Source organism: Meriones unguiculatus, chromosome 10 (assembly GCF_030254825.1).
Source record: "Meriones unguiculatus strain TT.TT164.6M chromosome 10, Bangor_MerUng_6.1, whole genome shotgun sequence".
NCBI lineage: Eukaryota > Metazoa > Chordata > Mammalia > Rodentia > Muridae > Meriones > Meriones unguiculatus.
The window spans coordinates 13919703-13991791 of NC_083358.1; the positions used below are offsets into that span (position 1 = coordinate 13919703).

Below are 72089 nucleotides of genomic sequence, written 5' to 3' on the forward strand. Positions count from 1 at the left end.
GGGTTATATAAGAAAACAGGCTGAACAAGAGCCACAGAGAGATATCCAGTAAGCACCATTCCTCATGGCCTCTGCTTCAGTTCCTGCCTCCAGGTTCTCCCACTGAGTCCCTGCTCTAACTTTCCTTAGTAACATCCTGTTACCTGAACGTGCAGGAGGAAGTAAACCCTTTCCTCCCCACGTTGCTTTGTTGCTTTAGGTCAGTGGTGTTTGTGAGTTTGTTTTGTTTTTTTCACAGCAACAGAGAAACAAACCAGGACAATGTCCCTAAACAGAGTGTTCAACCAGCAGAGAATGGAAAACAGGTTTGAGTCATGGGCTAGTGATGATGGAGGTGGTCCCACACCTAAGCTCTTACCTTCTTCTTTACCAGTATTGTAGGGTATAGAAATATGGAGTTGAGGCTGTACCCTTGGCAGAACCGCTTACAAAATCAGAGAGTGGAGACAGGAAATATTTTGAGTTATTTGAACAGTTTACACTGAGTCCTGCAGGGTGCTGCAGTCCTGGCATGTGACCCTCATGGGCCAAACAGTGACTTCTTCTAGGGACACTGATTTTATGATCTCTTTTTTAAAAATGCATATTTATCTCATGAAGCAACGGGTTTCATAATGTAACTCTTGTTTAAGCATACCATAACATTCTTTGGCCAATTCACTCACACTACCCAGTCCCCTTCCTCTCTTACCTGCGCCCAAATATTCCCCTGTCTTAATTAGGGTCCCTGTTGCTATAACAAGACACCATGACCAAAAGCAACTTGAGGAGGAAACTTTTTTTTTTTTTGGCTGATGCTTTCATATCATAGTTCATCATCCAAGGAAGTCAGGGCAGGAACTCAAACACAGGGCAGGAACCTGGAGGCAGGAGCTGATGCAAAGCCAGGGAGGGGTGATGCTTACTGGGTTGCTCCTAGTGGCTTGTTCAGCCCGATTTCTTATACACCCCAAGACAACCCTCCCCAGAGATGCCCCTACCCGAAATGGGCTGGACCCTACCTCATCAATCATTAGTTAGGGAAATGCCCCACAGGCTTGCGTACAGCCTGATCCTATGCAGGAATTTTCTTACCTGGGATTCCCTCCTGTCAGGTGACTCTAGCTGTGTCAAGTCGACATAAAACTATCCAGGATTTACCCCCTCCTATTTTTATGTAATCTCTGTCGTCTGTCTCTCTTTCACACACACACACACACACACACACACACACACACACACACGATTCACATGGAACAAAATGTGACATCTGTTTTCCTTAGTTTTAGCTCTCTTAACACACTCTCCTGTTTCATCTGTTTTCTTAAAAGTGACATGATCTCGTTCTTCCGAGTGGCTAAAATAAAACTCCTCTGTATGTGTGCACCAGTTCACTCACTCTTCTGTTGATGAGCACCGTGGTTGGTTTTATAACTTGGCAAACAGGTTGCTCTTCTTTGTCTGCATCAGTTCTAACAGATGGTTCTTACTACAATCATGACAGGATGCAAAAAGAGGGGCCAGATCCTCCTGGCTTTGATCCTCCTGGATTCAGGAGGGTGTGTTCCTGTGTGCTCTTACCCTTGAGGCTAATCTGGTCAGTAGCACTGTAGACTCCCTGAGATCAGCACCATGGTGAGAGAGACAGAGACAGATAGAGAGATGAGAAAGAGAGGTGGAGACACAGAGATACAGAGAGAAGAGAGAAGGGAGACAGACACACAGAGAGACAGAAGAGAGAGAGAGAGAGTTCATATGCACATGCCTGCAGGCATGTGGAGGCCAGACGACAGCCTTGGGCATCATTCCTTAGGTGCCAAACATCCATCTTTGTGTGAGTATGGACATGGCAAGATGGTGTGTACTCAGGTGCACTCAGGCCGCATGACTGCACGTGGAAAGCCAGGAATTGACCTCAGGGTTCTTTCTTAATCACTTCTGTTTGATTTTATGGTGGTCTCTCACTGAACCTGAAGGTCATCATTTCAACTGGACTGTCTAGCAAGTGAGCCCCTGGCATGTACTCGTTTCCACCCCAGCACTGGGGTTACAGACTTGTACTGCCATGTCCAGGTTTTTCATGGGTTCTGGGGATCTAAACTCGGATGCTTATACCTGGGCAGCAAACAGGCACTAACTGAACCATCTCCTTATGCTTGGGCCGCATTACTAACTGAGCCATCTCCCCAGCCCTTTGCCCATTTGCTTAGTGCTGGCTGCCACTGAGCCTCAGGTGGCTCTGCCTGCTTTTATCCTGCTAACCCTGAGATTGCAAACAGGCATCTGGCTTTTTTTTTTTTTTCTTTACAAACATGGGTTCTGAGGCTAGAACTTAGGTCCTCAAACCTACACACCAAGAACTTTGCCCGTTAAGCTCTCTCTCCAGCCCCCAACACCTCTTTTGATTTGATCTAGATTTGATGTTTATATTAGAGCCCTGAACATAGCTGTACTAAAATATTAATAAAGGACAGGGACCATAATGCGGCTATCAATAAATGCCCGGAACTCTAACCTGGTTGTCTTCAGGTTGAGGAGTTCAGTGGCCCCAGATCCCTTCAGAAAGCAGGCCTACGTAATTCACGTCAACAGTATGAAGGGAGGCTTTCTGCACTGCCAGAGAGGTCAGCCATCTACCCAGCAATTACACCGCTGTCAGATTGTAAATACACATTTGCAAATGCCTCTGTAATTGCTCAGAAATAGCTCAGGCCTGCTCATGCAGGGCTAGTTACAGAATGTTAATGGAGATGCTCACCCAACATCTGCTTTCCCGGTTGGATCCAGATTTGTGCCATTTAAACATTGATGGGCATAAAGCAGTGAACTGGGTACTTGCCTCTGCCAACTTTGAGGTGGGGGGGGAAGCCCCAACACTCAGCAGCAATGGACACTTCTCTGGCAGATTGACAGGTTTAGTGAGGGCATCAGATTTTCAGCCATAGTTAAGAAAATCTAATAATACTACTCAGTATGATGTAAAATTAGCATTGCAGAGTTGTAGTTATATGGCTTTACTTACCAGACTCTCTGACCTTGGCACAGTTGATATCCTAATTAAACACAGAAATCCCTGCTGGGGCTGAGGCATGGTCTGTGGTGATGGCCACTGAGGAGGCAGTAGATCTCAAAGCATGCAGCTTGGAATTCTTGTCTTTCTGATTTGGGATTTATGTTTGAAATCAGTGTTTTGTTTGCTATCAGCACACTGGGAGATGGCTGGTTATATCTGGAGGCATATAGGCCTCTCCTGCTTATCTGTTTTGGCTGCTTTGGATGTCTACCGCCTTCCCCCTCCTGGGCCTATGACACCCTGTGCACATCACAGAATTTTCACATAAAGAGTTGGGGCTGGGATATCAATTTTGTTTGTAATCCCTTGAGGTTGGGTGAACACTCATCTTGTCATTTTCAAGTATTCTAGTATATTATTTAGGGTTGCGGCACTATTGCAATGAAAGTGCCCAAAATTATAATACAGAAAGATAGCAGAATTTTATTACTGTCCTCCATCACTGACTCCTGTGAACAGCTTGGCTTGAAGGGCGGCCTTTCTCCATAATGTCACTCAGGGAACCAGGCACTGACCATTCTTTGCATTTTGCCATTCCTTTAGGGATTTCTCCATCTACCCCTAAATGTAGATATTTCCATACTGCAGCTCATAGAAGACAGAAATGAAGCTTGATGGAAGCTGTCTTCTCTCTTACATTGAACATAACTGGCAAAGTGATCTCTCCCCTACATCTCCTTGCCCCAAACTAAACCCCAGGGGCCCATTTAATGGCAAAGGATCCTGGGGAGTCTGCTGACCTAGCTTAAATTCTACTGTCATAGATTCCATGGCGGGTAAAGTATGTGTTAGCTTGTGTGTGTGTGTGTGTGTGTGTGTGTGTGTGTGTGCGTGCGCACATATGAACATGTGTGTGGAGGTCAGAGGACCATCTTAGGTGTCATTCCTCTGGCACTGCCAACATCTTTTTTGAAACAAAGGCTCTCACTGACCTGGAGCTTGCCAAATAGGGTAGGCTGCCTGCATAGTAAGCCTCAGAGATGCCTGTTTCTGTGTCCCCAATGCTGGGATTACAAATGTACATTGCCACATCTGGGTCATTTTACATGGGCAATGGCAGTCCAACTCAGACCCTTATACTTGCAAGACTGAATTGGTCAAGATATCTCCCTAGTCCCAAGAGGGTAAGTTTGAATGACTAACCAGAAGGGTTTTTTAATTTAATTTTATTAATTACACTTTATTCACTTTGTATCCCCCCATAAGCCCCTCCCTCCTCCCCACCCGATCCCACCCTCCCTCCCCCTTCTTCACTCATGCCACTCCCCAAGTCCACTGATAAGGGAGGTCCTCCTCTCCTTCCTTCTGATCTTAGTCTATTAAATCCCATCAGGAGTGGCTGCATTGTCATCTTCTGTGGCCTGGTAAGGCTGCTCCCCCCTCAGGTGGAGGTGATCATATAGCAGGCCAATCAGATCATGTCAGAGGCAGTCCCTCTTCCCATTACTATGGAACCCACTCGGACACTGAACTGCCATGGGCTACATCTGTGCAGGGGTTCTAGGTTATCTCCATGAATAGTCCTTGGTTGGAGTATGAGTCTGGGAAGACCTCTGTGTTCAAATTTTGGTTCTGTTGCTCTCCTTGTGGAGTTCCTGTCCTCTCCAGATCTTACTATTTCCCACTTCGTACATAAGATTCCATGCACTCTGCCCAAGAGTTGGCCATAAGTCTCAGCATCTGCTTTGATAGTCTGCAGGGCAGAGCCTTTCAGAGGCCCTCTGTGGCAGGTTTCTAGGTTGTTTAACAATTTAATTTCACGTTTTTAAAAAATTTATTATTTATACAACTTTCTGCCTGCATGTGTGCCTTTGCACCAGAAGAGGGCACCAGATCTCACTATAGATGAGGATGAGCCATCAAGTGGTTGCTGGGAATTGAACTCAAGACCTTTGGAAGAACAGTCAGTGTTCTTAACTTCTGAGCCATCTCTGCAGCCCCTTAGCCAGAAGTTTTTGTCACAGAAAACAACAGATTAAAAATTCGCTGCTAAGCTTACAGACAGAAGCCTGGCAGAGTTGTCCTCTGAGAGACTCTACCCAGCAGTGCCTCACAGATGCTGAGACTCAGAGCCAAACATTGGGCAATGTGTAGGGAGTCTTGTGGAAAAGTGAGAAGAAAAAGAAAAGGATCTGGAGGTGACAGGAGCTCCACAAGAAAAACAACAGAGCCAACTAACCAGGGCCCAGAGGGGCTTGCTGGGACTGAAGCATCAACCAAAGATCACGAATGAACTGGACCGAGGCTCTGACAAAGATGTAGCCGATGGGCAGCGCAGGCTTCATGTGGATCTTCTAGTAAGGGAGGTGAGGACTACATCAGACAAGGAAGGACTCATTCTCACTTGCCAGCTTTTTGACCACTCCCCCTGGCAGGACTGCCTTGCCAGGCCAGGGGAAAAGGACACACTCAATCCTGCCTGATGCAACTTGATGAGCTGGGGTGGGTGGGAAAGGGAGCTCCTCTTTTCTGAGGAACAGGCGAGGGGGTAAAGAGAGGGTGGGACTGGGAGAGGAGGAGAGATGGGGCTACAACCAGGATGTACTATGAACAAAATTTGTAATTAATTAAAATAAACCAATAAATAAGTTAGTAGGCAACACTCTAAAAAATGTTTAAAATACTTTAAAATGAGATAAATGTTCCAAGCCATATATATATTCACAACAAATATTTATTATGTGCCAGATAAAACTCAAAATATTCGCATTGTGGGTAAAATTATACTGCCCTGCCAAAGCATTTTTCCACTTGGGAAAGACTTTTGATGTTATAGATGAAAAACGGCAACTGTAAACCAGGCAAGGCCTTTACCTTCACGTTGCAGGAAAAATAGTCACACCTGTCAGGTCCCACTTACTAACCACGTTGTTCCGTGCATTAGCTCACGCAAAAACCTCGTCGGTGTTCTTTTAGGCTTTGTTGCGTTCACAACTTGCTTGAAGGATATTTCCGAAGAAAGGTCTTCTCGCAAGACGGTATCAGGTCATTGAGATCAAACTCGATCTCAAAGGAGGGACGTTTTTCCAAAATAATTAAGGCAGCCAGCACAGCCAGTTTTGAGGTCATTCCCTTGATTAGGTACTTCACACCAGTTTCAGGGTCTGTATACTCAAAGCAATGTATGACTAAATGGTAGCCAGAGTGTGTAAAGTGGTTCTGGTAGTAGACTTGGGGCTGCAGGAAATAGTCCAAAGGCACGAGGAACACATCCTTAACTTCGTCAGCATTAGGCTGGGGCCGGAAGTTGTGGTCTAGAAAACCCACTACGGGGGTCACCAGCACGTCTTTCTGAAAGCAGAGACCAAAATCCACACGTTACAAAGTACAGCCATGTCATTTCAAAGATTAAACTCGGGCCACTTCTGAGAGAGGAAAGACCAAAGCAAGGATAGATGGTTTAAAGAGGGCCAGGGGTGGAAGGTGGGGTGTCCCAGACATAAATTCATGCCCCCCTGTGTAACAGAGATGCTCTACCTGAGTTGGCATCTGAAAGTGTGTGTGTGCGTGTGTGTGCGCGTGTGAGAGCGTGTGAGATTCAAATGGCCATGAAGTGGTGTTATTCAAAATGTAATCCCCTTGACTTGGGAATCACCTTTGTGTGAGTGTATCTACTTTATAAATCCTTCTGTGCAAGTAAAGACACACAAGCAAAGTGAAAGTATTATCTGCAAGCAGCTCCAACCTCCACAGTCACTACTTCTCACTGATGGATACACAGGTTAAATTATGGTTGAAGTCATATCATACATTGGAATGGAGTCATATACCCTTTCCTCCTGGTGAGGAAGGGGCATGAGGCCTTAAGAACAGAAAAGTGACAGGATATTGCTTGTGGCATGCTTCTATTTAGAGGAAATAGAGACATAAAACGGAAAGCCATGTATTTATAATAATACATATATTATTATAAATTATTGTAATATATAAGCCATATATTTATCACCTATGCATTTGTACTTTGGAGGGGTAGTTTTATTTTATGAGCACAAATGCTTGCAAATGAGACAGAGTTCCTGCTGGATGGAGGGGCTTCACCTTCTATTGGAAAGCCTGCAAGAGTGACTGGGACTGAACATAGATGTGATCTCTAAATTGAAGTTCCTGGGTCATCGAAAAGAGACTGGAGAAAGCCAGAGGCAGGTATATTGTGAGGTGGGAGTCTAGAGAAGGTTAAACAGGCTTATGGGAACCTCTCATGGGGGGAGACAGCCAGAAAGTATTTAAGAATGGAAACAGGTCATACTGTTAACTGCATCCAGGGTGAATAACAACCTTCAGATAGAGAGGAGACAAGGACAACATAGACCTTAAATGGTCTTAGGGAAGTAAATCTGAGGTCATAGGTCACCAAAACCCTCAGCCATGCTGGGTCCTGAGTATGGGTGAACTCTCAGAGGTCATCAGTTCTCCTGGAGCAGAAGCTGGGCTGAGGACTGAGATGCAAGCAATTTCTTATGGAAGTGCTATCAGGAGATACTGGAGAGGGGCTAAAAATGGGAGAGCAACAGCTCGGTGAAGAAGGCGGGCAGGGTGCTGTGGAGAACATTCCACCTGGAGACGAGCTGGGTTTTCCTCCCCAGCCACTGGAGGAGGACAGCTTTGCAGAGTGTCAGTTGACATTCTTCTGACCCTCTGTGTGTGATGTCCACCAAGCTCTCTCCAGTCACCCAATGTGAGTTCTTGGCAAGAGCTGCTGGCTACCAGAAACACATGGCAGGAGGGAAGGATGGACAAAGAGGTCTCAAGACAGTCCCAACAGGGTATTTCAGAATGAGTTGTCTTACTACAGTCCCTGAAGTATTGAGGCCAACGAACCATGGGCCCAAACCTCCAAAAGTATGACCTGAAGTAAATCTCCCTTCTGTGTTCTAGTTTCATTTCTATCACTGTGAAAAAGACAGACATTTTCACCAAAAGTCATTTTGGTTGAGAAAGGATTACTTTCCTCACAACTTTTGCTCACAGTGCATCACTGAGGGAAGTCAAGACCGGGACTAAAACCTCAAACCCTACACACACACACACACACACACACACACACAGGCCAATCTGATCTAAATAATTCCGTTGAGACCCTCTGCTCAGATTTTGGCAATTTGATATGTAAAATTAACCATCATACCCTGTAAGTTGCTTGGATCAGGTATTTGTTAGAGTAACAGAAAGCTGGCTGAGGCATCTGTGAACTCCATTATTCTCTTCACCCACAAACAATAACCCTAGGGATTGTGGAGCCTACTCTGGCTTGAGGACCTTTTAACAGCTTTAGCTCAATGAGTCAATAGAATTCTAAACTCGACTACCTAAAATGTGTTGGGGACTTGGTAGACATGAATTGAAAATCACCCCATTTAGAAATGCAACTAAAGAGGAAGACACTGCCACATTTCCCTCCCTTTAATGCTCTTTTTACTCTGTGTCTCACTATCTCTGTCTCCCTGTCTCTGTGTATCTGTCAACTGGCTACAATCTGGTATGGAGGATGGGGTCAAGGGCAGAAGAGAAAACAACAGGAAAAGTAGTTTTAAAAAAGGCATGGGTTTAGTTCGTAATAATGTTCTATCCTTGTTTCTTAGCTGTGACACTACCACAGCAGTCAGGGTGTGGTGACATGAGAACAGATGACCACTAACCTTTAACCATCCTGGACACGAACTTAAAGGGTTAAAGTACATTTATACTGATAAAGGAATGCTGGCATGCAAGTTAAAATCGGCAAGTTGACTCCTGAAGTCTACTCGCACAGCAGTGACTGTTCCAATGCAACAGCCAACAGCTCTCGGCTATCCTAGCTCCAGGTTTTCCTGTGCTGTTTGGTTTATAGAATAAGGATGCCCCAAGCCACACAGGAATGCAGTAGCAAACACTGGCAGCTTTTAGGCAGCTTGTCAAATGATCTTGCTCTTCTTTTCCCAAACTGTAACCTTAGTCTAACCAAGAGGAGCCCTGGGGCTGGAGAGCTGGTTCAGGAGTGGTGAGCACCTGCTGTTCCTTAGAGGACCAGAGTTAGGGTTCCAAGCATCCACATCAGGTGGCTCCCGACTGCCTATAACTTCAGTTCTAGCAGATTCGACACTCACCTTCGGTCTCTGTGGGATCCTGCTTGCACATTCATCACCACCCCCACACATTCATAAATAAAAACAAAACGTTTTCTAAAGTTCCTTAACCATGAGGTACCCGAACTGAAGGACATCCAGTATAGCCTAAAACTGCCGTGATAAACATGAAATGTGGGAAAGCATCTCAGACCCAGGGACCACAGCAACCTGACAATCAAATGCAGGTGGTATATAAGATAGGCTTGGGGTAGCAGGCCCCTTAGGCCTGTGACAAGAGGATGCTTTATCCCAAGGCATGTACCAAAATGGGTGACATTAGAGTAAGCAGAAAGCATTGGCCCCCTCCAAGGGGATACTGTCTAGTATGTTGCACAATAGTGTATTATTTTTCAACTGAATCCTCAAACTAAATGTATACTGGAGAAAAGTACACACGAACCGAACATTAATGGAACGATTCTGAGTACGCCCTGGGTTCCACGGCTCCCCTCTGAAAATCACTGGGAGAGCTCCCCACTTTCTTCTGGATGTGTCGAGAGGGGCTTATGCACTTCTCCTGGCTGTGTGCACAGGGCTCTTGGGAATTATGTTTGAACAAGTGGGGAGCCCCCTGGGGCCCCAGGAGGGCCCATGGCGGTCCTTACATCAAGCAGGTATGGCACCAGGTGAGAGACCACATCCACTTGGTGGGGCTGCAGCCCCACCTCCTCCTGGGCCTCCCGGAGAGCAGTGGCTGTGTCATCCTCATCCACCGGGTCCCTCTTTCCTCCAGGGAAGCAGACTTCTCCAGGTGACCTTCTCAGCTGGGAGCATGGAAAAACAGTTACAAAGTGAGATTTCAAGTTCAGAACCATTTAGGCGTTCAACAATATTATTAACTCAACACTGGCAGCGTCCAAGATATGTTTTTCCTTGAATCCTTAAGACAAGTCAACAACAGAAAACAGGACTGTCGAGATGGTAAGGACACAACTTGAGTTTGAATTTCAACCCAACAATGGTGGAAGGGGAAAAGTGATGCTTGAAAGTAATTTCCTGACCTCACATGAATGCCATGGTGTACATGCTTAAGCACATGCGCGTGCGCACACACACACACACGCACACACACAAACATATTACACTAATAACTTTATTATAAATGTTGGGAAATGTTTGTTTAGAAAAAGTCCCCATCTGAAATAGATATTTTATATAGTATTTTCCTAGGTCATGAAACTATAAAAACCTTTTTACTCACTCAACATTAATATTAAATTAAAGTTTGCTACTTATATGTGCAGTATATGAGCTACTTTTCTATCTCACCACACATCCACTAGACATGATTTTTAATATATTACATTTTAATGTATTACATGTGGGACATGAAAATATCCCTGATGAAAACCATAATTTAACTACATAGATAATGTGTGTACTTGAAGAAAAATAACACAGCATAGAAAACATACCTTAAGATGTAGCCCTACTTTGTTTGGCAAACTCCCATCTTCAAAAATATTTCAATTCATTGGTATGTTTTAAATGATTTTATTTATTCAGAGTATTTTATATGTATGTATTGTATGTAGTGCATAATTCTCCTATGCCCACTGCGTTCCTTTCTCTTCCCACCCATTAGAGTTTCCTCAGTCTCCCTAACCACTTTTCCTTTTCCTATTATATCATATATTCATACCTGATTCTATCTATATAAAATATAAGACCACAAGTAAAAGAAATCAGTATATGATTAAACATACTGCATTTATTTTCTTACAATGGTCTGATTTTGATTTTCTTTTCCTGCTTTCAATTTTCAGTTCATATAGCTACACCACATTTTCCTGATCCCTTCCTCCACTGGTAGACATCTAGGTTGTTTCCATAATTAATCTATTGTAAATAGTGCCTCCAGGAACATGGGTGTGGAAGCATCTCTGTGATTTGTTGGTCTGAAATACTTTGGTTAAAAAGAGTGGAATATCTGGGTTGTATGAACAGCATTCTTAATTTTTTTTAAACCTCTAATACTGACGTCACAGTGACTGGACGTTTATAGTCCCACCAGCTGTGTATAAAGTTCCCTGTGTATAAAGTGCCCCGCAAACTGTTAAAAGAAAATGTCAAGAAAAACTTCAAAAAATAATGTAGGGATTGAGAAAGATATCCCATGTTGACACTGGCTTCCAATTGCAATCAAATACACACATACACACATACACACACACACGCAAATATCTTACACTAATAACATTGCGAACTTCCCTCATTCCTGATTTTTCTCAACATGCCTCTAAAAGACAACATAAACACATAAACAGACACCAATGAGGATGTGTAAAAGCTAAAAGAAAGTATACTATAAAGACAATATTATCAACAGATGATTTTCTCAAGTCTGTTATGGGTACTTAACATATTTGGGGCTTGTGTTTCATAAGACTTGTTCTATAAGCTGCTGTGTTTGGGGAGAAAGATTGAGCCCACTCTGGCCTCAAATTTGCTATGTAGTCAAGGATGACCTTGAACCTTTGACCTTCCTGCTTCCACCTCCCCAGGGAACAGGGTTTGCACCACCATGCCCAGTTTTAGGCAGTGCTGGGCATCCAGGACATAACGCATGCTAGGTGAGCACTCTACCAACTGAGCTACACATCCGAATGGATTTTAGTTTACTTCATGAAAATGAAATCATATATGTGCCCTTCTATGTCTCTCAGCATCTTGTTAGAAAGGTTTTTCCATGTTGTATCACTGGTCAGTACTACATTCCTGTATGGCCGAATAGTGTTCCCTTGTGCAGATCATAGACGATCTCTATTAAGGGCCACACAGACCACGTTAGATTACTGTTATCTCTATTTTCACAGAAAAATAGGTTAAATGACCTGACAGAGTTCACACGGTGAGCTATAAACTGGAGTTTAATTCTAGTTAAGCTGCGTTCTTAATCAGCACACCATGTGCTCATTAAGTTTCTAGGGCCATGGGGCTGGCTCAGCTGGGTAGAAGAGTTTGCTGTGCAAGCCTGATGACTAGAGTTTGGTCCTTAGGATCCACATGAAAAGCTGGATATTATGGTCATGCATCTTCAATTCTAGAATCCTCACAGATAGGCAGAGACAAGAGAACTGGGCAGAAGCTTGAGGTTTCCACTATTAACCCATGATTGTTCTGCAGAATTTGAGAGAACCTGGCATAAGCTCAAAGAGCAATATTTTGGGTTCTATAGCTGGGAAAGTAAGAGATAAAGCCAAGAGAGAACCTGCCCAATAAGAAGGTAGAAGGAGAGAAATGACTCTCAAAAGTATTCCCCTAGCTCCCACACCACAGGCCAGGGCACATACACACTTCCACTCGCACACACAAATATAAATTAAAATAAATAAAAAAGCATTTGCTAAAACAGTATGGCCGAGGAGCCATCACCATTGGTTCCAAATATTTCAACATCTCCGTTTATTTTTACTCACTCACACGGAGAACGAGGAACCTCCCTTTCCCTTCCCCACATCCTGAACTCCAGTCCTTCCTGATTTTCATAGTGTGTCTCCTTGTGTGGCATCCCAGTCATTCCCTCCTTTCTCATCTCTAAGGGATGCAGCCCTTGTCCTTTTCCGTTCCGCTGTGCCAAACTTCTTAGCCAGCCCAATTCAGTTTCTCTTACACCTCACCTACCCTTGTCCATTGTCCTCCCATCCATCTGCTGTGAGAGCCTGACTCAGCAAGACTCTTGGGCCAGCTTCTTGCCAACTGTGTGCAAAAGTCACAGCAGCGTGTGTCTGTTAGAACCACAGGGCGGGAACATGAGCTGAGGCTGCAGCGCTTGGAGCTGTGCCTAGCCCCTAGGCACAGTGATGAAATGAGAACCCCTCAGGTCACTTCTTGATGTTCAGAGTTCAACCAAGATGTCCTGTTGGCATTTTCCGCACCAGGATTGACAGAGCTGTGTAAGGAAAGCTAGAAGCTTGCTCTGTTTCCTCAAATATTGAAACCCTCAGTTACAAGGTAATGTCATTTGGAGTTGAGGCTCTTGGAAAATCATAATAGAGCAAGGCCTTTATCAATGAGATTAGAGCCTTCATAAAGGAAGCGTCCAGATACCCACTGCTCCTTTCACCCTGAGAGCACAAAAGGAAAATCCATTATCTGTGAGGTAGACAGAGGAAGCAGCCCCAAGTGTCTGATGGGCGTATGCCTTGACAATGAACTTCCCAGCCTCCACAACCCTGAGAAATGTTTGCTGTTCATATACCATCCAGCATAGGGCACTTTGTTACAGTATTTTGAGAGGACCAAGGCCGCTATGAACTTTATTCATCTTTCTATACCTGAAGACTCTGCTTTAGCAAGCTTTTTATTTTTATTATTCACTTATATTATTTTGTGGTGCCAAAGAACGCCAGGGCTTTCGTGCATACTAGGGAAGTGCTCTCCCGTCATGCTACACTCCTAGCCCTGGGCAAGTCATTTTAAAACATGAAAACTCGTGGTCCCTCCCTGCTGTAAATGAAGAGCTCTACAGCACCTGCTTTGGCAGTGATGGCCTCACACATCTTCTCATCAATGGCAGAAAAGAGAAGAGGGAGAGGAAGGCTGGACCAGTTTCTGTCTACTGCAGAGTGTCTTACAAAAGACTTAAAAATACACTTCCTGTTACATCACTTCTAAAATGTGATTTCTTATTCACAGATTCAACACTACAGTAGCCAGTGACAGGGGCATCCACAAGAACTCAACAGGGCTGTCACCTTCTTGTTACATCACTTCTAAAATGTGATTTCTTATTCTCAGATTCAACACTACGGTAGTCAGTGACAGGGGCATCCACAAGAACTCAACAGGGCTGTCACCTGCCTAGAACTCAGGAACAGTCTGACTACCACTAAAACTTTCCTTCCTTTGAGGCCTATAAGAAGAGATGCCCTCACTCTCTCGTGGACTTGATCTCCAAGCAGAGCCCCTACCTTGCTGTGTCAGCCCGTGATATTATTAACTCTTTGAATACACATCTTACCCAAAAGGATAATCCACCTAATGTTCCCTTAAGCCCTAAGCTCAGAATCTTTCAGCCAATTGAAAGGCCCCCAGACCCCAGGAATCCAGGTTTATAAAAGGAGACCTTACCTATGCAACAAGAAACAACCACGGTTGGGGAGTACCACTATGTGCCAGGCACGGAGGCAACAACACTCTTTCAAACACTGCACACAGGGCAGCTGTCAGCCCCATCACCAGAGAGGAGAAAATGGAGGTTTTAAGACATTAAGAACTTGCCTCCAGGGGGCCAGTGACATGGCTTTGCTCACACAGCACTTGCGGTGCGTGCGATCCTCGTGGCCTAAATTTGATTTCTGGAAACCTCTTAAAGATTGAAGGAGAGAGCAAACAACACAAAGTTGCCCTCTGAGCTCCACACTTGCACCATGGCATGCATGCCCCTCCCCCATATGCACACATTAACAACAAACAAAAAAGAGTTGTTGTTGTTTTAAAGAAAGGAGAGTGGGGGAAGGACCTTCCAGAACCACCTCCTGTCATCCCAGCTGGTTGGGATGTTGAGGCAGACAAATGGCAAGTCCGAGGCTTGCTGGAGCTACAAGAGTGAGTTCAAGGCCAGTCCATGCAATTTGGTGAGACGCTATCTCTACGTAAGATGTTAAAGGGGGAGCTAGAGCTCCAGCTTGGCATGAGGCCATGGGCAGTCCCCAGTAGCAGCGGCTGCTTGAAGAGCACTCTGCATCCCTCTTTCACAGGCAGGTAGAGCTTGCAGGAAGAATGAATAGGATTTTAACTATTTTGTAAAGGACCTTGAGAGGATGAAGAGATGGCTCAGCAGTTAAGAGCACTTGCTGTTCTTGCAAAGTTCCCAGAACTCATGTGGTAGTTCACAACCTCCTAGAACTCTAATTCCAGTGTATTCAATGCCTTCTTCTGACCCGTGTGGGCACTGAACACACCTGGTGCATATACATTCATTCAGCAAAACACTCATACACGCAAAAAAATAATAAATCTTTAAATATTAAACATAAATAAATAAACATGACCTTTATAGTCATCAGGCCTAACTGTTGTGGCAGCAATATTTAAAAAAAAAAAATCAGAGTACTATTGGCCACAGGCTTTAGTCTTATATGGGCTTTATTGTTCCTCTGATAATCAAAACAGATAGAGAGAGGAGGGGGAGGGAAGGAGGGAGGGAAGAGGGGCCAATAAGCATTTCTTCTGTGCTTAGGAGCAGAGCTGAGAATAGATCCCATTTTCCTGGTTCCAGCTAAGAGCCTCTCTCCTTTAAGAAACTGGATTTTGATCACTATGGACTTCTGTCACTTGCCTGTCCCACAGTAAGAAGGATCAGCACACTTCCGTCAAATCAGGGTATTTCTTTACATATTTCTTTATTTACTTGTGTGTTTATATATTTGTTTATTTACATATATATATATATATATATGCTATCAATGAGACATTTTGAATTATTCTACTTGAAAGGCCATGCTACTCTGCAGTCCATCTACTTCTATCTTGGATAACCTTGAAATGACCATTTCTTCAACTCTCTCTTGGGGAACATTCCCAACAGCAAGGAGGGGCTGCATGGGAGAGGCCTAGTGGAATACGTCTGTAAAGTGAGATGGTTCATAACTTCAGCCTGTGTTCAGCTGGCTTCAGGGCCTAGGCTACAACAGTGTGATCTAGCTTACCTGCAGTGGATTAGTCTAACAGAGGCACTGGTAAGGGGGTAATTTTCCATCCCCATTCTGCAAGGATTAGGGCACAGTCTGGAGACATGATGTCATCACACAGATGTCCGTGTGTGTGTGTGTGTGTGTGTGCTGCTGCTGTCATGGTAGAGGTCAAGACAACAGTACACAATCCGCAGTGCATGAGTAGGGTCCTCAACACAGAATGTTCTGGACCCAAATGCTGTTTAAAGCACCAACGGTAAAGAACCCTGATCTAAAAGTGTTTCTATTTCTTATAAAGTAAATGTCTTTTTTTTTTTTTTCCTTCTTTTCCTTCTTTCTAAAAACTCTTTGTTTTTAAAATGGCATTTGGCTGAGAAGGTGGCTCAATGGGTAAAAATGCTTGCTTGTACAAGTTTGTATCTCCAGCACCCAGTTAATGATGCTGACATGGTTGGGAATCCCTATAACTCCAGTTCTGAGGTAGGGTGGAGGAAAGGAACATCGTTACAGCATACGAGGCATGTGCACCTAAAACCACAGGTTCCAGGTTCAGTGACATGCCCTGTCTCAAGGCAACAAGGCAGATAGTGACAGGAAGCCACTCAATGTCTTCCTCTGCCCTCCATAATCATGTACACACACACACACATACTCACACACAGACTCACACACTCACACATACACACTGAAAAACAAATACCAAAACTTGAGGTCAGCACTTGGGAGGCCGAGACAGGCAGATTTTCATAAGTTCAAGGCCAGCCTGAGCTACAGAGCAAACCCATGTCTCAAAATCATGTAACAAACAAAAGTCTGCTTCATCCGGTGGCTTCCACTAGCCCCCCAACGCCATGACTTCAAAAGCTCATTTGATAGCGGCAGCCTTGAAGTGAAGACGAAGTGACAGCAGTGTGTTTTCAAGTGCCCCGAGATGTCACAAGACAGCCTCTTGTCACCTACCTTGTCTGAGCGGACAGTGAACAGCAAGTACAGCTTTCCTTCTTTGACCAGCAACGGCAGAAGAACAGAGTACTTATTAGGGGACAAGTGGGAATATCTGGTCCCAACATCAAACCTTCTCAAACGGGCCTTGGCATCATCTATCAGATTGTTCCTAAGACAAGGCAAAATCTCTAGTAAGCAGACCTGTGGCAGAAGGCTCCTAGCCCTGCCAATCTCTGTGTGTGTGTGTCCATTTGGATTTTGTTTCTGGGTCTCATTATAGTTTTCCAATAACCTGGCAGAAATCACAGCACTTAAATTGCATGCATTGGCAAGCCTGAATGAGGCAAAAAACACTAAGTCCGCATTGCATACATGAGTTCACTTTGAAAGGCAAATTAAATTTAAAAATGCAAGTGTAAGACAGGTTACACATGTATGTAAAACCTGTATGTGAGAGGTAAAGGTAGGCGGACCAGGTGTCAAAGGTTACCCTCAGCAACACAGTGAGTTGTGACAGAACACCTTACCTCAAAACAAACAAAAGCCCAACCAAACAATATATGATAAAACATTCCCCCAATGACTTAACACTTGAACTTTGATATCTGTAAGTATGCTGTGACTCACTGTAATCTCAGCTATTTGGGAGGCTGAGGCAGGAGGATCAAAAGTTCAAAGCATCCCCCAGATACAGAGTGAGTTCAAGGTTTGAACCCTAGACCCAGTTTCTAAATAAATAAACAAACAAACAAATAAATAAAGGGCTTTTCCAAAATAATAATAATAATAATAATAATAGTATAGCTCAGCACTAGAGCATTTGCTTTATGCTCTTACTTATACAGGAGCCCAGGTTCTGTTCCTGGTACTTTGGGAAGGAAATACTATAGTTACACACAGACAGGACAGGTGTGTCAAAAGGTCTTTATGAGGCTTGCCTAGTCCTTCTGCCATATTCCCAAATCCAAATGCCCCATAAAGGTAATTCTCAAATTCCAACATGCGCAGAATCTGCTAGAAGGCTGCTCACTACAGGCTGCAGGACTTACCCTAAAACATGACTGAGGGACTTTAAGGTGAGGCCCGGGGAATGAGCACTTGGTCCACCTTCAGAGTGACAAGGTTGCTGCTATGGCAGCTCGAGGAACTGACCTTTGAGAACCATTACTGACGGTTGTGCAAATAGATTCACCACCATGTTTCATGGAGCCCTTTCTGGGTCTCCCAGACAAACACATCATGCTGCTGAGCTCCATAGTGTGTTAAATAGTGGCCTCATCTCTGTCAACTTAGAACCTGGGAATGTGACTTTACTTAGCAATGGATCTTTGCAGATGTTAATAGTTACGGTTCTACCCTGGACTTGGGGGAACTCCCAATCCAATGACAGATGTCTGGGAAGGAGGAGAAGAGGCTAAAGAGAGGCACCCATGGAGACAGAGAAGGGACCAAAGTGCTGCAACTACAGGCCAAGGATGACCAGAAGCCACTGGAAGCTGGAGGAGGCAAAGAAGTCCTCCTAGAGACTTCTGATGCTGTTCCTGCTGACAGGCTGGTTTTGAACTGGACTTCAGACCCAAGAGAGGACAGATCACTGTTCATTAAACCTCACGGTTTGTAGGACTTTGCCATGGTAGCCTTAGAAAGTGAACATTAGATTCCATCTACCAAAATTAAGTCAAGATCAGGTAGAAAGATTGAATAGTCCTATATCCCCCAAGGAAATAGAAGCAGTCATCAACAGTCTCCCTTCCAAACAAAGCCCTGGGCCAGATGGTTTCAGCACAGAATTCTACCAGACCTTCAAAGAAGTGCTAACTCCAATTCTCTTCAAACTATTCCACAAAATAGAAACAGAAGGAACATTACCAAACTCATTCTATGAAGCCACAGTCACCTTGATACCTAAACCACACAAAGACCCAACAAAAACAAAGAGAACTTCAGACCTATCTCTTTTATGAACATTGATGCAAAAATACTCAAGTATTTTAACTTGCAAACCGAATCCAAGAATACATAAAAGACATCATACACCATGACCAAGTAGGCTTCAACCAGAGAACTCCTTTAGTTGATAAACACCTTCAGCAAAGTGGCTGGATACAAAATTAACGCAAAATACCAAAGACAAAAGGGCCAAGAAGGAAATCAGGGAAACAACACCCTTCACAATAGCCACAAATAACATAAAGTACCTTGGGGTGACTCTAACCAAGCAAGTAAAAGACCTGTTTGAAAAAAACTTCCAGTCTCTGAAGAAAGAAATTGAAGACGATATCAGAAGATGGAAATATCTCCCATGCTCATGGATCGGTAAGATTAACATAGTGAAAATGGCCATCCTGTCAAAAGCAATCTACAGATTCAATGCAATTCCCATCAAAATACCAACACAATTCTTTACAGACCTTGAAAGAAAAATTCTCAACTTCATATGGAGAAACAAAAAACCCACAATCTCCAAAATGATCCTGTAAAACAACAGATCATCTGGAGGTATCTCCATCCCTGATCTCAAGCTGTACTTCAGAGTAATAGTCATAAAAACTGCATGGTATTGGCATAGAAACAGAAAGGTGGATCAATGGAACTGAACAGAAGACCCACACACCTATGAATACTTGATTTTTGATAAAGAAGTCAAAAGTATAAAATGGAAAAAAAAAGACAGCATCTTCAACAGATGGTGCTGGTCCAACTGGATGTCTACATACAGAAAAATGCAAATAGATCCATATTTATCACTCTGCACAAAACTAAAGTCCAAGTGGATCAAAGACCTCAATATAAAACCAGATACACTAAATCATTTAGAAGAAAAAGTGGGGAAGAGCCTAGAACTCATTAGGACAGGAGACAACTTCCTGATCAGAACACCAACAGCACAGGCTCTGTGAGCAACAATAAATGGAACCTCATGAAACTGAAAAGCTTCTGTAAAGCAAAAGACACTGTTGTCAGAACAAAATTACAGTTTACAGACTGAGAAAAGATCTTCACCAACCCTGTATCTGACAGAGGGCTGATATCCAGAATATAAAAAGAACTAAAGAAGTTAAAAAAGCAATAAATCAAGAAATCCAATTTAAAAATGGGGTACGGAGTTAAACAGAGAATTCTCTGTAGAGGAACACAGAATGGCAGAGAAACACTTAAAAAGATGTTCAACGTCCTTAGTCATCAGAGAGATGCAAATCAAAATGACCCTGAGATTTCACCTTACACCCGTCAGAATGGCTAAGATCAGAAATTCAAGTGACAACACATGCTGAAGAGATTGTGGAGAAAGGGGAGCCATCCTCCATTGCTGGTGGGAATGCAAACTTGTACAACCACTTTGGAAATCAATCTGGTGCTTTCTTAGATTATTAGGAATAGTGCTTCCTCAAGATCCAGCTATAGCACTCCTAAGCATATATCCAAAAGATGCTCAAGTACCCAAGGACATTTGCTCAAACATGTTTATAGCAGCTTTATTTGTTATAGCCAGAACCTGGAAACAACCCAGATGTCCCTCAACTGAGGAATGGATACAGAAGGTGTAGTACTTTTACACAATGAAATACTACTCAGCGATTAAAAACAAGGAAATCATGAAATTTACAGGCAAATGGTGGGATCTAGAAAAGATCATCCTGAGTGAGGTATCCCAGAAGCAGAAAGACACACATGGTATACACTTATTAATAAGTGGAAATTAGACATAAAATATAGAATAAACATATTAAAATCTGTACACCTAAAGAAGCTAAACAAGAAGGAGGACCCTGGGTAAAATGATCAATCCTCACTTAGAAAGACAAATGGGATGGACAGTGGAAGTAGGAGAAAACAAGTAACAGGACAGGAGTCTCATGCAGAGGGCCTCTGAAAGCCTCTACCTAGCAGTGTATCAAAGCAGATGCTGAGACTCACAACTAAACTTTGGGCAGAGTGCAGGGAATCATATGAAAGTATGGGGAGTTAGTATGACCTGGAGAGGACAAGAGCTCCACAAGGACCAAATATATCTGGGCACAGAGGTCTTTTATGAGACTGTATATCCAACCAAGGACCATGTATGGATATAACCTAGAACTCCTTCTTGGATATAGCCCAAGGTAGCTCAGTATCCAAGTGGGTACCCTAGTAAGGGAACAGGGACTATTTCTGACATGAACTCAATGGCTGGCTCTTTGACACACACCCCTCCCCCCAGAAGGAGGAGCAGCCTTGCTAGGCCACAGAGGAGGACACTGCAGCCAGTCCTGAAGATACCTGATAAGCCAGGGTCAGATGGAAGGGGAGGAGGACCTTCCCTATCAGTGGACTTGGAAAGGGGCAGGGAGGAGATGAGGGAGGGAGGGTAGGATTGCGAGGGAATGAGGGAGCAGGCTACAGCTGGGATACAGAGTTAATAAACTGTAACTAATATTTAAAACAAAATTAGACACTAGTTTTCATCACTCTTTACTATGACTGTGCAAACGCAGATAACTAGGTCAGCCAGAACTCATTTCATCTCAAAAATGGAGCCAGGTGTGCTAGCTTCACACCTGTGTCCCAGTGCGTGCGAGGCTGAGGCAGGAGGATTGCTAAAACTTTGAGATCAGCCTGGGCTACACATGGAAAGGAAATTATGACATCATCTCCTGAAGCCTCCAAGTCCTCAACTGTAACTTGCTTTGGGGTAGGCATGAAGCTAAAGGGCCAGTTCGTACACAGCGAGGTACTCTTACACATCCTTAACAAGCCATTGGTTGGAGGTGTTTGCTTATTCTCGTCCTCCACAAGTCCCCCTCCACCTGTCAGGGAGCTGGCTGCAAATCAATCAAATGTCCTGGAAAGGGTCACTGAAAGCTGGCACACAGGCCCCCGTCCAAAAACAAACAACTAGCCAGCCTAGTGGGAAGAAGACTTTTAAGGAGTCCCTAGAGCTGCCCAGAGGGGGCAGGGAAAAGTCTAAAACTGTCTGGAGACTACACCACCAAAACAGGAGCAACGCTTTGAGCAGGGCACACCCCACTGTTTAATTCTCAGGACAGCCCTGTTGGAAATAACAGGATCGTTTGAGCCCAGATCGGGAGCAGTGCCTTGAGCAGGAACCACGGTCAGGAGTGGTGTGTGTACGTGTGTGTGAATCTTGCTAGGTGAAACCCCCACTCTGTCCCCAGGAGCAGAAGAGCAAAGTCCCGGCTGGAGGCGAGCCCTGAGGAGCCTGAACGGATGGATCGGCAGGGCTATCCAACATGGATAGACTAAGGCCAGAGCAGTCACCAGGGGCCCAGCTAGGTCGGGCTGCAGGGCCTGGAGTCCAGAGAGTTTTACCTGACAGGTTCCCGGAGTCCACAAGGTCGCGGCATTGGCTTTGCAGTACTACTAGCTGCTGGAGACTTCAGGAAGCAAAGCTTCGTGACACGCATGCGCATAGTGGCCCTAGCCTTTGGGGAAATAAAGGGCGGGGACTACGCGAGGAGAAGAGGTTGGGGGCGGGGCTCTTTGAAGAAGCCAGTTTCAGCTACACCGGGAGAGGTGTGTTCGGGGCGGAAGGCGGCGCTGACAAGGTTCAAAGGGCTGAATACACTAAACAGTTTGTTGTCAAAAACCATGGAGCACATGAGAACATTTGCAAGCAGCAATTATAAGAAGTATTTAAGTTAAAAAATGTTATACGTTGTGTGTGTGTGGGCGGGGGAGGGGTGCCATAGCACATGTATGAAGGACGACTTGCAGGGGCCAGTTCTCTCCTTCCACCCTGTGAGTTCCAGGGATGGAACTCAAGCAGGAGAGGGGAAGTTGGGTGGAGAGTTGGGGGCTTGGAAAACCAGCTCCTCACTCCTGGCCGAAGTAGGGTTTCCACCAGCAATATCAATGTCTCCAGCGTCCTGCTCCAATGTACACCCTGCCCAGAGGCACACACCTGCTGAGTCCCAGGAAGGTAGCAGGTCCCCAGTGCAGCGAAGATGCCGATGTCTGCTGTCTGCAGCGCCTTTCAGGGGTGACCTGCCTAGCGGTGGGGAAACAGGAGAGTAAGCTCACGCAGAGGGGGAAGTGTGCCATCACCTCACACTGAGCTGGATAGAGAAAGTGCCGTCTCCAAAGGCTGGCACAGTGCCCGACACACACAATGATGTGCTCTTCCATAATTTCACACGCGAGGGCAATGCATTCAGATCACATCTACCCCCTGCACTCCTCCTCTTTCCTCTCCACCCCACACTCCACTCCTCCCAGTTCGTGCTTTCTACGTCTTTTTTATTTTTCTTTTCTTCTCTTAAAATCCAAAGAAATTGAATGGAAGATTAGACAATGCGTAAGAATGAATTACATTAATCTTTGTATCAGTATAGTAAAAAATATAATTCATCATGTATTTTTAAATAAAAAAATAATTGCATAAAACCAAGGGTGCTTAGAGAGTCACATTAGGGCTAAGGGAACAGTTGGACCATAGTTCCCAAGATTTTAAATTTATTTTTATTTATGTATGTAAGTGTAAATCTGTTTGCCTGTGTGCCACATGCCTGCAGGTACCTGTGGAAGCCAAAGATGGCGTCAGATTCCCCTGGAGCTAGAATTACAGGCATATAAGCTGTGCCTTCTGGGAACTGAACTCGGGTCTTTTGGAAGAACAATATGTACTTTTAACTGCAGAGCCTTCTCTCCATTCCCAAGACTTAAAGAAAGGAAAGGAAGGAAGGAAGGAAGGAAGGAAGGAAGGAAGGAAGGAAGGAAGGAAGGAAGGAAGGAAGGAAGGAAGAAAAGAAAGAAAGAAAAACCACAAATCAGCACCTTGTGGTTTGTGGTTTATCTGGTTATCTGGGTAGTGCCAGGAGACGCTGGGGAGGGTCTGAAGCAAGAGCACAGTGACCTCCTAATAATACTGGTGGCACTCCACATACATCACTGTCAGTCCTCAGAGCAGGGTGCTGGGAAGATGGCTCATTGGTTAAAACTCTTGCTTTTGAGGACCACAGTTTGGATACCCAGAACCCACATAAAATGCCAGGTGGGCATAGAGGTCCACCTATAATTCCAGCCTGGTGGAGACAGGGTGTTCCTATCAGTGAGCTCTGGGTTTGATTGAGACACCTTTGCTCGATGAATATGGTAGAAGATGGTCTTTAGCACCAGCCTCAGTGTACCAAATGCATCTGCATGTATGTACGCACACTGACACACAGGCAAACTACACACGCATACATGTGAAAGTGAGAAAAATTCCTCAGAGCAACTACGAACAGGGTTATTTCTACAGAGGCATTGCCACCCCCTCTTTCCTGATTAGAAAATAAACACTTCAAGCTTGAGGTCATAGGGCTCTGGTTGGAAGGTTCCTCCCTCTGACCTCTGAGCCCATGTGTATCAACACACCCCAGAGAAGCAAACGGCCTCTAAATGTGTCTCGCCAGGAGGGAGAAATAAATGACTCCTCATGTAATATTCATGACACAGCTGCTTGTGAGAAGTATGGGGCCATGGCTGAGACACGAAGCTTTGACCTTCAAGGCCTCTCGGGCTAGAGGAGTGACAGAAAACACACCCTCCATCTCCAGGAATTCACAATGTGTTGACTGTGAATGGTAAGGTTGAATGGGAGGCTGAGAATTCTGTCTGAGAATTGTCTTTTTTTTTTTTCTTCAGACTCCTATTGATTGACTCTTTGCCCTTAAAGATGATCAAACTGAGACTAAAAGGTTTCAGGTGCCCTCACACTGTCCTACAGTCAGTGAATGGTAGAGTCAGGTGTTAGTGCCATCAGTCTGGACTAAGGCTTCCAAGGTGATAAAGACAACACGGTAGGCAGAGGAGATAGCGGAAGCCAGCGTAGAGGCTGTTTGGAGGGCCTGGCTGTTGAGTGTGCTGCTTGGGGGAGAGCATGCTTCAGCTGTGGCCCCTGCTGGAAGTGTGCATGTGCATGGATAGGCCTTGGATGTCAGATGATCTTTATATTTATTTATTTGTTTGTTTGTTTGTTTGTTTATTACCAAGGAAGAGGAACTAAGAACCTAGGTTTTAGGGAGACCTGTGGCTGCAAGGTGGGAAATGAGTTGGCATCAGAGAGATGCTGAAAACAATCCGGAAAATAAAGGTTGTCCAATGGCCTACATACACAAATGCACATGCACACCCACGCATACGTGTGCACTAGAGTACATGTCCACACACCACACACGGAGAATGTTCAGCTGTGTGGCTTTGGTAAGGCTGGAAGCTATAATAGCGCAGGTGGCTGTAGCCTCACACTGAGCCTCGCGGTCCACCGGTCGCATCTTTTAAAAGCAATGGCTTCCCTCAGCAGTTCTGCATATATTTGCCGGTAGTAACATAAAAATGTGTGGAAGGAAAACATTGCTGAGAAAGGTCAGGTTGCCTCCCCAAAGGCACATCTGACAGGTGCAGCCCTCTCAAAGAAGCACACCCCAGGAGAAAGGGTCAGCTTCACCTGCAGACCACCTATCTGGGTGATCCTGAGCTAAAGAAAACACCAACAAGCCCTGAGGAGCAAAGGCTACCTGAAGAAGAGAGCTCTCGGCACACAATTAGCAGAATGCCAGTAAGTGTTCTGTCAGTGCATAGGGGCTTAAGAGATCAGGGGAGTGTGAAACAGCAAGGAAGTAATTAATTTCACTGGCTGTGGGCAGTGGGATGGGACTCTGGTAGGCTGCAGAGAAACTGTAAGATAACACACTGGGAAAATAATGCTCAGAGAATGCGAGTCTCCTCCATTCCTTCCCCTATTTAGAGCTGTGTCAGTCACTAATAGCTAAGCTCCTGGAGGAAGGCTCAGGAGAAGGCTTCCAGAACAAGCCTCACACATAAATACCACCCGGGCCTTGTGATGGATGGGAGGCTTGTTCTCCCTCCTACTCCAGCCAACTCAGCCCTTATTCTCAGCCCCATCAACTCACACTACCTCCCCGTAAGCCGAGGAGTGTTCCCCTGGAAGGAAAGATAGTTGAGAGGGTCAGGAGCCACTGATGTCAAAAATCACATGGTGTTGTCTGGACAAATCAATCCCTGTTATGGAACACTTTCCCTGGGGTGAAGTGTCATAACTGTCTGTTTATCTCATGTAATAATGACATATCAAAGTAATGATACTACTCAAGTCCTACTTGGTAAACCAAGAAGTGTACTGGGGTTCCTTACTGAAGCAAGGATGATTCAAAGACAGCTCCATCACTGAATGCTGAACCCCAGCATGGGAGATGGCTGACGAAACCTGGGGTCTCTCTGTACAATGGCAGTTGAACAGAGTAAAGAGTGTGCTCCGGGGAGCTCAGCTAGTCTGAGTCTCCTCAGCAGCCCTTATTGCTTATGTAACTTTAGAGAGAGGAGGCCTCATGTGTCTTGTCAGGTTCAGGGACTTCCTGGGGTTGCTCTCTAGTACACCACAGTAGTAGTAAACGCTTGTCATCCCAGCAATGCAACACTTGGGAAGTGGCACCAGGAGCATCAGACATTTGGGTTTATTCTTGGCTGTACAACAAACTTAAGACTAGTCTTGAATGCGTGAGACTCAAAGAAAAAAAAGTGGGGAGCAGGAGAGAAGAAGAAGAAGAGAGAAAAGAATGAAAAGACTAGACACCAGTAGCCACGGAGCCAGTGAAAAGAGACTGACCTTAACTTCTGGAGAAACAGGCTGAGAATCATAAAAGGTTTTGTCTTAGTTGGGGTTTCTTTTGCTGTATGTACAAAAGTAACTTGGGGAGGAAAGGATTTGTTTTATCTTCTACCTTGGAGTCCATCATCCAGGGAAGTCCTGGCAGGAGCCTGGAGGCAGGACCCTGAACCTAGACACTGAAGCAGAGGCCATTGCGGAGTGCTACTTACTGGTTTGCTTAGCCTGTCTCCTTATATGTCCAGGACCACCAGCCCAGAGGTGACACCCTCACAGTGTCTGGACCCTCCCACATCCATCATAGATAAAGAAAATGCAACACAGGGTCTGCTCATAGGCCAATACCTGTTTCCAAAATGACTGCAGCATGTGTCAAACTGACGTAAAACTGAGCAGTACGGGTTATATAGGAATCGTAAGGGAACTGCCTGAGGAACAGCTGCGGGTTACAAAAGGCTGGAAATTTACTTCCAGGTCGTAGCCCCTTCCAAGTATGTTGGATTTTTATGGTGTGATAATAAAACAGACACATGCTTGTCTTAAATCTTTGAGTGTGCCTGAGCCAGCCCTGCCACACACAGACACACCTCTGCCAGTGTGCTGCCTTCACACACACGTCACCCCATTAAGGGTCTGCACATGTTTGGAAGCGAGATGAAGAATCGCTGGTGTCTGATTGCTTTTCTGTCTTGTAATCCTTGTGTAATAGAACAATTAGGAAGACTTAATTACGGGTGACAAGTGTACTGGGAAGTTTGTCATCTGAATGAAGGCTCCATCTAGCAGCCAGATCACGGTGTGACTGAGTCTCCCAGTGAGGAGCCTTCTGCTCTCAATCAGCCTGGGAAGTAGTTGTGAAAATGGCTCCAGGTTTTCCAGGACACCGGGGCAGCTCGGCTTCATGGCAGAAAGAGAGGCTGCTTCACTGAAAACTTTGTTCTCTGTGCTCTTGGTATTGGTTTGCCTTTTACAGACTCCTAAATCTCCCCCAGTTAAAGCCTTTGACCTCCACAGGCAATTGAAGGAGGGAGTGTGGTGGTTTGATTGAGAAATTGCCCCTGTAGGCTAGTGGAATTGGACGCAGAGGCTGGAATGGTGCGGGAAGATTGTGGGACCTTCCGGAGGCGGAGCCTTGCTAGAGGGAGTGCTTCAGGGGTCAGGCTTTGGGGTTTTGTAACCTGCTTCTACTTCCTGTTCTATTTCTGCTTCTTGCTCCTGCCACCATGCTTATACTCCTGTAGTGATGTCTTCCCCACGAGGAAGGACTGCCTACCCTCTGGAACCATAAGCCATAAAAAAAAAAAAAAAAACACGTTTTCTCGTTTAAGTTGTTTTTTGTAGGAGCACTGGATCACAGCAACAGAAAAGCTGACACCGCCAACAGCCCACATCTCTGCCTACATTTAGATTCTATCTCTTGTCCAACTTGGTGCTGCATGGAACCTCAGCGAAGAACCACATCATCTGTACTCTACTTCCCAGAATGCAACTGGATGTGTGCACCAACTCATTTTATAACTTCAATAATAACATCACCTTGTAGGCAGACAGTTGGACTAGCCTTTTGGGAAGAATGCTGTCAGCTTGCTGCTGGCTTCTAGCTTCCTGTGTGGCCTTTGCTCCACTGTCTTAGAATGGCTGCAGAGCAGTTTCGTTGGGAAGGGAAAGCAATGTGTTTTGCAAAGAAGGCAGATGAGACTGCACATTGTCCTGGTGTCATTCCAAGGGTCTGATGTGGAAGGATGGTATTGTTGGCCTCACAGTCCATGGAACTTTATGCAATGACAACTATGCTCTCTACCATGAACCAAGGCCTCTGAGCTCTTGCAGTGTAGCCAGGTGACTGAGAAATTTATTCTTTAAATAGAAATTTATTCTTTAAATTTATTCCTTAAATAGTCCCATGTCACCAGCCACTACCATATTAACACAAACTGAGTATTATAGCTTCTTAACTTCTAGATTTCCTGCCATACCACAGTCCTATGCAAGGTGTCTTCTCCAATCTTCCACAAAGGACAGCAAGACCTCAGACTAAACTCACGCTTTGGGGCAAGTTCTTAAGGGCATTCCTGCATTGTCTGGGGAGGGAAGGCAGATTAGAAGAAAGAGTCATCAAAAAAGACATGGTTTAGATTTTAATTTCTTTGTGTGTGGAGTGGGGTGGGGTGGGGCATGCATGCTTTCAGGTGCCTGCAGAGGACAGAGGAGAGTGTAGGATCCACTGGAATTGGAGTTACAGGTGGCTGGGAGTCCTCTGATGTCGGTGCTAGGAGGAGAATTTGGCAGTGTGCAGCTCTTAGCCACTGAGTTGTCTCCCCTGCTCTAAAAAAATTTCCCTTAATACGCATTCTACCATATGAGCATACCCCCCCGTTCCACACTCTACCACATCGAGGCTTTTTTAATACAAAGCAGATCTTCATATCTATCCCAAACAAGAATATTTCTTTCTTCCTCTCTCTCTCTCTCTCTCTCTCTCTCTCTCTCTCTCTCTCTCTCTCTCTCTGTGTGTGTGTGTGTGTGTGTGTGCGTGTGTTTTATGCTTACTACATGGTCTGAGATGAATTGAATTTACTGATGTGGTGACCTGGGAAATACCTTTTTGTTGTCCAAAATGTGTTCCAACTATCTGTACGATGGAGAAGTGTGCTGGGCAGAGCTCAGTGCGGCTCCTCCTTTTGCATGTTCAGAATCTATGTGCAAGTTCTAAAACTCTCAGCTATAAGGTTGGCTTGCTGTGCTTGTAGAGTGGTGGTTGTCAACCTATAGATCGAGACCCCTTTTGGGGACAAATGGCCTCTTTCCCTGGGGCCACATACCGAATGTCCTGCATATCAGATATTTACATTACGATTCATAACAGTAGCAAAATCACAGTTATGAAGTAGCAACAAAAATATTTTATGGGTGGGGTCACCACAACATGAGGAACTGTATTTAAGGGTCACAGCATTAGGAAAGTTCAGAACCACTGTTGTAGAGAGAGATGGCTCAGCTGACTCTGTTTCACACAAATTTCCTCTAAAGTACTTGGCAGAATTCTTTTGGTTCCTATGAGGCCAGACACCATCTGTACTGGTGCGCGTACAGGTAGAGAGCTTATTTAATCATGCTTTCTGCCAGTGAAATGAGCTAATTCAGTTCAAGTATATAAATGCATGTTTATTGGGAGCAGCTCTCAATGGGTTCGCTGGTCCCAAGGGAACCCACCATGCAGGGAGAGACAGTGCGTGAGCAGAGAGAAGAGAGAGGGAAAGCCGGGGAAGGGGGGGAACCAAATGTCTGGATTATATAATAAAGAGCCTCTGAATGAAGGGAAGCCCCACCCCTGGGCTGGACAGTTCAGGGTAGAGGGCAGGGAATGCCAGCAGGTAGGGATCCAGGGATGATGGGAGCACCTTAGCTGCTTGTCCTGGGCATGATGCCCAAACAGGTACTTTGGATAGAACCATGTGAGAGCCACAGGTTGGGATAGGAAGTAAACATGCTCCCTGAGAATCAAAGACACTCCATCTCATGAAGTGTCTGGTGCTGCTAGTCAAAACAGAATCTAAAATATGGACGGTCGCCAATTTTTTTTTTAACTTTATAATGGTGCAAAAGCTATGTACACTTAGGAGAAAGCGGACTTTGATGTTTGAGGGGTTTTGTTGTTGTTTTGTTTTGTTTTCCTGGCCTTTTGATAACTGGTAAGATATTCTGCATGCTAGGAGTGGCAGGAAGAAAAAGATTCCATGGACCCATGTGATCAGAAGAATAGACAGCCAAGGCTTTATAGTGCCCTATATTCACAAGCAATGGTGTTTGCTGGGTTTGGGGAATTATGAAAATGCATTTTCAGACAGTCTTTCACTAAGCAGCTGGGGCTGGCCTCAAACTCAGGACCCTCCAGTATTAGCCTCTGAAGTTGTGGGACTACAGATCTCCATCCTCACACCTGCCCCTGGTATGAATATTTGACAATATTTGGCAATATTTCCAGTGTGTGATGAGCTTATTGGGAGGTACCACTACTGTAAGTCAAAAATAATCTGTATTTTCATTTCTTACTCCTTCACCTGTTTCATTTTTCTTACTAGCGCTCATTCCTAAATGAAAGAAAACATATCTAATTTTCATTACCTTCCTTCCCACCACCCAAAATTTAGCTTCAAGAGAGAAGAAGCTGTGCCCTCTTCTCATCCTGCTGGAGCCTTGGCACCAAGGGCGTCAGCACGTATTCGCTGATGGATTATTCAAGTGAGGAACCACTCTAACTGAGCGAGGATGGCAGTCATTTCAGAAGGAGGGAGATGGGCAGGAGGAAATAATAACAGTGACAGAGAAGGTGATGATGACTGAAGAAAGGGCGGGGCACCCAGAATTAGGAGCCGGTTCTGCAAGGGAAAGTTACAGTCGGTATGTAGGAGGGAAGAGGAGAGCTGCCCCAAGATACAGGGGCAACTTGTAAATGGATGTGACATTGGAAACATTTTGTGTTTGCAGAGAGGGAAGGGTTCTTTGCTGCTGAAGAGGCAACATGGGATCTGGGCTAGCCTGTTTACTAGAGTTATGGTCAGGTTATTAACCCACAGTGTTAAGGGTAAGCACATATATACACATACTCCTTCATGTATACATGACACACACATACAGATGCACACACACCCACACTCCTCCATGTATGCATGACACACAGACATGCACACACACACAAAGGCACATACATGCACGTGCACACACACACACACACACACACACACACACACACATATCTATGACATCTGCTGATTCAAATTTTAAAAGGTTTTGCCTGCAAAATGAGCTTGCTTTGATGTTATCTACCTGGAAGCAAAAGGCCACACAAAGCAGTGTAACTAGAAGCTCTGTGGAGATGCTGGCCCTACAAAAGACGTCTGTGGGGTATTCACAGAGGAGCTGAGTCATCCTCCTGGCAAGGCCACTGGCTGTCCAAATGCATTTTCTTCCTGCTTTGTCATTCAGAATACAGACAATGCTTCCAAGGCAGGGATGAAAAGCAGAACATGTTTCTTTGAATGTAATCCTTTGTATTTGAAAGAAACAGTTTGTTCCCCAAATAGGTGCACAGCAGCCACCAGGCTAATTGGTTTAGCCCCATGGAAAACAAGGTATTTATAGCTTCATAAGCCTTGTCCTTCTCTGAACCTGGGTAGCAGTTTGATGTAAGCTGGCTGAAATGGTGTTCCCCATAGCATCCTTCCCTCCACCAGGGCTATGACTTATGGCAGTTTGAATGAGGATGGCTTCCACAGACTACATGTTTGAATATTTGCCCCTTAGTTGGTAGAACTGTTTGGGAAGGATTAGGAGGCGAGGTCTTGTTGGAGAAAGCGTTGGGGTTTCAAAAGACCTTGCTATTCCCAATGTGTTCTATCTCCCTGCTGCCATGTCTTCATGTTAACATCACGCTTAACCCTCTGGAACTGTGAAAGCTCAATTAAATGCTTTCTTTCGTAAGTTATCTTCCCATGGTGCTTCATCACAGCACTAGAAAAGGAATGCAGACACTGCTTTTCCTTCCTCTAATGCCTCGAAAAAGTCACCCGTGTGTTCCATTCCTGACACCATGTGACTGATGTGGGCAATAACAGCAAATCACCAGCAATGGTAACGTGTGTTCAAGAACCATGGGAGAGGCTGGGTAGGACCTTCACATTTATTGCTTTTATATTGGTGGGGTTATTTATTTTTCACAGCCATCTTTGGAGGTGGGTTTTTTCCCCTTTGCTTTTGAGGAAGAACATGGGAGATAAAGAAAAACTTGGCTTGTAAAGCAGGCTCCTAATGGATTGAATAGAAACAATCTCACTCTATATTGGCCACTTTTCTCCTCACAGTGACAAAATACATCAAGGCATGGCAGCTGGAATGGCTCTATCAACTGCCATAGATGTTAGGTGTTCCCACTAGCGTGCTCTTCTAGGTTGCCTAGCAACCTCTGATGTCATCACCTGCTGCAGCCAGGTGCACGCCCGATGATCTCCAGGCATCTGCTAGACAAAAAGGACCACCAGCCTTTTTCTCTCTCTCACTTCTCTCTGTCCTCCTGTGCTCTCCCACTGTCTCTGTTTCTCGCTGTCTCTCTTTGCCCTCATGGCTCAGGCTCTAACTCTCCTTCCTTTTCTTCCCTCCCCCCTCAAATAAGCCTCTTTGTATCAGACCTGTGGCCTGGTGTGCAGTTCCTTAGAACCATCTCCTATGGCTCGCTCACAGCGTGGCGGACCAGGATGCAGAGAGTGATAGCGTTAGCAAACTTAAGAGTCACAGCCCGTGCCCCAGGAAGGAGCATAGATAATGCGCTCCTGAGGAGGAGTGACCAGCGACCTGCTTTTTCCAGCCCAGCCTACTTCTCAGCCACAACCTCCCACAACAGCACCCCTAGCTGGGGAAATCAACGTTTAAAATACACAAGGCTTTTGGAGGATGTTAAGGACACAAACCGTAGCACAGTCTACATGTCTGTAACAGTTTTAGGATAGTTTTCTTCTTACTCAACATGACTTCTAGCCTGCTTCTAGGTTGCCTAGCAACCTCGAACGTCATCACCTGCTGAGCACCAGGTGTGTGCCAGATAAAAAGGACCTATCTGACATTCCAAGTTCTCTTACGCCTCTTTCCCTTACTCTGTCTCTCTTTTTCTCTTTGTCATGGGCTCCCTCCTCTCTCTGTCCACCCTCCCCCTTTCCCACAATAAATCACTTTTATACCAGATCTGTTGTGTGGCCTTTTTAATCATTAACAGTGTGGGTATTAGTTGTCCTCTCTCTGCATGAGGCTAGAAGTAGAGTCACAGGACTACACATAGAGCTGCAAGGCTGAGACTGAAGGAGTGTGATGAAGTAGGAAATGATCTCTGCATCCCCCCCTCAACTCTTGAAAACCAGTTCTTTCTCAGTGAGAGGCAAGTTCAAGGTGATTTCTGAATGTCAGTGGCACATCAGGCTTAGAAGATACTCCCAAGACAAGCCATCAGGGAAAAGAGATGGATACCAACAGAAACACTGGGCCAAGACCAACACCCTAGGCTGGCTGCTTCTAGCCCTCTCCGAGTAGTGAATTGATTGCTCTCAAAAGGTTCCTGAGCTCACTTGCTCACACAAGTTGCTGTATGTTCTCTCATTTCTTCCTGCTCTATATCTGCATATCCATTTCCTACCATTTTGGTCAAATATTTTGGGGAAAAAAAACCCAAGGGAGAGTCATGCCCAGCATGACTTGGTAACATCACTTTACTTATGCTCAGGGAACCGCCTCCCTGGTTCATTCCCAATCCTGATAAAGACTACCCTCTGCCCAGTTTGACAGCCTCCTCCTCTCTGCTGGGCCTCCATACTTACTTTGTTTCCCTCTATCTCACAAGAAACTTGGGAACAGAATTGGTTAGAAGAAAATGAATTTAGTAGTTATGGCACAGCTGGAACCAAGCTGTTCCAGAGAAAAGTTCTCAGTTTTTCTCCATCTTGCCTGTAGCCGCATTAAAATTTCTTAGAAACGATGAACCCAAAACCAGGAAGAACATACAAGATGGCAACTCAGCCATGAGGTGAACTGTCAGAATCTCTTCCCAAGCACCTAAGGCTTCAGCCTGTTGGTCTCTCTCCCAATATGGGTCTCCTGAGGGAATTTTCAATCTTCAGGGTCCACTGATGAATTCTTTGGAGTCTGTTACACTGCTCCATCCACCATGGTTCTGGTCCCGCCTTTCTGCCCAGCCGGGTTTCAGCATCAGCCTCTTGCCCTCACTGTGGTTGGTCACCCAAGCTCTCCTCACTCCCAGGATGGTTGTGATGGCTGAATTCTCCCAACACTGCTACCGTCACCCCAAATCAAGCCTTCCTTAGTATTTTCACACATCTGAACATTTGTTTGCACAGCTAGAGGACAATTTATTATTTGCATGCAGTAAGTGGGAAGGCCTTTACTGATATAGATTGGAGCTTATCTGAGCTGGGCTTTCCTATGTCATAAGGGTTGCTCCTGAGTGAGCGGCCTATCACCCTGTGCTGTCAGCACCTTTGAACAACGGCTGTTTTATATGGGGAGAGGTAACCCTGCATTCTTTAGCCTCACCAGTGGCTCTTTAAAAAAATTAATTAAGTTTGTTTCTAGATCAATGCATATTGATCACTCTCACTCTCCGCATCCCTACTGCTCATGTCCGCTGTTGGAATTGGTAAACAGGCATCTCTAAGGCCACCCCCCAGGGGACCTGACAAGCCGGACATCTGTGAGGCTACCTCCAGAAAATCAGCTGGGACAGGAACACCTGCAACACACACCTGTTCATTCTGAGCATGCAAAGAATCTCCTTGTAAGAGGACTAGCTGCTCCTCCTCTCTCTCCTCTGCCTTTTCTTCCTCTCCCTCCCCCTCTCTCTCCTCACCCAGAGGCAGTCTCTGTGACCCCGCCCCCTCCCCTAATAAAACCTCCCACGTGGAACCTCCCTGTGGTGTGGCGTGATTTATGAACCGGCCGAATAACTCCGCCGCACAAATCTTAATATCCACCCCTGCAGTATCTCTCTTAACGTTCATGTCTGTTCATCTTGATTTGTGACACCCTGAGATTAACTAAAGTAGTCCATGTGACCATGGCTTTGGAGTCATTCACTGGAGCCTAGTGGGCTCAGCAGTGGGCTCCTAACTAAAGATACTGATGCCCCTCCTCCGAGACTCTGTCCAGAGCCAAGAGTTCAGAGGTCAAGAGTAAAGCACTGTGAGCTCCGCCCCCTTCCTTGCCTGATTGCTGATAGGGCCAATCTTATGTGGGTTCAGTGCCGCTAGCTACAGTTGTGAGTTAAAACACAACAACAATGACAACAACAAAACTCATTACAGATAAACAACAAACAACCTGCACCCCATCATGTAATATCACAGCTTTCTTGGACTCCATTTTGAGTCTGATACGTTAGCCCAAGGGTCCCTGGTCTTCTTTGACAGAGTAACAAAACCTCTTTGTGGTGGTTTAATGGCGTCCTCTGTTTGCTCCTCATGCCAGCACCACGTACCCCATGGCTACCGACCATGATGAAGTTTAGTGTTCAACACTGGGATCATGGAAGTAATCCCCATGATTAATATATGTCTTCATTAAAGGAGGCAATCCCCAGCCTCCATTGGAAGGCTAGAAGGATGAAGAACCTACTTCACTGACATTTTCTCTCACTCCCCAGAAGCATCCTACTGGTGGCTCCAGCCCCTCTGGGATCTTGTTTTCCTCATTCTAATTTTGAGTCTTCATTTTGCCTCACCTGACAGACACACTGGAGTCTAACACCCCTCTGTCAGGGCTCTCCTAGAAAATGGCCATCTTGGGCTGCGGTGTGCATTGCTTGCTCAGCAGGCACAAGGCCTGGGTTCGAACCCCAGCATTTGGCTGGGAGGAAAGAGCATCAATGGCCACCCTGGCTTGTGACCACCAAATCAGGGGTGACTCGGTAGTGGACCGTGGTGGAGTGACACACGAGAATGAAGTCAATAAAGAACAGTGCCGGGTTTGGATCTGGGACTCTCCCATTTCTAGCTCTGTGACACTGGGCAGATGTTCTACCTGTCTGAGTTGCATTTTTCCTCATCGGGAAAATGGAGATGATCGTTAGACTTTACTCGTTTTTTCTTTGTTTGTTTGTATTGTTTGGGGGGTGTTTAAATAAGTCGTGTACGGAACACATTTAGTCCTGGGTCTGGTGTCAAGTTATATATAAAAGGAAAATCATGCTAGCATGCACCACGCCCTGTGATACATCCTTAGCCAAATAAATAAATAAATAACCCAATTCACAGTTGTCAAGTCATACCTAGGTTTTTATTTCACACAACTACTTGTTAGCCATCTCCACACTCTAGGCCAAATTGTGTTACCTGTGAACCTTCCCTGTTAACTTCAAGGCATACAGCGAAGAACTGAAGCTGTCTACTTAATGAATGACTGTATATTTATTCATGTAACTCAGTAAATAAGAGGGGGCAAACAGACGATAGATGTTAGACCCAGACAAACAGCCAAGAGCAGTTCTCCCTCGCTGCTCCTGCCACAGAAATCAATATATAACTTTGCATATCAGTAGGGAAAATGCAGGGCACTAACACAGGACACAAGGGATTGAGGCTACACAGAACGGGTAGATTCTAAGAAAGCAGAACTCAAATGAGTCCTGCTGATGGAGGAGTGAAGTACCTGAGCTGCTGAGCTGGGAAGAGTTTAAGGGAGTAGGTGGTTGCAGGTAGGGAGAGGCGGAAGGGAGGAAGGGGCTGGAAGGGGAAGGCAGGCCAGATTGCCCAGGCCGTTTTGACAGGTTACAGAATTTAGGGCTTTGGTTTCTAGTGCAATATAAGCGTCCCCAATGATCCCTCCATTAGACGCCCGCTTCTTAGTTGCCGTATTTGTGAAAACTGTGTTTAGGTGGCAGCTGCTGCAATGAAGCTTTGTGTTTTGTGATTACTTGTCTTGCTAACAGCTGTCTGTTCCTCCGTGAACCCTGTTTACCTAATTTGGTGAGGCTGGTATGCAGACAAATGGGCTTTGATATGATAAATGGGCCGTGAAAGGGAAAAGAAAAGGCTTACGGGAGCTCATTTCCATTCCATTCTGGAATAAAGCATGAAAGGTCCCCAGCTGTGAAAACTCAGCAGATTAGAAGCAGGTTTCTTGTGATTGTCAGCCTGCTGGGAGATAATCCTGCCAGCCCAAGTGCTAGCGATTTGAAATTTTTATACTGGCCTTTCTGTTATAACGCAGACACCTTCTAAATATTTCCTGAAACTCTGCGAGGCAGAAAGGGTAGGACGTAGTTTTGCAATTAAAAAGTCATTTCAGAAGAACGGCGTTTATAATCTGTCACGGGCTGCGTGACTGAAGCTTCTCCAGGTCGCTTTGCTACCCGAGCGCCCCCAGCTTGGTGCTTGCCAGTCTGTGTCCGCCACTGGTCGCTTGCCCGTGTTCTGAAGCTGGCCTGGCGGTTCCGTCAGCAGCGTTAGGGATGCCGCTGTTCTTAAAGCGAAGAGGGAACCCTAGATCTAGAATCCAAGGTTGTCTGGAAAAATCAGAACTTTTCTTTCTGCATGGGCCGAGCTCTTCCACATCAATCATCAATCGGGACAACCCCTCACAGACGTGGCCACAGCTGGTGGCACTAGAGAGGGCAGGCACGGCTGGTGGAGGGGAGTTACTGGGGGAGAGCCTCTGAGGACTATTTTCTGGGCCCACTTCCTGCCCGAGCTCCCAGCTTCCTGATCCTCTGAGATGTGATACATCTGCAGTGAGCTTCGCCACCGTGATCGGGTCCCCAGCTTTCGTGTCTTCCCTACTGTGACGGTCTGTATCCTTTCAAGTGTGAGACAAAATAGAGCGCCCATAATTTGGCCTCTGTCAGGTATTTCATCACAGCAGAGGGGAAATTAACAGAACAACGTTTGCTGCCCTCATCCGTTTCTAGCTTGGTATCCCCTCCTCTACTTTTTCAGGGTGCTGGAAGAATTCAGTTACCCATGGTGGAAGGTCACCGTTTTGCCAATGTCCCAATCGTCTACAATAGGCATCCCATTCACAACATGGCCTCTTATTTTCCTTAAATCAACAGGACCGTAGCTCTGACATTTGCCCAAGGGACTAGGCCAGATACACCTTGAATAGTGTCCCTTTTTGATTTAAGTCTCCTGACTTTAGTCAGACTAACAACCAGGTGTTCAAACAGAGCTGATTAGGAAGGCACAGGGAAGCACTCCTCGGGTATAGGAGTCTTTGGCACCTATCACAGTCTGTGCTCTGGTCTCCACAAGTAACCCCTCTTATGACTCCCAAAACTCACCCCATTATGATATCAGGCCAAGTCCAAGACCCTTAGTCTGAGATCTCTTATCTAGATTATGTTGATCATACCACATGTTTCTTCTTTGGTTTGACCCACACTCAAGGGCGGGGTATCACACAGGTGTGTGCCTAACAGTGTAAATGCCTTAGCACTAGCAGCGTGGGAGTCATCTTCAGAGCGTGCACCTATGACTTCGTAAGTGAATGAGAAGTGGTTTTTGCCTGTGACATTCCCATCTTGGAACATCGGACTATTTTATGATGTGTTTTGGCAGCCAAACATTCAATGTCTTTATCTTTCATGTGACTGGATTTCTGGCTTCCTGTTCACAAGCCATTCCTGAGGGAATTAGTGTTATCACGGGGGGGAGGGGCTCTCTGTGGATGCTTTTTGCACCAGCAACCTACCGGCATTGCCCCTGTCCAAAGTGTGCCTATTGAGACTCTTGGATCCTGGAAGGAGCTTCTGTCCTCTTCTAAGCAGATGAGAGGAGACCCTGAGTTTGCAGGTGTTTGGGAATGGGCACAGCAGAAACAACCTTCCCTTGGCTCCCATCCATGCACACCTGTCTCACATAGAAGATGCTACACTGTACTTGCCATTTCTCTTGTTTTTCAAGGATGCCTCTCTTCGCTTCCATATTGAATTTCAAGTGAAAGGTGAAGAAGCCTTTATGAGTGTTTGCAATTTTTTCTATTATGTTTGAATCTCTGGTTCCATTTAAAGGTCAGTTGCCTAAGGGAGAGAAGTCTATTTCACACTCTCTTGAAACTAGAAAAATATTCTTTATCATATTAATAGAGTTATAGATTAGATTTAAAGGGGAAACAGCCTCACTGCTTCATAATTCTTTAATACATTGTATGGGCTTCTAATATTTTCTAAATAGTTTGTAACATCATTATGATTTTGTTTGATTTCCAGTATTAGGTCTGTAATTATATATATTAATTCACATATTAAAATTACAGTTTTTCAGATAAAGCAATTTTACAGATCTTTATAGGGAACTTGAGAAATCAGGGATCATTAAAGCAGAAAACAGGAATGATTCTCAGTACTATCACATAGAAATAATTACTCTATATTTTTCTATCACTTTTGAATAGCTCTTTTTAACTCTAACATAGGTTAACGGATATTTCCCGACATACAAAGTATAATGTACTAAAATATATACAGTGTTGCATCTTGTTTTGACACTAAAAATTTATATATCATACACTTTTCTCCAGGCCAACTTTTTTCAAAATGTATTCAAAACTGTCAAATAAAAATTGCATTTTTGGTGGGTGGAAGTTTTTAGCTTCTCTTTTTCTAATTATCTAATTTTGATGATCACATATATGTATAGAATAGATTGTGAGCAAACACACCATGGCTTTCTTTTATCCTGTCCCAATCCTCTGTCTCTCTTCTCATCAGGCACCCCTCCTCCACACTCATTAACCTGTGGAAGGTTGCCATAGCTGCCACATGTATGTGTGTGTGTGTGCGTGCGTATGCGTATGCGTGTGCGTGCATGTGTGTGTGTGTGTGTGTGTTTGTGACGGCCATGCCTAGAAGACAGCAGAGCTTTTCAAACCTCAATGATTTTGGTAAAACCTGAGCTTAAAAAGGAAGATGATATGTAGGTGAATTTCAGCTTTATGCATCAGAAAATGTGCTGTCCTCGAGCGTCGACGAAAGTAAATTTGTTAGCGTGATTGTTGCTCGTCTCTTCTTTGCGCATGTGGACATAGGTGCTGCTAAGGGTCCCACAGCAGGTCATGCTAAGGCTGGTGTGTGCTGAGGACAGAACTGCCGTTCCACTCTTCCCCAGCCTCTCACTGTCAGGGAAATACAAACCAACACTACAGCAAGATTCCATCTTATCCTCCTTAGAACTGCTGTCATCCAGAAAACACATGACAACAAAGGCTGGTGAGGACGTGGGGCCAGCAAACTTTACTGACGACTGGTAGGATTGTGAACTAGTCAGGCTACTCTGGAAACCAATATGGACGTTTATCAAACAATTAAAAATAGAACTACCTTATGAACTAACTATAACTTTCATGGTATATAGCTCGAAATATCCAAGCCAGCATAGATAAAGACACACATGTGCCCCTGCGAGTTCTGTTCTTGGGATTCATCCTGAACCATCTCCACAACTACCAGTGAGCTCTAAGCTGCCATTGTTTTCCCATGCACAGAACAACACAGTGCCTTTACTGATGTCATAATCTTCCCTGTATCTCAATCTGTCCCTTCTTCCCTCAGTGGCAAAAGGGAGCCTCTTGCATCTAAATTGCCTCGTTCGTTTCCCTCCTCACAGGTCCTTTGCTTGTGTTGTTGTCACAGGCTGGAATTCCCTTCCCTAACTCCTCCATTTCCCAGGTAGTGATATTCCCTCTGTCCACCATTCTTCACGGTTGTGATGAATCGTTTTATGTCAACTTGGCCCAAGCTTGAGTTATCGGAAAGGAGGAAACCTCAATTGAGAAAAATGTCTCCATAAGATCCAGCTGAAGGGCATTTTCTTTATTAATGATTGATGGAGGAGGGCTCAGCTCATTGTGGGTGGTGCCATCCCTGGGCTGTTGGTCCTGTAAGATAGCAGGCTGAGCAAGCGGTGATAGCAAGCCAGTAAGCAGCACCGCTCCGCTCCATGGTCTCTGCCTCAGCCTCTGCTCTGGGCTCCTGCCCTGCTTGAGTTATTATCCCGGAGTCCTTTGATGATGAACAGTGATGTAAAAATGTAAGTCAAATAATCCCTCACCTCCTCTTCCCAAATTGCTTTTTTTGGTCATGGTATTTCATCAGAGTAATAGAAACCCTAATTAAAACAGCTGCCTGTGTCATAGCTGATGGTCTTATTTCCCCCTAGTCTGTACTCAGTGTGAGCAGATGACAGAGATGGGCACTGTCTTCTTCACCACTGGATCTGGGACAAAAAAAATTATTAATTTGTGGTTATTGTTGTAAGTGTGTGGGTGCTTTGCACATGCTTGCACAAGAACTTTAAGGTCAGAGGATAGCTTGTAGGGACTGGTTTTCTACCTTGTGGGTCCCAGGATTGAATTCAAGTCATCAGGCTTGGCAGCAAGAGCCTTTGCCTGCTGAGCCATCTCTCCTGCCAGAATTGTGTGATGGAATTACAAATACCATAAATATATATGTGTCAGTTCTCAAGCCTGAACTACACTGGTGATATTGAAACGTTCGACACCCATGTAGTGGTTTTCCTGGTAACTTGACCTGGGATCACCTTTGTCCACCTTTGAAGTCAGGCATGGATCTTTGTGTAACTTTGTTTCATGGCCATATCAGCTTCTGACTCTCCTTCATCCTTACTTCATTTTTAAGGACCTCTCTGTGCTTTCCTTGAGCTCACCTGGGTAATCCAGGCTCATCTTTCCAGTTTAAAGCTGATGGATTAATGTTCTGAATTCCACATGCTATCCTTACTCCCTCTGGGGGCATGCAATTAAACAGACAAATTCAGGGGATTAGGAAGTGGACATCTTGGGATCCCATTATTCTGCATTAATACATATTTATGGGATATTTGAATTAAGAAACGCCCAACTGGCTTGGAAGTTCTTTGTGGCACAAATGCTTGGCATTTTGTGCCTTCTGCAGCCAGGCCAGTCTTCAGGTTCAGTAATTACTCTGATGGACACTTGCAGCTTCCCAGAGGAGGAGAGAGGGCTCCTGGGTAAGTTCCTCCTTTAATTATTAGTCTCCAAAGAGGATGTGGAGACTCTTAAGGTACTAGGTAAAGAGGGTCTTCAGGATCTAATTAAATATCTAATATTCTTCACAAGGCTTGAGATTTATAGTCGGGCCACTGTAATTGGCACAGTCTCTCCCAGAGTGATAAATGTAAGCATTCTAAATGTGTACACCTCAGGTGATTCCTGCCAAGGTGATTAATTTTTAGGAGATTAATACGGTGAAGCTGAAGGCTATGTTTTGCAATCAAGTAGAGAGTGTTGGCATCAGCTTGGATTCCAGCAGCAAAATCGGAAAGTAAAATGTGAAGATACAGATTTCATGCGACCTATGTGAATGGTGGGGCCTCCCAATGAGTGGGATGCAACATCGTACTTGTCTCAAAAAGCTGTAGGCATCCAGCATCCTATAATTTTACATTTCCCCATGAACAACACAACCAAGACATTCGGTCCTGCTAGATGCGTTTTTCTCCTCCGATGAGACCCTGAGTTTATCTGTCATATCTCAGGCTATTTTTAGTGATTGTGCTTTAAAGAACTCGGGGAGCCTATCTCCTCTCACCACGCTCAAGCACAGGGTTGCTATGCAACAGGACCATCTCCCTGGTGGTCCTCACACTCTTTTCTCACAGAGATTCACTGAACTGGACCTTGGCTGGGAACAAACAATCGAACCATAGCTGCTCATGCAAGAAAGAGAAGCCGCCTTGGAATCTCACCCTCCAGGGTCTTTGCTTTGCCTGCTGCAGGGATTAAGGCCCCGGGCACATTTATCTTCCTAGACTTCTGGTTTACCATGTGTAAAACGGGGATGCTATTGATACATATCTCATGAGGTAACTGTATGAGCTGATAGGCTAGTACACATAAATACTCATGTTCAGTCCTTAAACACAGTGGTTCTACGAAACAGTGTCTTTAATTTAATTTGCACAAAGCGGTATTCCACAGTCTCGTAGGACATGGAGGAAGTTAGGCTAACAGGTCTATTTTTTTTTAACCTCTTGTGTTTATTAGAATTTGTCACTAGGGTATAACAGCAGCATTAGCAGTTAATATGTATAAGCCCTAAGTGAGCACCAATGCTCACAATGACCTGCTGTTTTGTGAAGGTTTCCTGGCTTTGCTCTCAGAACACACTGGAGACACAACGTCCCAAGCTGCTCTGAAAGGAAGATAGGACCCGGTCGGTGCTTCTGTGTATGTTTTGGTGCAACCAAAAACATGACCCAGGAAGCAGCTTATTGGACCATCAAAGAGATCTGTACATGGTCTGCAGGACTTTTCGCCTCATGCAGCTGCCTACAAATGAAGATCAGCTTCACACAGGCAGATCTCCTGGGTGTGTCATCCTGCAACAGTAATGGCACTGGTTGACAGTTAACGGTGGGTCCACATGCCGCCGTTCACCCTTTTTGTGTTGCAATACTTAATCCTCAAGCGTGAGAGGTGCTCTTATCAGACAGAAGGCCATGCATGCTTAGTCCCCATAATACAGACTCTGCCACGGGGCTTGCTGAATTTGAGTGAGTCCACCTTCCTGACCTCCCTTCCAGTTTGCCTTCACAGAAACGCCATTCCAGAATGGTATACATAATTCCACTCATCCTGGGGTTATCCGTACAATGTGTATAACTTTAATCAATTAACTAAAAAAATGACAGTGATAGCTGGGGTGGAGCTACACAACTGTTATCCCAGCACCTGGGAAACAAACAGAAGCATGGATGGAAATTGTAGGCCAACCTGGGCTCCAGAGTGAGACACTACATCAAAAAAAAAAAAAAAGGAAAAAATAAAAAGTTTGAAAGGCAATATGTACAGTAACAGTTGAATTCTGAGGCTGTCTTTTGCAAATACATATTTGTTTTTTTTTTGTTTTTTGTTTTGTTTTGTTTTGTTTTTGAGACATGGTCTTACTATGTAACCATGGCTTTCCTGGAACATACTATGTAGACCAGGCTGGCCTCGAACTCACAGAGATCCACCTGCTTCTGCTGGGATTAAAGGTGTGTGTCACCACAGCTGGCTCTGCAAATGTGATTTTCTGTCCTTCAGACCCAATGTGATACGTTGTTTTAAAATCAGCATCTTCCCTGCTCTGTGGGGCTTGCGCTTAGCTGGCAGGTGGAGCGTCTAAGCTAGAGAGGCGATGTGGCTTGTGTGTCCCAGAGCCAGAAAGGAGAAGAACTTGGCTTCGTCCTGGAAATTTCTCATCATTTCTTACCTCTTTTCCTTCCTTCCTCTCTCCACCCTTCCCCCTACAAATGCAGCCCAGGTACTTATGCAGGATGGGGTAAAGCTGTAGACCTTTTCCTGGTGAGTCTGTGAGGTCTCTGGATTGGCCCATAAGAGCTGCAATCGGTCTGGGTGGTCATTATGAACGTGTGAGCAGACAGACTGCAACGCCCTCCTAATGAAAGGACCAGTCCTTTGGGGTTCAGAGTAGGTACCAACGCCTCCAGAGTCATAATCCTCTTTGCTCATATGCCCTCTCAGGACAAAGAACACACATTCAAATACACAATGGAACTAAAGTCAAGGTTTAGTTAAGGCCATCTCATGGGGGAGGTGTAGACTCCAAAGCCTGGGTCCTAGCTGAGTAGCAGCAGTGGGCGCAGCTATCCTGTCACATAGTTTGGAGGACGCACTCTGTGCCAGTGATGACAGAAGCTCATGTCCCCTACATTATTTTTATGGAACGAGGTAGCATGCACTCTGCCAACTTCTTAGGTTTTCTTTCTTTTCCACTACTGGGAAGAGTCAGTCGTTCTCCACGGTAAGAGGACAAAAGAGTAATATGAGCATAAACATTATTTTTCTATGTCGGGGCCAGTAGAACAGTCCAAGAGCATGGAGTTTGTAGTGAACTGGGTTTCTAAGACTGGTTAGGTAGAGAACAGTCCCTATGGCTGTGTCCGTGGGGGCTACCTCTACAAACAACCACGTTTTCTGAAATTCTTTTCAGGAAAACTTGGAAATTTCTAACTTCGTTGGCACTCTCTTGACTTTAAAAAATCTTGGCTCTGTTCTTTGTTTGTTTTGTTTTGTTTTGTTTTTCATGGAGCCACAGGATTTACATCTGCAGGCTAGTCCTCCCAGTGGCTGTGCTGACCTGTGGTTTCTGATCGAGCCCAGCTACCTGACTTCCCAAGCACAGTCACCCAGAGAAAGCTAACACCCATGCACAGGTGGACTGTAGGTGGGAAGGAGAGCCGAGATGGAAGCCAGGTGCTGCTTTGTGTTTCTTTCTATTACCTTAAGTTGCTGTTCCATTAATTTCAGTTTCGCTAGGCAGGTGTGTGTGTGTGTGTGTGCTCGGGCTGGAGTACTTGAGGTATCATTTCCCAAGTGCCATTCACTTCATTAGTATTATTGCTATTATTTTAAATTTTATTACTGCATGGGTATTTTGCATGTATGAACTATCTATGTGCCAGATGTGTGCCGGGTGCCCACACAGGCCATAAGAGAACATTAGATCTGATTGTGAGATGCCGCGTAGGTGGTGAGAATCAAACCCATGTCATCTGGAATGCCAGCCAGTGCTCTTAACCACTAAGCCATCTTTCTCCAGCCTTTAGTATATTATACTGTTGTTGTTATTGTATTATTATTGTTGTCGTTAGTGTTATTTTGAGATAAGAACTCTCATTGGCTGGAGCTTTCCAATCGGGCTAGAATAGCCCAGAAGCCCCAGCGATCCGTCCATTTCTGCCTTTCTGTTGTTGGGGTCACGAGCACATGCTACCATCATGTCTGCTTATTTTAGTTTATCTTTTCAAAAACATTGGTTCAAGGGTTTGAACTTGGGTCCTTATGCTTGCAAAGCAAGCGTTTCACTGACGGAGCTATTTCTCTAGCCTTCTCCAGTCACCTTGACTTTACATTAAGGGAATGCCACATACTTGGAGTTAAGTATCAGGGGAGGGAATGTGAATTTTTCCATCAATTGCCAAAGCCTCAAGGATCTCTTAGGTGACATTTAGTGCTTAGCAATCACACTGTCTCTGACAGCAAGAACAGACACCCAGACTTCCCAATAGAACCTTCCTCCATATTCCAGCACAATGTGTGATTCTCATCAGAGAGTGTGTCTTAGAATTTACTGTGTTACCTGAAGCAGCAGACCACGAGTTAATCATTTTTTGCAACATTCTATGCCAGATTCATCCAAATAAAACAGTTTGAGCTGCCTCAAACCAGAAGTTCTTGCCTTCAAGATTTCATTATGGTTTAATGCCCTCAAGACAGCTCTGTAGCTGGATCAAATCCACAGCAACAGAAAGGATTTGCTAGCATTTTCGTTTGAGGCTTTAATGTGGTCCATTGAATTAATGGAGCAAGCATATCTCCCTTGGAGGATACTCAGAACACAATGTATTGATTTTCCATATTCTTGCACAATGCTTCTGGCCAGGCTATCAGTCCTAGAGGGATAAACAACAAAAAAGTGAGGATTATAGACTATTCCTCTCAAATGTCAGAATGAGCAAGAAGAATTTGTGCAAAAACTAAGGAAACAGAGAGAGGACCCAGAGATACTGCTTGAAGAGGTGAATAACCTGTTATTCACTCAATATGATGAGAAAACATGCAAAATTCCTCTGTTATAATTATTAATGAAGATCTTGGCTGCTCACTATCAGAAAAGATTTAAACATAAGGTCGCTGGAAGCAGGGCATTGTGTATCATTGTGTATCACCAATCCTTTCCCACTCCTCAACCTAGTATCTGGTACTAGATAAATGTTCAAGATGCATCCTAAGACTTTATTGTTGAAATTTTAGTGGATTGCTGTGTTTCGGACACAGTGGTAACCTAGGCAGCGAAAAGGGACTTTTATTTACAATAACCTTGATAGGTAGACTCATTTATCACTTTCATTTTGCAGTTGACAAAATCTGTGTCTGGGAAGGTTACTAAGGTTACCATGGTCACGAAGCTGCTACCAGGCTGGCAGAAATGAAGATTCTCTAAGGAGATACCTGCATCTCTCAATCTGTCTATCACACCATTGGAAGAAAGAAACCCAAAGAAATAGATATTTTCTCAGGAATCTGATGCTGGGAGAAGGCAAAGGCCTCAGCTGAACGGAATTCTTGTCTTTCAGAAGGAGATTTCACACATTTCTAGTGACCTCTCAGACTACCTCAGACAAAGACAGTGTCAAACAACCCTTTCACAGGGGTCAGATATCCTACCTATCAGATATTCTATCTATCAGATATCCTACCTATCAGATATCCTACCTATCAGATATCCTACCTATCAGATATCCTACCTATCAGATATCTTACCTATCAGATATTTACATTACAGTCCATAACAGTAGCAAAGTGACAGTTTTGAAGGAGCAATGAAATTCTTTTATGGTTGGGGTCAACACAGCATGAGGAGCTGTATTAAAGGGTCTCAGCATTAGGAAGTTTGAGAACCGCTGACTTATAAGGAGGCTGCTAAAATGGCATAAAGCAGAGTTTATCAACCTCCATACTGTGATTGTTCTGGGCTGGCTAATTTTATGCTACAAGGATGATCTATGTGGCATGGGATATTCTGTAGCAGATCTAACTTCTAACCTACAAGATTCTGGGGGCACTTTATACTGTGACAATCAAAACATTTCAAGATGTCTCCAACTGTGCCTCCAGCTGCAAAGCTGACCTGAGTTGAAAACGACCAGCACAGAATATTTGTGGGCTGGGTTTGCATTATTTGACTTGATTTTGCCTCTGTCCATACCCAGCTGGGACCCAGGTAGGGAAGGTATGGAATGCATGCTTGTCCGTCTTTCTTCGCCAGTCTTTTGAGAACAGAAGATAGCATGAGTTGAGCCATTGTTTTGTTTAGCATGATGAATGTGAAAACGTGAGAAAACTGCTTGGAAGTGGGTAGGGCTCACAAGATGTGTTTGTTGTTACATTACTGGGGGTGACGTTCAGAGGGTAGAGTAGGGGAGCCTGTGGGTCTCGAGTACTGTAAAGGTACTTTGAACCTGGGGTCCTCCCAACTGACACTGTCCTGACTCCACACACATGAAGGCCTGGGAGAAAACAATGCATCAAGGTGACACATTCTGAAACACTTGGCTAATTGATTAGAGCCGAGGATTGTCTAGGGGTGACTGCTTTATGGTATCCTTGAATCGTGCTCAGATGTACTCATGACACTTTAGTACAGACCCTATATTGGCCACAGAGAGATAGTCATTGGGAAACAGTATACCTAGTGATGAGCCGTTCGCCTTGAGAAGGCAGTGGACCATGCAGGCAGATAATGTGTTGTAGCACTATGCTTGTTCCTTGTGGACAGGACAAAGGAGGCATGGTGCGTGATGGTCATGTGTTTTGGGCAGCAAATTATTTCATTTATGTAGTTTAACGCTTTTGTTATCAAGGGGAGCAAATGAGCCCCTCTCTGATGGTTACTTCCAATTGTTAGCCTGACAGTCTCTAGAGCCAACTAAAAGGCAGGCCAATGGACACCCCTGAGAGGAATTTTCCTGATCTGATTGTCTGGAGTGGGAGCATCCACCCCAAATGCATGCATGAATAAAGGAGATGGAAAGAGGAAACTCTGCTTTTTGCCTGCCTTCCTTCACTCTTACCGGTAAATTCGTCTACTTTGGGGATGCTTCTGCTGCTGCATTCTGTTGTTGATGTTAGGACTCAGTTTCAGGCCTCCTACATGGATCCCAGTGGCTTGCAGCAACTCTCTGGGGTTATAGTGCAAGACTGGGGCTGCTGAGATATCCAGTCTCTTAGCCTGAGAAACAACTGGGTTCTTGGTCTCTGTGCTGTGAGGCAGCCACCGTTAGACTCCCCAGATTATTAGTTAAGTCACTCAAGAAGCCCTCTCCTAGTATATATCTATTCTATCCATTCTGTTCAAGAAAACCTCAATGTATCTCTCTACCTTGCTTCCACATCTACCTCAATCTGACACATTTTCTGGTAATTCTCAATTTCTAGAGAATACTTGTAACAAAATCAACAGATGTGGGTGGAAGAAACGATTCCTGGAGAGCATGATTTTGTTCTTTTTTTCTCTCCCCTTTCCTGCCCCCCTTCCTCCTCCCACCCGAATCCCTTCCTCCTGTTATATATACACCATGTCATTATGGTGCTTCAGACACTGAAGTGGGTGCTTTGGAGTAAGGCAGACAGCAAATCAGAGTCTTGGCCAGATTATCCATGTGTTTGCTTGTTGATTTATTTATTGAAGCCCAGGGACCGTTTTATTAAGGGTCGAGAGAAAAACAACAGGATAGGCAGCTGTAAATCTTGGCAGCTATTGGGAGGAAAGAGATAAGAAGAAGGGAAGAGACTTGCCTTTTGAGTTGGGGTCCAAGAAAGACAACATGTTCTGCAGTAAGAGGTATATAAACAGCTTCATTGAGTGTGTGTGTGTGTGTGTGTGTGTGTGTGTGTGTGTGTTATGGTGTGGTGAAGAACATTCAGAGAAAAGATGGAGAGTCCTGGAAGGTCAGGACAAGCCTGTTTAGGATTTTTACCAGAACCCAAAAAGGAGATAGGATTATTCTTTTGAGTTAGAACTCAGAGAGGTAGGCAGGGTTGGTAGAGGAGATCTGAAGGCAACTGCCTGTCTTTGGGTTTCAAGATGTAAAACAAAGGACTTAAAAAGACGTACAGGGGCTAGAGAGATGGCTTGTGGTTCAGAGCTCATGCTTCTCTTTCAGAATTGCACCTCATGCTAGGTGGCTCTCAACTGCCCGTAACTTCAGCTCCAAGAAATCCAGCGCCCTCTTCTGGTCTCTGCACACAGACACAGAGGCAGACGTGCACGCACACACAATTAAATAAAAACTTTTTAAAAGAGATAACACAGAGATATTTACAAAAGTGAAAGAAAAACTAGAACGTGTTGATGTAAACATGACCAGACACTCTTTTTTTTTCCTTGGGACTGTTGGGTCTCTTGTTGGGGCAACAAGAAACAGAGTAAGCTTAGAAAATGCTAGGAAACTAACTTTCAGGCACAGAAACACACAGGAAGGAAGATTCTAGAACATACAGTGATATGGGATAGGGACGCAGCAGGCAATGGGTGGAGGAGAGTTCGGGCCTTGATGGCTCAGCCATGGAGACCCCCAGTGAGGACTTTGGAGATTTTCCTAGAAGGCAGTGAGGTTGGCAGGACTATTGTGAACCATACTCCATGTGTTCAGGATGTGACTGGGGAGAAAAGACAGGCACCCAGTCTTAAGGAATATTTTGTGATCTCCCATCTTCACATGACTACACTTGCTACTGGCATTTAGGCCACTCATGCTGGCATTCAGTAACTCACGCTGGCATCCTCTTCTGGCTTTTCCTCTAATGCTTTGAGAAACTAAAGATATTGCTTTAGTGTCTGCCTTTCTTGTCATTTCTCTGAAAGACACGGAAGTTTGTTAAACTACTCACCTCCGCTCAATTTCTTGTCCCTCAGTGAAAAATCACGTTGCTTTCTATAGACTCCTTTGAGGAGTGCTTTGACATCAGAACAGTGGTGGGGGTGGAGGGAGGGGGTGAAGTAGTGAAAGAAAAGACCAATTTTGCTGTGAGATTCGTCGGAAAGATTGTCCTTTCACCCGGCAAACCCTTATTAAATGTCTGTTAGAAAGGATGAGTAAGACGGGCTTGGGACTGTTGGGTCTCATCCTTGTAAAGTCTGGAAATGCCTCTGACTACACTCTGAGTAGAATGTGCACTCGGAACAATGGCTGGGTCACAGAGCACGAAGTTAATTCTGCCTGTTGAGACTGTGGAGAAGCTGGGGGAGGTGGCAGAGGCCTGAGGTGCTGACATCATAGCCAACCTGGATTACATAGTGAAGCACTATCCCCAGAGTGGAAACAAGACAAAACAAAAGATGGCAGGCGACTTCCTAGGGATGGTGAGAGCTGAGCTGGGTTGCTAACTCTACACAGTGGCCCCCTGGGGAGAAAGGACAAAGAAGGTTCCACACCCAGAAAGAGACAGGATTAGGGAGATTGCTTGATCAATAAAGTACCTGAGTGGTGATCCCCCACCCCGACCCCAGCACCTATTTAAAAGCAGAGCCTGGTGGCCCACAGAGGATCCCAAGGCTTGATGGATAGCCACCCCAGTGGATCAGTGAGCTCCCAGTTCACTGAGAGTCTAGCGAGCCTGTCTTGTACAATAAGTAGAGAGTGACTGGATGTGTGGCGGCATCTTTTGGCCTCCACGTGCACAGGCAAGCATGTACACACACATGACTACACATATGCAAATAAACACTCTGAACAAAGGCCCCCGGAGGCACAAAGAAGTATGGCACTCTCAGCCAGCCCAGTCACCTTAAGCATGGCGCTTAGCGGGGTGAACGGAAGCGGGACGCGCAGGGTGGGCGGAGCTACGCAGACTTCCTCTGGAGCTTGTGAGCTCACTTACAGGTCTGTTTCCAAACCCCAGCTTTAGTCACTCATTGCACAATAGTGCACCACTGTGTGCATAATCCCGTGATGTGATTTGCCTAGGGTTGCCTATTTTCTTTCCACAGACTTATACTTAAATGTACTTAAGAGGAGTTCAAATAGTATTATAAAGAAACTCCGCAGTTCAATTGAAATCTCGTGTGCTCAAGTACGTTTTCATTTGTTTGGTTTTTGGGCCGGGGTTTCCCTCTGGAGCCCCAGCTGACCTCAAACTCGACAGGATATCCCTTCTTCAGCCTCATGTGCTGGTTATATACCACCATGCATGATGTGTCTTGATCTTGCCATGGACTTAAGCTACATTGTCACACAGTGCAGGCATATCAGTGGGGATTTACCTTGACAATACAAGGAGTCTTCTATGCCATCCTATTTTTGTTTAACCTGTGCTCACTTTCCTGATACTTTCCGTCCTCTCTGGAGTATTTCCAATACGAGACCCAACGTAAATGCTACACGCACTTTGGGTGCTGTTTAGATAATAATGACCAAAAGAAACAAAACAGTCTACATGTGTTTGGTAGAACTGCAGTTTTTTCTTTTTTTTTCCTGAGCATTTTCAAGTCATTGTTGGTTGGATCTATGTATGCAGAAGCAGTGGCTGTGTGCTGAATTAAATAATGGACTATTGAAACACAAGAAGCACATGCACACAGGAGAGCCACATTGCCTCTCGTGGCTCTGCCTCATTGTTAGCAAAGCTGCAGGTGACTGGAGGAGAGGAGGATTGCAGCAGGCGAGTGCATGATATCACATCTGTGGGGGAGACGCGTTCCTCAAGTGACGATGTGAAGAGGCTCCCAGAAGGGGAAGTAGATTGCCCTCCATTCATTATTGGCAGAGTTCAAGTAACTGCACAGACAAAGACGCTCTTATTGTCTGTGCAAATGTAGCCCTGGAGGAGAACGGCAGCATGGAAAGCCTCTGCGATGGTCTTCCTCAACCTTTCACCTCTTCTCCCCAGTACTAAGGGATTCTTGGACTATATCCAGTCTGAGTTTGGGAGAAAGACAAGCTTCAGGAACTTTATTGCAGGAAGGGGCATCTCTTCGCTGTAAAAGAAAACCACTGTAAAGATGCCTGAGGGAGACACTGTAATCCCGGTGAGATCCTATGGCTACTCGACTGGAGTAGTACCAAATTCAGGAAACACAAAGATCCCACGTGATGCATTTTGGCAAGCTTCCTTTTCAGCAAGATTGTGGGAGACCAGCATGGCGTGATGACCTGCATCCTAGTCTCATTTCCGTGGATGTGATGAAACACCCTGACAAAAGCAGCTTAGGAGAGAAGAGTTCATTTCAGTTCGCTCTTCCAGTTCACGGTCCATAGCAGCAGGGTGTCATGGCAGTAGGACCCTCAAAAAGCTAAGCCCCGTATGTCTGCAGTCAAGAGCAAAGTTAATGCAGGCATGCTTAACAGTCAGCTTCCTTTCTCTATCTTTATGCAGTTCAGGACCCAAACCCAGGGGGATGGTGCTGGCCACAGTGGCAAGACCTTCCCACTCAAATTAATGCAATCAAGGAAGTCCTCTATCGCCACGCCCATAGGCTGAGCAAGACTCTTTTCCAGGTGATTCTGGATTATGTGAAGCTGGCAGAACTAACCATCACGCCATCACACCTGCCTTTGAACAGCGTGTCTACATGGCATCTTACTCCAACATAAGTTATGTAGATGCTTCAGGAGCCCAGCAGGTTCTGGGAATGAATGAAGCACACTGGGCAAATTAGAAAACTATATCCATTTGAAAGATGCACAGCTGCTCAGAAATGCCATGGGAGTTACAGAGTGTTGGTAAGGAAGCCTGACTGGCCTTTAGATCGCTTTATTTTATTTTTTTAAAATGTATTTGGAAGATTTTCCTGTCATTTCACCAATTTTGTTCAACAACATCTTCCTGTCCTCAAAACTGCACCCCAAAAGAGGCAGAACCCCTTCAGGACCAAGAAAATCCACGAGCCTCATGATAAATGTGTGGACTAGTTTACATTCTCATCCAATCTTGCACCATTGCTGTTTCTGCTTCATTACCTGCAAGATCCAAGAGGCTTGCTACCCCCCAAATCATTCCACTGAACCTCTAGACAGGATATGTCTATGCTCACGGGGAGATCTGTTTGAAAACGTCCAAGTGTCATAGGTTAGAATTCAAGACCCATCACAGCCCATTGTGGAACTCATCCCAAGAGTTATCCTCTGCTCCTCAGACTGGCCTGTCAGTCCTTCTTGAATTTAGCATCTGATTCCTTAACACACAGGTTTTGCTTACACACTACCGATGCCCCAGAATGCCCTGGGCTCTGCTCTCAGTTGTTCCCAGTTCAGAGGTCTAGTTTTAAAACCTCAGAAAGCCATCTTAAAAAAGGTAAGGCAAACTGTATATTTTGAAACATGGTCTGAGCAGAGCCTCAAGCCAACATGACTATTTGCACATTGCAAGTTACAAACATCTAGATAATACAAAATAAAATAAAATGTGCATTTGGTTTCAATCCTAGCACAGGCATATACACATATGTTTATTGTTCTTAAAAAAGTGGCTGAAGGTTAGGCTCATTGTAGGGCATAAGAAAGTAGGAACTGCTCCAGCTGGTTTAGGAATTGGAGAATATTTCTGTGAATTACTATTGATATTTCTGTAGTTTTTCCTTGTTGGGGTTCAAGAGAGGAATATTAGGAGCCGGCGGAGATGAGGTGTGTGGACTCTGTTTTACTTCCCTCATCGCTGTGAGTGATAGAATAACTGAAGGGAGGAAGGGCTTACGTTGACCCACAATCTGAGAGGTGGCAAAGGCATAGAAGAAATCATCGCAACCGGAACATGTGATGCTGGGACCCTTCTCATCTCAACAAACTACAAACAGGGAGCTCACGCTAGAAGTGGAGCTGAGTTATAATATTCAGAGGGCACCCACCGTGATGTAGTTCCTCTGAGGCAGGTCCTAGCTCCCAAAGGTTCTATACCACCCGCTTCCCAAACAGCCCAACCAGTTGAGGACCAACACATGGGCCTATGGGCCACATTTGACATTCCAGCCACAACGCACTGATGTGATCAGTATCCCTAGAGGACATCACTAATGGAGCATAGAACTTTGTCCACTGGAATATGGGCTCTATGGGACATGACTGATACCTTTTATTTGCTCCTAGATTCCTTATATGTAGCACACTTACCAGAATATGATATTTAATAATAGAACTATGTAAATGCTTGACCACAAAAGACACATTAATCTCAGATTCTTCCCTTGTTATATGTTGCTGGATACTTCTGATGAATTAGGTCAGTAAGCAGTTGGCAGTCCTGGCTTCAAGATTTCTTTAAGACTCCAGCCAGGGAAACAGATCAGCGCCTTGCTCAGCCATCATCAGTGAAGCTTCCTCCTGCAGCAGATGGGAACAAATAGAGACCCATGGCCACACAATATGCAGAGAGTGCGAGATCTTGGGACACTCAGCCCTAAATATTACACCTCCAGCAAATTCCTCATTCCTCCTCTCAGGACTCAGGGAACCCTGTGGAAGAGGAGGTGGAAAGAGTGTGAGAGCCAGAGGGGATGGAGGATACCCAGGAAGTAAGGCACTTTAAATCAATAGGATCAACGAGCACATGAACCCACAGAGGCTGAGGCAGCATGCACATGGCCTGCACTGGTCTGCACTAGCTAGGGTCCTAGTGCTGAAAGGGCAAGTGAAAACATGCTCCCATCCCTAAGCCAGAGGCTGTGTCCAATTAGGAACCGCTTGCAAATGAAATTTAGTTTTCTCCAAGGGGGTCTTTAGGGAAACCAACAGTAGACAGAAAACAGACTCAACAGTATACTTGGAAGTTTCTGTCTCATAAGGACATATCAGGGTCTTTTCCTTTCCTTTTTTTTTCTTAAAAAGATATATGTATATATATATATATATATATATATATTCTCTGTTTTTACCCTATAGGTCCTTTGCATATGCATAATGACTTTCAGTTTAGTGGTTTTTGGTTTTCCTGAGTGTGGGAATGAGTTGGTTTCTTCATCTGTATCTGTTTCTTGGGTTCTTTTCCTTTAGTTGTTTGTTTTTGTCGTCATCTTGTCTGTTAGTTTTTATTTTATTTTACTATTATCATTTAGAAGCCTGTTTGTTTTCCAATGAGAGACAAAAAGGGAGTGGAGCCAGATGGAGGAGAAACCACAAACAAGATATGTAATGTGAGAGGGGAAAAACTATTTTCAATAAAAGGAAAAAAAAACATAAAGAAAGAAAGAAAGAGGAAAGAAAGAGAGAAAGAAAGAAAGATGTCCTTAACCCAGTCTAGGGTGTGGGTAAATATTCTACTTCCAAAGGACTGTGTTAAAAGCAAATAAGAGGGAGGTGGGACCTATGGGAGGTAGGTATGACCTACTGGAGGCAGGTAAAACCTGTTGGAGATAGGCAGGATGGAGGAGGGCTTTGGATGTTGGGATGTGCTTCCCTCTTGGACTATATGCCAGTGGAGTGAGGATTAAGCTCTTCAACCGAGGAAACAAGTACTGAAGGGGCCTGTGACCCACATCTTTATTAGTGTTCTCAGTGTTATCTCAACTCTGCAGATACTTGGTCCATTTGGTCTTTCTGTCTCCCCAGTGCTGACCCTATCAGTTCTGGAGGACATAATTCAACCTGAACATTACAGAAGTTGAGATTTGAACACTAGCCTTGTGCTCAACCACATTCCCCTTTCCCCCACACAACCTCCAGTTCACAAACCACGTGGCTGACATTTCTCTGAAGAACAAGGCAACATGCCCATTTTGGACTGCAAAACCAGAGTGACTTCAGCAGTATGTCAGCCAGAGCCAACTTTGAACTTTTCCCTGGGGCCTTGTAGGTGAATGGAAATGAGCAAGCTCAATATTTAACAGAGATGGATGACTGTGCCAAGAGCTTACCCAGATACGTGAGTTCAGAATCTAATCTGCTCTCCCATCCCTGAGACAAACATTGCTTTTCTCTCCAGCTGCCTTGGTGAGGGTACCAAAAGAGAGAGAGAGGAGGCCATTGTCTGACAACCCCCCCCCCGTTGGTATGGAGACAAGATGAACCTAATCATTTGTCTTTAGAGGTTATGATTTTAAGTACTTGCACTAGATCAAAGCCTGTAAGTCCCTTTGGTCCTTCTATGGCCCCCTTTCCTCCACAGCGCCAAGCAGCTCAGCATCCAAGCCCTCCAGCTCTAAGGATTTCAAGGACCCTTCCTACAGGCTGGAGCAGCATTTACACAGATGGTTTATGATTTTGACTATAAAATGGAACAAAGGGATAAAGCTGGTTCTATTGAGGCAGTGATTGGAAAGACCTGGGAAATAACAAGGCTTTGTACCTATTGCTCAAACAAGGAGTCCTCGCTTGAGGAATGGGGGTAGGGCTTCATAGCTTGCGGAGGTGGGGTAAGTCTGTGATGTTTCAGAGCTCCAGATAGGAAAGAGCATACACTTTGGAGATTAGCAAAGTGCCTCAGCCCTTTTCATAAGTGGTAGATTTTTAGCTCAAGCCTTTAGTTTCCCCAATATAAATTTTTCTCATGCAGGTGTTTCTTTTGTTGATTATAAAGTTGTCTTATTACAAGCATTTGATTAATTCATGAAGCTAATACCAGTGCAAGTTAAAATGCTGCTTCAAACCTTAGAGAAGAGTGGCACCATTAAGTAGAAGTGATGACATCTGTAACAGGGACATGGGACAGTTTGGGTGCCTGTGAACAGTTAGTTATAGATAGAGTTGGGTATCCGAGCCAGAGAAATAACCACCCTGTGGAATGTTTGACTTATTTCACAGACACATCAGAGACCATTTAAAAGGGTAATGGGCACAGATAACTAACATACCGGATGTTGGCAGAACAGTTGGCTATTTGAGAAATACGGGAACATCAACATTTTTCCGTTTAATTTGTTCCTCTTAAGTTTATCACCTGACAGCTAATCCTGCTAATCCACCAGTAGCTAGTGAGGCCTTTTATCTCTGCAGCTGGGCTTCATTACTAAGTGTGACTCCAGCCAAGACTGTTTTATTTTATTTTAGTTTTCTTCTCCCATCACTCTGGGCTTTGCCAGTTCCTCTAACAGCAGCAGCTTGGAGCATCGTCATCGGAGCCAGTTTGCCCAAGCTTATGTCTGAAAGAAAGCAAAGATATTGTCTGTGCCATAGGCACTTCCACATTTTTCAAAGCATATTTAGGGTAATTCCAACTCCCACTACTTTGCATTTGGCAGGCTCTGCACCTCCAAGCAATAGGAAAGACATCTTCTGTTTGCATAATGCCAGAAGAAACATTTCTTTGCATTCCCATGATTAACAATTTGCCATCAGTAAATTCCAGACTATTGGACACAGAATTTGTGGGTGTCCCCTTCCTCCTCAGTGTCCATTGACCTCTGGGAGCTTTTGATATGTCTGAATGATCTTGAAGGGTTGGGGAGTGATGAGTCCCTTCTAAGAGAGAAAAGTGAACTTGAGGAAACAGAGGAAAAGGTATCATTGGTGAAACTACCAAAGGGGAGGCAGACTCAATTTACTCATTAGAAGTGTTTCCTGTAATTAGCTGAAAATGGGTTTTGGCTCTATTAGAGTAGAACTAGATGAAAAAATTGACAGACATCTCAAAGCAAATGAAAGAAATGTGCTTCAAGTACTCTCATTAGAGAGAAAATTGTCTATTAGACAAGGTTCAGCTCCAGACAAGACCCAGAGGAAGAGAATGTCTCCAGTGATCTCTAGGCCCTCCCTGCTTTCTTTCAGCGTCTCACACCCAGTACAAAGACAGTGTTGGAGCAGGAGCTCAGGCCTGTCTGTGCCAAGTCTCTTTGCCATCCTAGGGGAGATGTTGGCTCACTCTTCTTGTCTGCATCTCATTTGAGGTCCCAGGGCCCTTCTACTTGATGATGCTGGGGTTTTGTTGCAAGCACACTATGCCAGAATTATAGATGAACACATTTATGTTATTTCCACAGTGTCACGACATACTGGATAGCAATAAATTCAGAATGTTTAGTGGTTTCAATGAGAGCAATTTGTCATGTAATCTGTCTACCATGGTAGCCTGACCAAGACAAATACAGGTTCTTTCATTCCATTTTGAATTACTAATGTTAACTAATATCACACAGCACATACTAAATCAATCATTATCTATCTATCTATCTATCTATCTATCTATCTATCTATCTATCTGTCATTTATTTATGTGCGGGTTTTATAATGAATACAAGTTAAAAAACGTATAGTGGAGTCTCAAGGTTTCAGAAGCTGCTGATCAAGTCTGTACAGTAAGGACAAAGAAGCAGAGCAGGACTGGGAGGACCCACTCAAGGAGCTGCTTCAGTCAGGCTTGAGAGTGAGGCTGCAGAGCTCACCTGCTAGGTGACAGGAGGAAGCAAACCAAATGGGTCAGGAGTGGGAAACAAGTCAGAAACAAGGAAAGACAGATCAGGTCCAGGTCCTACAAAATTCCAAAATAAATTTGGCAGTCAGAATTAGCCATCACAGGTGCTGAAAAAGTAAATAATTTGTAAGAATATTGGGTATATTACTTTTGAGGATTGTGCTTTATTGATAACCAATTTCTTGCTTATTTCATTTTTATGAGTGTATTTGTTTTGCCAGCATCTGTTTTCCAAAGGCTTTAGTTCCACCACTGTTAGTATGCAAAGTTATATATGATAGCTTTCTTTATAGTCCCAAAGTCTGAAAGGTAAACCTCCCCTTTGCTTAAGGTCCTCATCATGTTTTCCTCTCACATATACTGTACCATCTTTGTTCAGAAAGTAACTGGGATTTAGCTTTATCTAATGCAACACCTCTTTTCCTAACTATCTGATTATTTAAAAATTAACTATCAGACAATTAGGAATAGTGCTACCTCAAGATCCACCCCTAGGCATATATTCAAAAGATGTTCAAGTACACAGAAAGGACATTTGCTCAACCATGTTTGTAGCAGCTTTATTCATAATAGCCAGAATCTGGAAACAACCCAGATGTCCCTCAGTTGAGGAATGGATACAGAAATTAAGGTACATTTACACAATGGAATACTACTCAACAATTAAAAACAAGAAAATCATGAAAATTTCAGGCAAATGGTGGGAACTAGAAAAGATTATCCTGAGTGAGGTATCCCAGAAGCAGAAAGACACACATGGTATATACTCACTTATAAGTGGACATTAGATGTATAATATAGGATAATCATACTAAAATCTGTACACCTAAAGAAGCTAATCAAGGAGGATGACCCTGGGCAGGATGATCAATCCTCATTCAGAAAGGCAAATGGGACAGACATCGGAAGAGGGAAAAAAGATGAAACAGGACAGGAACCTATCACAGAGGGCATCTGAAATACTACCCAGCAGGGTATCAAAGAAGATGCTGAGACTCACATCCAAACTTTGGGTAGAGTGCAGGGAATCTTATGAAAGAAGGGAGAGATAGAAAGACCTTGAAGGGACAGAAACTCCACAAGGAGAGCAACAGAACCAAAATATCTAGGCACAGGCATCTTTTATGAAACTGATACTCCAAACAAGGACCATGCATGGAGATAACCTAGAACCCCTGCACAGATGTAGCTCATGGCAGCTCAGTGTCCAAGAGGGTTCCCCAGTAATAGGAACAGGGAACATCTCTGACATGAACTCAGTGGCTAGCTCTTTGATCACCTCCACCTAAGGGGGGAGCGGCTTTACCAGTCCACAGAGGAAGACAATGAAGCCAGTCCTGATGAGATCTGATAGACTAGGGTCAGATGGAAGGGGAGGAGGACCACCCCTATCATTGGACTGGGGGAGGGACATAGGAGAAGAAGAGGGAGGGTGGGATTGGGAGGGAATGGAGGAGGGGACTACAGCTGGGATACAAAGTGAATAAACTGTAATTAATAAAAATAAAAATAAAATTAAAAAAATGAACTATCTCCTGTCTTCCTCATTGCTCTCTAGCTAGTACTTTTTCTCCTGTCTTTAGGCTCAGTTATGATCTCCAGGCCTATTCTCCCAATGAACCTCATTCTCTGGAGGGAATTATCAGCTTTCCTGCCCAGAAGAGGCTATTGCTGTTCTCTTTATTATTTAACATTGAAGTGTTAGTGAAACACTTCCTCTAAACTGAAACATATATCCTGGAAGGAAGCTCACTCAGACTCTGGAAGTTCTACAGTAAGGATCATTAAGAACCAGGAAGCAAACAACTTAGAAGTCTTAGGAAGTCCCTGAAACTGATCAGATTCACAAGGTATATAACTTCCCCAAGGCTATATAACCAGTAAGGCCTGCTGAGAAGACTTAGACCAGGCAGGCTTTGGGAAAGAGACTCTTACCCATTAAGATGGCTGTAAGTTGTGCAGCAAGCTCCAGGGCTCCAGCTTTCATGAGTTGTCGCTCATGCTGGGGAGCGCTTTCAGTGGCGTATTTGCCTTTGAGGAGTTCCTGTAAGTAACCCCAAGTTGGTTCAACAAGTTGGTATCATTACTCTGATCTGTCACTGGTTTCCTATTTGGGGTGAGCTAACATTTATGTCAAATATTCCTGGGAAAAAAGTGTCATAATCTGGGGAGACTACATGACTGAGTATGTGTAGAGGCTCTAGGTTGCGTAAAAATAAAATAAAATAAAATAAAAAAAGCTGTTATGAAATGATCGCCATGCAACTTTCAGACATTCAGTCAAGCTCATGGGTGATCCAGATGTCATGAAACAGAAACCAACTGTCCTCTCTAGACCCCACAGAACCACAGGTTCTGTATAACATATTTATGCTATTTAATTTCATTAGTTCAAGGGTTATGGTCATATGATTTAAGTGGCTACTTGAATACTGATAATTGCATCGATAACAATGAAGATAAGGTGGAAACACATTCTTGCCAGAGGTTTCCTAAACACTTCTTTCATCCATAAAGTTGCTTCTGTTCTGGATTTCACTTAGAACAAGCCCTGGGCTCTGAATTATAGCAACAATGCTGAAAACACAAGGATGTCCTAAAGCAGAGAGTAAGGAAGGGCATACTTGGCACACAGTATGCACCCATTAGAACACATGTCAGCAGTCATCTGTCTCTCAGGGTTCTTGCACACAAGTGCTTCTGTGAATTGAAACAGTTTGTTTAAACCAAGTTGTCCAGAGGTTTCAGCTTTTTGGAACTTAGAGCACTGGCTGTGGGTCATACAGTGCCTAATTGAAGTTTTGAACTTAGAACTTCTTCCTTCAAATGAGAAAAAATTTAGGAATGTATCAAAATTTAGAGTTGCATGAAGTACAGGCTGGGGTGGGTTTCTTCCCTTAAAACCTTGCCTAGATGTATCATGGTCACAGCCAGCATGCTTCCTTGGAGCAACATGGGTTGTTTTCTACTGCATTCCCATCGATCACTGCTCTTTTATCTTGTTTTGTCCAGTTTCTTAGTTCCTGTTGACAGTTCTTATGCTAGCTACCCTTCTCACTGATGTGACTAAATATCTCAGCAAAACAGCTCAGAGAAGAAAGAAAAGGCTTATTTTGTCTCACAGTTGTAAGGGATACAGTCTACCATGGTGAAAAGTATGGCAGCAGGAACATGAAGCATCTGGTCACATTGCATCCACGAGAAGGCAGAGATGAATGCTGGCGCTCAGCTTTCCTTCTCCTCTCCTACGCCGTTTGGGACTCTAGTCCATGACATGATACAATGCTATATTTAGGGCTGATCTTCCCACCTCAGTTAAACCGGACTTGAAAAAAAAATCCTCACGGGCGCTCCTGGAATTGTGTTCTATGTTGATTGTCACTTAAGCTGGTCAAGTTGACAATAATGAGCAACCATCATAGTTATGGACTCTTTACAGAAAGATGTGACTGTGCGCACAGAAATGGTATTCTTTGTATACTATGACACTAACTCACAAACCCAAGATGCCCATTTCTGAGTTCACACTCTCCAGCCTAACAAAGAATTACATTGTGGATAAGGCCTTCATAGGTATGTCTTCAAATCTGTTCTGGTATTGTTTGATTTTCCTGCTTAGGTCGTGATGTAGAAGCATCTTTCTTTCCAAACCATCAGGGTTTTGGCATGGAGTGAAAGTTGTTTGTGTGATGCTGGCAAGTGTTTATAGAGCTAAGGTATCAAAAGCAATTAGGCCCATTCCTTGCCTTCTGATTTGCCTGATTTTCTCATGGAACCTTAGCAACTTCACTCTGTTTATTAAAATTACACTCCACAGACTTAGAGAGCATCCACTTGCGAGGGATAAATCATCTTCAGTCTGGAATCAGCTAAGCAGACTCTCTTCCAACCACACTGATTGTAGAGTGCAACACGTAATTAAGTGTTTATGGAAAAGCTAGCAAACAGGGCTGGTGTGTGTGTGTGTATGTGTGTGTCAGAGCAGTTTCCATCTCTATAGCAATGTCCAATGAGCCCTCTGAAATAAAGAGAGCATTTCCAGGATAAAAATGATAAAGCAGTAACAAACATAAGTCCAGACTCAACAGCATCATTCTGTTCAGAATGTCAGATATGGAGTATCTCAGCTTTGCACTGACTGCCCTTCCTTATAATTCATTTTTTCTAAGATGCTCCAGCAGAGGGCAGCTAACATCTATTGAATTCACTCAGGGCTATGGATCTCAATCCTTGTTACACAGTGTGGTAGAATGCATCCCAGAAGCATTTAGGAAAGCACAGTGTCATATGTTACAGCAGGATGTCACTGGCCATGACACCAGGCTATCCCTTTTTCTAATGGACAACTGTGAAATGTTAAAAAAAAAAAAAAGACAACTCTAAACCATGTAGTAAACCATTTCTCCTTTGCTGAATGTGTTCCGTACTATCCTGGGCCTTGAGGGGAAAGAGTAGGGTGGAGCCACTAGTATTCCAAGGGTTTGTGTTACTGAGAAAATCTCACACGTGACATCCTATGATGTTATGAACTTTTCAAGACTCAGATGACACTGCCAGATCCCTACTTTTCCCTTTCTATCTGTTCACTTCTCCCCTTTCTCCCCACTTCTTCCCTTGTCTCCCCTTGCAGAACCCCAGTATATAAGGCGAGTACTTTTTCATTGACTTATATCCTAGCCTGTGCTTTTTGAGACAGGCCTCACCCAGGCTGATCCTAAACTCATAGGCCCCCTAGGAACATCCACCTCCCAAGTGCTGGTTTTAATAGGTATTAATTGCTTTGGGAGGACAGAGCAAGCTTACTCATTTTAATCAAAAGTAGGCGACATGACCATCTCATGATGTTTCACCAAAAACCAAACAATAGAATGTGGTGAGAGTGTGCAAACAGAAGGACACAATGTAAGCGACTGCATCAACTAAATGGGGACAAGAACAGATAACACACCTGCCTTTGCTCTTCCATCTTTACATAAATGCTACCCAGGTAGTGTTGAGTGTTTGGCGTAGCCTCAGGCGGTTGTGTGTATGTGTCTGGAAATATATTCATATGTATGGTGTAGAATCATATCCCCATTGTTTCCTAAGCGACTGCAGCTGGCCATTCACTCTGGTCTGTGGTTCCATCTTTATTGTATGTCATGGTCATTCTTCCCGGGCAGTGTTTCCTCTTTCCTTCCATGGGAGGAAAGCAAGGCTCAGAAAGGCTAACAGATCTGCTCAGCCCTATGGTGATTGTGTATGAGTGAGCATGTTTCTGCATACCTGTGAAGGTGCCTCTCACACAGTTTCATCATTTCTTCTAGCTGGGTGATAAGTGGGGCCAGCCAACACAGCACCAGGGATATTGCAGCCTGGCAACACTTTCGTTCTCACATTGGACTGTACAGTTATGGTAGACGTATTTCTGAAATTTTCAATTTGGGAGCTCATAAAAAAACTTTCCGGAGTGTTTGTTTATGCCCTACACCCCTATAACTTTCCAGAGGTGTGTGTTCATGCTCCATAAGGAAGGAAAAAAAAATAGGCGATATCCAGGAAAAACACGGGCACCAGCTTATCTCTCCATGATAGACTCACCTGAGGCTGGCTTTGTAGAGTCAGGCGCTTCAGCTGATGAGTGTACACTGAAACCATCACAGCCACTCCCTTTACAGAAACATCGCTGCATGAAGATGCTGAGATTAAAGGAACCTGTCGGGATATGGAGAAAAATGGAGGCACATGTGTGCGCATATTCATCGTAACTCGAGACCTTTGGCTTTTTGCAGCTCATGTTTTACATAGTCTCTCGGGTCTCATTTGGAGGCGTGCTTGATGAACTGATGTGGTGATGCAGACATAAGCCAATGGTCTCTAGGGCTGTGACATGCGTCATCACTTTTTAGGGCTTCCTATGACAAGGAGTACTGCATTTATAAGCAAGGTGCTTGTGCCTCTGTATCCATGTTTGTAACTATTTTAGTACATAAAAAATGCTATGGGCACATATCTAACATTTAAAAATGTTAGAAGGATGGCATAATAGGGGCTAGGAGTTAGTTTAGTTGGTTAAAGTGCTTGCCACAGGCATGAGGACTGAGTTTGATGCTACAGTGCATATTAAAAGCCATGTGTGGTAGCATGTACTTAAAATCCCAGCACCGGGGAAACAGCAACAGGCAGGGCTTGGAGCTCACTGGCCATGGCGTCAGACTAGCTTAAATGTGAGCTGCAGATCTCAGTGCATGATCATGTCAAAACCAAAACAAACATCCTCCGATGGCTCTGAGGGACAACACCTGAGTTGACTCCTGAATGCCACATGTATAGGTACCCACATATATATATATATATATATATATGTGCCTCTCACACGCACCTTCATACACACATACACCTTAACACACACACATGCTTCTTGATTTTTTTTCACTTTACTGTGATTAAACACTCTGAGAGAAGCAGCTTAAGGGAGGGAGGGTCCCCTCTAGCTCACAGACCCAGGTTAAGGGCCATGCTGACAGGGAAGTCACATTGTATCCACAGTCAGGGACTAAGCAATGAATGAATGCTAGTGCTCAGCATCCTTTCTCCATTTAAAATGTCTAAGATTCCAACTGGGGAATGGTGCCACCCTCAGGGGGTAGGTCTTCCCATCTCTGTTCCCAAAACAGCACCCTAGGCTATGCCCAGCACCCTGTCTCCCAGATCAGCCTAGATTTTGTCCCACTGATAATTAACCCTATCACAAATAACACATGAACACAAAGGTGTTCATAATAAAGTGATGACTGAGCGCTTTGTGTAGCTAGCTTAATATTCACGGCAAAGTGAAGATGAAGAGAAGTCATGATCAGTGCTGTTAAGCCACAAAGCCCAGAACACAAAGGTGATGGGAGATGCGGCAGGCAGCATTGTGGTGGAGCCAACAGCCAGGAGTCGTCAGTTCAGTTCCTAGTTACAGCTGAAGAAAATTGAGAATTGCTGAGGTAGAGACTGAAGTGTCTTCTCCCCTGTGCTTGCAACACATCCCAGCTATATGAAGTTAGGACCCTGATGGTACACTTGACAGACCACATATGTTTTCATCCACTGGTTCATGGATGTGAATCAGTCTGTGAGGTATTGTTGAGATCAGCCTGTAGGATCAAGTCTATCCTGAATATCAAGGTGACAACAGCGAGTAACATGGAGTTTCTAGAGTGCATTGGGAGTTCTACAGAAATGAGAAGCATACACAAGGTATTGTGAGAAGGAAGAAGATATGTACTTAATTCCATCGGTTGGAGAGGGATAGATCATACTGGCACGGAAGATCTTTTCTCCTCCTTTTCCTCCTCCTTCTTCTTCCTCTTCCTCCTCCCTCTCCTCCCTTTCCTCCTCCTTTTCTTCTTCTTCCTCCTCTTTCTCTTCCTTCTCTTCTTCTTATTTGTGCAAAATGTTCTGAAACTGAATCAGGGATATGATTCCAGAATCTGGGCTTGGAGACAGAAACCATGTGATGGGAAAGAATGCCATCACCCCACACACTTAGATTCCACCATTGATGATGTGCCTGGAATACAGGACACACTTGGTGGGTTTCTTTTGAGGGAGGATGTGAATGACTGAAGGAAGGAACTGGTCCCAATCTGAATGAAGACTGATCACAATTGTCTGTGGTCACTTATATCCTGCAAGCAAATAAACTTGATGATATATGAATTACACCTTTATAAAAATTTAAGAAATCACCCAAGAGCCCATCAAAACTTTTGTTTAAGACAGTTGGAATATGTGTCATTAAAAATAGTTTGTTTTATGTGTGTGGGTGTTTTGCCTGCACATATATTTGTGTGCAACATAATGCAGTGTCCGTAGAAGCCAGAAGAGGGAAACAGATCCCCTGGAACTGCAGTTGCAGACAATTGTGAGCTGTTATGTGGGTGCTGGAAATGGAATCCTGGTCCTTGAAAGGATAGCCAGTGTTGTTAACCACTGAGCCACCTCTCTAGCTCTGTATCCGTCAGCTTAAACATCTGTAAAAGTCATCTTGGACTATACTCCTCTAGAAGTAACTTGCAAAGCTGCTTCATTCTTTGGTTTAAGGAAGAAAAGAGCACAAACCTTTGTAGCTCAGAGATTTATGAAGTCACCAAAGTGAAAAATTTCTACCCTGCTAGCTGAAATTAAGAGAACCATGGCTCATGGATGCTTTTAAGTACATCCTGACCTTTTTGTGTCAGCAATTCTAAATCTTGAGAACTTTGAGGGCATGTGATAGAGTGACAGCCCCCTTCTATAACTGTGCTGTATCCAACGCTAGCCCTGGAAAGGAATGGTGCTGCCTATCTATTAGTTATAAATTATCTGAGAGAGATGAGAGTTTAGAGGTTTTTGAGGGTTATATATTAAATATCATTTCATATATTATTAAAGAGCTTAGGAGGTACTTAAAGAACTGCAGTTTGCTTGAATCCCAGTTCCAAATATTAAGACAAGTTTTCTTGAACAAATACTAAAATGCCAGTAGAAAGGCTTAGCCCCTAAAAAGAGGTTTATCAGATCGGCACAAATGATTCACAAGAATCCAGGATGGGTTAAGGGAGGGGAATGACTGGGTAAAGTGCTTGCTGTGCAAGAATGAGGACCTGAGTTCCATCCCCAGCATCCATGTACAAAAGAGAGGTGTAGGTGTGTACTCCCAGAGCTAGGGGGTCCTTGTGGCTTGCTGGCTAGCTAGTCTAGCTGAATTAGTGTACTCCAAGCTCAGTGAGAAGAGCCTGGTCTAAAAAAAAAAAGTAGTTGATGAGCAATTAAAGGACATTTAGCTTCTGGCTTACACACACACACACACACACACACAGAGAGAGAGAGAGAGAGAGAGAGAGAGAGAGAGAGAGAGAGAGAGAGAGAGAGCAGGAAATGGGTAGAATACGCAAATACGCATAGGGATTGCCTGAAATTTCTGGCTTGACATCTCACCTGAGCTTCTTAGTATGAGCTTCTGTAGAAAACAGAAACACAACAAGCCTGTTCTGGTCCTACAACCTTCCAGCTTTCAGTAATGGAATCTTCTAAATTTATATATTTATTCATTCATTTATTTACATAGATGTGTGCCTGCATGAGTTTATGTGTGTGCAGGTACCCATTGTGGCCAGAAGAGGGCATCAGATCCCCTGGAACTGAAGTTACAGGCAGTGTGACCTGCCATATGGATGTTAGGAACCAAGTCTGGATCCTCTGTAGGAGGACAGAGTTCTTTTGACTCCTGAATCATCCTTCAAGTTCCTGAATCCTTTTAACTCGGTTTTCCATGGAAGTGGACATATTCTGGAAATATGTCAGAGGATTAGAGTGAAGTTTTTGTCTTTGCTTTTGTTTTTTAATATTACTTATAGATAAGGCCCAGCCCAAACTCAGTGTCCCAAATTATTGGCTGTTACTGAAAATAGCTGTGATGTCCCTGGCATCTCCTGTTGGGTTTATGGGGTACACTTTGTTAAAATGCCCTAGTATGTGAGCTTTTTGAGGTGTGTGTGGTGGGGGTGATCTGTGTTTCTGGTACAAAGCCCAGCCCTGGGTGGATAGTCGCTGCTCTATAAAAACACCTCTGCCCATTGAGCTGGATGATGCTTGACTGTACAGATAAGGGAAGATGAGGGAGGCAATGTAGAGACAGTGGATGCCGCCTAAGTAGCAGAACTCTAATGAAATCCAGTAATGCAGCCTCTCCATTGGAAGTGCTCTCCCCACTGGGAACACAGGATGAGGACCGAGCTGGACAAACAGAAGGGATGCAGAATTATAAAGTACTGTAGGCTCCAGCTCAGGAAGGAGTTTTGAGTCTCACTGTGTAGCCAAGGCTAGCTTGGAACTGGCAATGCAGTCCAGGCTGATTTCAACTTCACGATCACCTTTGTTCCTCAGCCTCTTGTGTGCTGAGGTTGCAGTTGTGAGCCTGCTGCTTGTTTGTTGCTGGAGTTCATGGCTGATTGACAAGCAGTTGAGTTCTGCTTCACACGCTGCCTGCCGTCAAGCCTTTACCTCTAAACACTGCAGATCACACCTTGCCTTGCTTCCATTCTGTCTTCTGAGCTTTATGGCCAAATCCATATGACAGCATGCTGCATGTATATGGATTCCAGTGCTTAATGTTGTGGCTCGCACATGTGAGGATCTGGGTGGGCCTTTATTGAGTGACTGAAAGTAGAGAGTGGTCGCAGTTTGAATAAGGACCAATGGTTGTCATTGGTCAGCATTTTTTACTCCCATGGAGGCTCCTGAAAATAGTGTCTGACAAGTATCTGGAGCTTATCCTCTGGAGTTCCAAGCTCAGATCTGTGGGTTTCTATCACTACACCCCTGGGCAATTTACTTCATCACCCTGTGGCTCCGTGTCCGTGCCTGGACTTATTAATGGGGCATTAATAAATACTTGCTTTATTGAGGTAGAGGATGGCTATATTCTTTCACTTAAGTGCCAGCACGTGCCCACCACATCATAGAAAAAGGTACCGTCCCTGTTTCCCCTCCTGCAACCCACACAACCTCCGACTCTCACACTGGGGAAGAAACTGTTACCTTTGATTTGAACATGATTGGAGCCTCTGAGGTGCGAATAATCTGCCATTCTAACTGGCCTCAGATTTTAGCCAAGAAGACACATGGTCTGGTTTATATTTTGCCAAGTTCATAGCTTAAAGACAGAGGGGTGAGGGTAAACCATCATGAATGCCGTAGACAAGTAGAAGGAAAATTAAAATTGGGGGTCATTTACTTAATGTTTTATAGCTGTGGTGAGTTGACATGCCCTATGTGAATAGTGGGGCAATACTCTGAGCCACAGTGGCTGTCATTTCCAAATGTTGCTCATGCTGTCATCTCTGAGTGCGCAGGCATGATTTGTTTTGTGTCCCCGTTGCTAAGCCTCATCCATTTCCTAGACCAGAGGAGATTGGGTGTGCTGTGTACTCCTGCCCTCTGCTGGTACTAACACATACTACAACAAGGACAACTCTCCCCAAATAACTCGAAAAGCAAGGCCGGCATCACACTGTAAGCAAGATGCTGCAAGATGCTGCAAGATGCTATAAGGAGACCGTAATCTTTGGTGCCTCGGGGGTATACACGAAGGAGTTTTCTGACAACTGAGTGCTGGTATGTAAAAAAATAGTGTTTTATTTTGAAAAGCGGGGATCAATTAGAAAGGGTGTTTGTGTTCCTAACACTCTCCAAGATATCAGGGATTTTGGAAAAGCTACCAGTTCATCCTCCCGATTAACTGTCACTCTTCTGTGTGGCAATTCCTGAGTATAGTTAAGAGACGTTTTTATGAGAATCCTAGTTTTTCTGTTTTGGAAGCCTGTGAGCATTTATTTTATTGTATTATTATTATTGTATTGGTGTGTGTGTGTGTGTGTGTGTGTGTGTGTGTGTGTGTAGGTGTATCTGCTGCAGCATTCATGTGAAGCTTTGAGGACAATGTTTAGGAGTCAGTTCTCTCCTTTCACCTTTATGAGGGTTCAGGGCTAGAGCTCAGATGGTGAGCCTAGCACAGCAAATGTCTTTTTCCCCTGAACTTCGTGCCACACCAGAATGAGTGCGTATAAAGAGTAAATAAGATAACTGTAAGTGCATCAGCTTTGGGAGACAGGTAGGCCAGGCCTAAAATAGCCACAGGGTGGTGATGGAGACGGTCATTATCATGTCAGGGAAGAGGGGCCAGTTCAGAGTGGAGCTTGTGACTCTGTTGTGACGTTGATCTTACTTAATCTCTTGGTGACTCTTGTCGGACTTCAGAGATCCACAAGGACAGGGCAACGTTTAATATGTAGGCTTTATTATGTGTTCCATCCCAGCATTGAGTCATAGTGCCTTGTATACACAAGATACTTGATATGTAATAAATTGATTATTACAGATCTGTTGACTGTGTCTGAGTCATATCTACAGTTTGCATTTATGCTTGTGAATGTGCTCTTGCAGGGTGCGTGCGTGTCTGTGTGTGTGTATTGAGATAGTCTCACGTAGCCCATATTGGCCTTCGACTTGCTACGTAGATAAGATGTACTTACACGTCCTGCCTCTACCTCCCAGGTGATGGAATTATTGTTGCACACCGCATCTAGCACAGAAGAATGTTTAAAGACTGGACATTACCCACATGGAGTGACGAGCCGTAGAGCTAAATGGCAGGGCATGACATGGTTGGACATTTGTGCCTTGTGATGACGAATTTCCTGTTGATGCTCCTGGAAGTAAGATATCTGCATATATTCAGTGCACTTTTTTTTTTTTTTTTTTTTTTTTTACGAAGGCAATTTGATACCATGCGAGTTCCCTCGTCACTGGTTCTTGACCAGACTTCCAGCACCAGACAAGCATTTTCTTTTTTTTTTTTTTACATCATTTTAAAGTTTTTTTTATTTTTTATTTTTTTTTATCAGTTACATTTTATTAACTCTGTATCCCAGCCGTGTCCTGATCCCTCTTTCCCTCCCAGTCCCTCCCTCCCTCCCTCATCTCCACTTTCCAAGTCCACTGATAGGGGGGACCTCCTCCCCATTCATCTGATCCTGTTTTATCGGGTATCTTCAGGACTGGCTGCAAAGCCCTCCTCTGTGGCCTAACAGGACTGCTCCTCCCTTCGGGGGTGGGGAGACCAAAGAGCCAGTCATTGAGTTCCTGTTAGAAATAGTCCCTGTTCCCCTCACTTTGGGAAACCAATTGGTTACTGAGCTACCACAGGCTACATCTGAGTGGAGGTTCTAGGTTATATCCATACATGGTCCTTGGTTGAATGTCAGTCTCAGAAAAGACCCTGTGCCCAGATATATTTGGTCCTTGTGGAGCTCCTATCCTTTCCCCATCAGACTAACTCCCCTTCTTTCTTATGATTCCCTGTACTCTGCCAAAGGTTTGGTCATGAGTCTTTGCTTTGAAAACACTGCTAGTTAGAGTCTTTCAGATGCGCTCAGTAGACTCCTGTCATACGTTCAATGCACATTCCATCTCCAGACATGCATTTTCAACTTTGGAGTGGGCCTTAAGTCCAAGCAAAGAGTGGTTGGTTGCTCCTATAATATTCATGCCACCATTCCATTTGTGTTAGGCCAGTAGTTATTGTAGTTTTTAGGGTTCCCGAATGGGTAAGATTGGCGATGACTTTTCTCCCTAACAACTTTCATAACACCTTCCAATACTATGACAGTTAGTGAGCAGAGGGAAGCTTCCTGGTCAGTATAAGATTGATTTCTCCATGTCCTGTACCCAGTGTATGATATCTTCAGCAATGGGGGTTTCTCAGTTAAGTCCTGGCGAGCAACAAAGAGCAATAGCAGTAG

The 72089-nt window shown here is 44.4% G+C and overlaps 1 protein-coding gene and 1 long non-coding RNA gene across 2 annotated transcripts in view; one reads left to right on the top strand and one right to left on the bottom strand.

The window, feature by feature from the left end:
* Positions 1 to 5708: 5708 nt before the first annotated feature.
* Positions 5709 to 22174, bottom strand: Nudt7 (nudix hydrolase 7). The gene is made up of 4 exons (XM_021632095.2): positions 22050 to 22174; positions 16755 to 16908; positions 9762 to 9920; positions 5709 to 6343 (listed from the first exon to the last, which is right to left on the bottom strand). Exons 1-4 carry the CDS (start codon positions 22148 to 22150, stop codon positions 5981 to 5983), a joined length of 777 nt encoding a protein of 258 aa, XP_021487770.2. The 5' UTR covers positions 22151 to 22174; the 3' UTR covers positions 5709 to 5980.
* A 47528-nt stretch (positions 22175 to 69702) lies between these two features.
* Positions 69703 to 72089, top strand: part of LOC132657015 (uncharacterized) — a 4603-nt gene continuing 2216 nt past the window's right edge. The window contains exons 1-2 of the long non-coding RNA XR_009594859.1: positions 69703 to 69903; positions 70843 to 71003. This is a non-coding gene — a long non-coding RNA (uncharacterized LOC132657015). The remainder of the gene's footprint in view (positions 69904 to 70842; positions 71004 to 72089) is intronic.

Excerpts from the sequence above, each read along its gene's own strand:
- Nudt7 (XM_021632095.2), bottom strand. The coding sequence starts at position 22,150 with ATGCGCATGCGTGTCACGAAGCTTTGCTTCCTGAAGTCTCCAGCAGCT. Across the intron at positions 16,909-22,049 it reads GGACTCCGGGAACCTGTCAG|GAACAATCTGATAGATGATG; the intron begins GTAAAACTCTCT and ends GCCTTGTCTTAG. Across the intron at positions 6,344-9,761 it reads TGGTGCCATACCTGCTTGAT|AAAGACGTGCTGGTGACCCC; the intron begins GTAAGGACCGCC and ends CTCTGCTTTCAG.